Source organism: Mercenaria mercenaria, chromosome 5 (genome assembly GCF_021730395.1).
Source record: "Mercenaria mercenaria strain notata chromosome 5, MADL_Memer_1, whole genome shotgun sequence".
Lineage (NCBI taxonomy): Eukaryota > Metazoa > Mollusca > Bivalvia > Venerida > Veneridae > Mercenaria > Mercenaria mercenaria.
In genome coordinates, this window is record NC_069365.1 from 45,731,313 (window position 1) to 45,803,401 (window position 72,089).

Here is a 72,089-nt window from a genome sequence, read left to right on the forward strand (position 1 = left end):
AACGTACAGCTATATTTCGTGGAAACTTGTTATAATCTTATTCTATGTAAAATGTAAACAACGGTGTATTGAACAAATACAATTATGACATATTTGATTTCAGTTATTTAATAAACAATTCTGAATCAATTGTAAATAACCTAACAGAATCTTGAATTTTGTTTTAATCAAATGTATTTCCTTTTGTCATAGATATTGTCAAAATTACACGTAAATGGGTTTTTCAATTTTAAGGTAATACACAAACAGATTTGTACTTTCGACTTTGCAGGCAAGTAACTAAAACGTTTACGCCTGAGGGGTATTTTAAATACATAGGGGAAGACTGGTGATGGACCTGTATTACACCAGCAAGGCTTTGGAATAGTAGTGTTACAAGGATTACGATTTATTTTAATTACATGTAAATTAGTTTGAACATCCAACTTGTAAATAATTGTTTATCTTTTCAAAATTAGTGTCTATCTTAGATATCTCAAAGTTCTGGAAAATTCATCTGTTACTTTAAGAAAACACATGTACAGCAAAATATTATGACACCCGAACTAGACTATATTTGAACTTTACCATCCAATCACAGCTATCAAATTAATTCGGAAATATTAGGGTTTTTTGACACCATTACGCAAACAAAATATTTCTACAAAACTGCATTCTTTGGCTTTAGTTTGCCACAGACAGTGGCAAAGCGATTATTAGACAGTTTTATTGAACATATTTAAAATAGAAACAATATATGGTAAAAACAATGTGCTTTTGTCCTGATAAGGATCTTACGAGATCTAAGAAATATAAGAATATGAAATGCTATTAGTTTGTTCTATAGTACTTTACTAGCTACTAAAACACTTATTTTTATCAATACTGACTATAAACACCCACAACGTTGTGATTAAATGTCCGTTGTGCAATTTTAGTTTGGGGTGAAGTGTGTATTTCGTCTTTAAGTTAGGCGATTTTGATCAAAAGAAAGAAAAATTGAAGTCAAAACCAATCGCCAAGCTTTGAATTTCAAACGAAATGACATGATGATTAAATTTCAACATATATTATTATATTAAAAGAAATGCTCTTGTGATGTTACATTAAATGCTCTTACACGGAACTTCTCTCGTGTGGGGAATTAAACCATGTAAGTTTTCTTGTGTATGTTTGTCTGACATATATTCAAAACTGTTACATTCACAGAGTTTCGAATCATCATACAAAAATGATTACTAGGTCACATAGGACAATAGCGGTATATTTCTATATCTGTGGTTACCGTAACTGTCGTTTGTAATCACGCCAATGTCATCAATACATCGATCGCTTCTAATTATCCAATAATAAGATGTTTCGCTTATCGGAAGCAACACTTCTAAGTTTGCTACAAAGTAAAACATTAAAGCACGCAGTGTTGGTCCTTAGAGAATAAATAACAAGGTTACATTTGCGAGTAACAATTTGAGAATACTCGAAGATTCTCATAATGATGTTTTTCTTATAACTTGATAACGCATATATGTATCCTTCAGTGCGTGCTTTCGTTGTAATCGTGTACTTACACGTACATGTTTAGTGTTAAATGTTTGTTCTGTTTTTTTCTGGACTGGGTTGTGCTGCGCCGTTGACATTTGACATTGAAATGTTCATGTTTTTGTTTTATCATTTCAGTATATTAACATTGAAAAATTGAAAAGAAGAAACACCTCCGTGATACAACAAATATTTTGTTAAATATGCAGTCACAACTGTTTAAGAAGATCACATGAAAGACACGCAACTAAGCAACGTAACTGCATTAAATAGTGGTATGTGTTATGTCGGTATAGAAACTCGATGTGTATCACATGATATTCCGCCATTTTATTATACATTCATGCATTCAAATACTTATGTTTGTTAGATACATTTTAAAGAAAACATTAAACCATTCAATTGACTTATTGCGACAATTAAGTTTCTTTCAAACTTTTATATCAACTTTGGAGTAAATTTCAACACGTGTTATATTTAGACATGATATATTCAAGAACATACACCACTATAAATATTTACGGAATTCAAAATCTCAAGAGTTTTAGCGCGCCACACATTCATAGGTATAAAATGCACATTCGTCTCAGTTTCAATGCATGTTTTGGAACAATATATCGCCATTGCAGTAGAAGTTTAATTACCTTTTCAAACACATGTTGCTTATTTTTCCAACTGAATTGTTGATGCAAAGGCCCATGCTCAAACGCCATTTTGATAAGGTTGTATTTGCTCAAAATTAATAGTTGTTTTTTGTCAATATGAATTAATTTAAAAGTAAGTTGAATGCGAATAGACAGACATATAGAAATTATTACATACAGTGTCGGTGTTGTTCCTCGTGATTTATGTACAATAACAACAGTTTTCGTCACACTAGAAATCAATATATTAGTAAGTAAATCTGCATTTATAAATTTAAAATACAGTAACTGTAAAATCCAATATTTTCAAGAGACTACAGGTTTGCTATTTCTTTTTACAATTTGAATAGCGAATATGCGTATCTTCACGCAAAGCTATATATACACAAGCAAGCCGACAAAAGTTTGCATTGTTTAAAATTACTTAAAGTAAACACTAGTTACCGTAGTATATTATTTCATAATCAAGTTCTAACGCAAAGTGAGTAAGTATGCTTATTATATTTCTTATTCCTGAAATAAAACGATGAATGGGTCATGGATTTATCCCTTACTACAATATGTTCTAGTTTCACTCGAGCCATCTGGGTCTTTCCGGATTTTGAAATGGTGTTTTTCGACAACATAACATATACTCGTACAAATAAAAAAAGAGGAAAAAATGAAATATATACATTAATGCATATATACACGTGTAAGTGCGGACAAAAAAGAAAGATATTAGGTACAAAGAAAATGCAAAATTAATGCTTGTTGTAGGTCACTAAACATTACATTGTTAAATAAACAAAAGATTTCATTAGTCTGCGTGACAAACTATAGGGTTTTCTTGTCAAATTCAAAATTACTTTACGTTATATCTCGTCAAGAACATGTCTTCAACTAATACAGTCAACTAAACCTGTCAAGTTCATCTCTTATTTCAAGATATAAAGGAAACAGTATTATACCCAATGAGCGAATATTTAATAACAGATTACGGGAGCGTTCGGAGTTTTGAAATTAACCAGTATGGCACCAATGGTTTCCAGAATGGTTCATTATAATCAGGCGAATGTTTTTCCGTGAGAAATAAACTTGATGTTGTTTTCTGTCTGTAGAAAAGTAAATTCCTAAAAGCTATATACTGTAACGTATTATGTAAATCCATAAAGGGAAACGTGTGTCTTAGTTAGGTGGGAGACACTCAAGAGCATCTCAGAAATTCCCATTTTCTGGACCGGAATTTGAACACCGGACCGGATTGACAGTCAAGCGTGTTACCACTAGACAACCGGCCCATCCGGTACTCGCAGCTTACGTAATTCTATTCAAAGATCGAAAGAGTCAATATTGTCAAATTCCTATCAACTTGAAAATAATTTATTTATTCCGCTTTTATAGGTAAACTTAATAACACCATTAATATAGAGGAAATGTCACATTTACCTCATAAAGACGATGCCTTCAAAAAGAAACAATAATTTTCCCGTATCAGGAACATAGTCTAAACCCAGATTCACTCGAATAATCTCAGCTGCTGGCACTTAGCCCATTCATAGCTAGCATCATAATAGTGAAAGGTCGTGATTTGGTGATTATTTAAAATGACTTAATAATTCATAGATTCTAAATCTAGAAAATATTTGTTTGGAATAAAATATCCGTTTCTATACTGATAACATTTCCATTTTCGTCTTGATTTTTAACGAACACTATGATATATCATACTTATAAATATATAACAACTACGTCATCCGTCATACACTCTGAATCATCAGTTGTTATGAGGTTGTAATTGTCTAACGCTAATGTAAGTGTGGTATAGTGGTTGAATCAGTGGTGATGACTTGAGCATTCCTTTCATTAGAGACGTTCGAGGGAGGTTGTTATCATAATCAAGTACGACATAGAACAAGAGAATAAAGAAAGTGCATCCAGCCTAGACTAATGTATACTAACTTATATTTCGAGGTTTTCAATGTCTTGGCTATTCCATAACACATAGCCTTCCGTCCAGGTATGTACACGTTAAAAGAAATAATCAGAAAACGATTTCTTTGAAGAAAATGGCTGACTTCCTGCTTCATTTGATCAAGGTCAACATAATGTGTCAGTTTCTTGGTATGAGAGTGCTTTCACCAAAAATGTCAATACTTCGATAAAATTGAATAAGTGCTATAAGGGTAAGATCGGTTTCATTACTGATGCAACTGAACAACTATATTACTTGAAAAGATGTCGTTTTTATTAACTACTATTTTTCTGATAATTAGTTCATACACTTTACAAAGAAGTTTCCAATAAGTATCAACAGTATCTTCCCACTCGGTGAATTCTTTTCTTAATGAGATTTCGGAGAAGACATGTATTCTTGACAAGGCATTAAGTAAAGTAATTTAAAAGTAACAGAAATGATTGGACGAGAGTGTCAATTTCTTTCACACTGTTGATTGTGCTACGCTGAGTGAAATGTAGACAAAGCGTTTATCCTAAACGACGCTGTTCACAGTTTTAAAGCTAACTTTGGCTCAGTATATTTAGCAAGAATATTGATATATCTCAAAATGATAAGTAAGTTTAATAAATATGATAAAAACCTGTTCAAATACCAACATATATCAAATTGAAGATAGAGCTGAATACGATCTGCGTATCACATGAATAAGGGTGTGATATGAGTCTTTTATGTAGAGAAGTGCTTTTTAAAAGATTTTCCTTGTTACAATTGTCGTCTGTATATGAAAAGATTTCTTGCTTTTGTGACTTATTCAGATTGCATATTAAAATGAGTACTTGTTTGCTTTGATATATTTGTTATAAATTATTTAACTGATTTATTATATATGAATATTTTTCTTTAGTATGGTATGCAAATATTGAACTCAGTTGAAATCTGTTTTATTATTATATATGCTATAAACTGACTGAATCTCATTACACTGAAATGAAGGTACGCTACATACAGTTTATCTATGTGATATGACTACGGTCAAACTTTGCATATGAAACAAAAATATTGAAATAATTACAATTGTAAGTTTTGGTTGACCTTCATTTTTTATAGGTGTGACGTCATTGTCCAAAGATTCATGAATAGCGAATATGCATTTGTTAAAGCGGGATCAGTTGGCCTAGAAATAAAAAAAATAATAAATAAAAAAGTCCTTTAATTGATTTTTTCTCATGTATTCTAATCAAACTTGATTTGTAGCATCTTTATGAGGCCCGCAGCCAACCTTGTTCAGCTGGGACATTTAACCCCTTTTAGGGGCTGCTAGAGCTAAAACTAGAAATGCCTTTATACAGCGTCTCATGAACAGCTTGGTGGATCTTTGTCATACTTGGTCTGGAACATCATTATAAGGTCCTCTTCCAAATTTATTTATATAGGAACTTGGGCCCTATTAGGGACCACTATAGCTAAAAGTAGATATGCCTTTCTTTGCATTAACCACTAAAATGTAATGGATTTTTATCAAACTCGATGTGTAACAATATCGTAAGGTCTCCTGCTATTTTGTTACAAATGGGGATAGGGACCAATTTAGCTAAAATATAAACACGTTTAATGACCTCTTCTCATGAACCGCTTCATGAATCTTTATCAAACTACTGCTGTAATTATTCGTCTAAGGATAAACGAAACAGAATTGCAGCCCTACGAAACCTTTGCGAAAAATTAAAAGAGAACCATTTAAATTGTTAAAGTGCGGTGTTTAGTTTTGCAATTTGAAAAATGTTAGATGAAAGATGAATGTTAGATGAAAAATTCATAAACTTCTTTCCTTATTACAATTCGCCGACCATCATTTTTAAAGATATTTCTTGTTTATGGTTAGATAATGTTTTCCTAATACAAATCAATTGAAAGCTTAGGTGGAACAGTAAAAAACGCCAAAGATGCAGAATTACAGATGCTGCTTTTACATAAATTCTTTCAGGTTGTATTTTAAAGTGTAAATGTTTTCGACTCACTGTTTTGGTGAAATTCCCTCAAGATGGTATGAATGTTTCATGTTAATATGACCTTTCCTAGGGCGTGAGGACTTATTTATATATGCATATCTTCCAACATTTCAAAACGGGTTTTTGACAACGCATTATTCCAAGTGAGTCTAATCTTTATGAATAGGACAATTAATACTCATTTGTTCTTTTCTCTCTGTATTGCCTTAGACATTACTTGTCAGTTAAATAAATTGAAACTTCAGGCCATGTGACAGATACTTTTCTCACCCAAAGAAGTAAGAACATTGATGATGCATTTCAGCTAACACAAGAAATTTATGGAGGAAGTAATAAGTTTCTTTAATCTGACATTGTCTTTATACAACAGGAGAAAATATTTCCTAGTGTCACTTGCATCATTCCGTATTACCCTAATTATAAATAAGATGAACGATGTTCGTACTTAAATGTTACAGTATCAAATGAAATGAGTCATATGACCTACACAATAATTTCAGTGATTTTAGTAAATATGTCTGACCGGGTTTTCTGGATTTAATTAACTAAAACTTTGGATTTAACGTTACAGATGTAATGCTGATCTTAGTCATTTCCTTATTTAAATCTATATTTGGAAATTATAATATTTATACTTTGACACTATTTAATATTTTATTAAAAACTGTTAAACGTGATATTGATACGCTGAGTGGGTGGGTGGGGAATGCAAAAGTTTCAACAAGACAAATATCACATAATAGTAGGATAGAAAGACGAATTGTTTCCATTAGGTTAACGTACATATAAGATCCCTAATTCCACATATGAAGCAACCATGTTACAGCTAAATAAACTTTTGCGATAAGTAAAAGTCAACCTTGGGGAAACAAAACTGGAAAAGCCTCTTTCATTCCCAGTTATATAGATTGACCAGCTTTGTAACATCTATCTATACACATATCTATGGAAGGTAGGCGAAATGCTAAATGCCGAATACTTGGTGCAAAATGCTATTTGCCAAATGCTTAGGTAAAATATTGATTGTCAAACGGTATTTGTCAAATGATAAATTGTTAACTGAGAAATGCGAAACAAAAAAGTTTCAACTACTTAATCTACTTAATGCTCTGTGCTTGTTCAAATAAAGAGCTGAATGTATCAGTGAAAATGAATGCTTCCTTTCAATAGTTAGTGGCCTTCGTTATTTAACTGTGTCTCTGTTAAAAACTATAAGGGTAAACAGTTCCGGATCCAGTAGAACATATCATCGCTTCAAAACAGATGGGAAGAACATTATATGCTTTTAAATATCTAATTGATGAAATACTGATCAGTAACTCATAAAATTAAAGATTACGACGATTAGCATTTATCATTCGATATTAAGCATTGTGCATTTAGCATTAAGTAGCATTTGAATGTAGTATTTAGCATTAAGTAATTGGCGTTTACCATTAAAAATTTGTCATTCAGCATTTGACCATTTTAGCTCACCTGCATTCCATACATATCAGTTATTACACTGTATATATTCGGTATCATTTAATCATATGTCAGTGTTGTAGCCAAGGGCAATTCTAACCGTGGTAATATTGTGGGTCTAGAGGCATGTTCTAACGGGAAAATTATTTTATTTGTATGTATCTGGTACGTTCTAGGAGGGGAACGCTCAATTCCTGTTTTACAACTTTCAGATTAGAATTCAAATTTGTACTACATTTGTACTTTTTATAGTTTGGAGAGAAAGTGTCAGAAAATAGTTCTGAAACAAGAGGACCATAGAAGCCCTAAGTCGCTTACCTGACCTTGACTATCAGACATTGAATATATATACGACACACTGAATCGTGAATGGTAATATCTGTGTTTAGTTAAAAAAATAAGACAGGTAAGCTGTCCCAATGTGAACAGTGTGAGGGAGAATGTTTTAAAGATGCTACAGATCAAGTTAAACGATGCTGCGCCAAGCACTTTAAAGTAAAATGGCATTTAAACATATTTCTTTTTTAGCTCTAGTGTCGCCTTAAAGGGGCCAAGTGACACAATTTGAAATACCGTAACAGAAGACTATATCAGAATGCTACAGCCACCTTTTGATGAAGATATGTCGAGTGCTTCATTAAAAAATAACTTTATGATGCAAATTCTTTATTCATCAGAAGGGAACCATTCTTATGCCTTAAAATCAAGTCTTGGTAACCCTTATTACCGACAAAAAAACTAATACAATAGAAATTCTTACGTGACTTCCATGAGCTCAACAAAAATTCTAGTACAACTATTGTTATTTATTTTAATGTTAAATAGTACACCGTCCTACCAAAATAGTTACAAAACAAAGCGAGTTAAAACTAATTTTGTTAGGTCGTGAAAGCTAAAGACAAAATTTGATCTGTTGAAACTGAGTCATGACATAATTAACAGTTTGCAATTATTTCTACCTTCCTGCTTTCCTTCCTATTTTCTTCGAAAGGCTCTTCTATGTTGTAGCTTACAATTAAAAGAAAACAATATAAAAAGAACTGACTGTTGACTTACTGTCGTTTTTTCCGTCCAAGTCCCGCAAGAATTTCTGTTGTTTCAATCGCCTGGCACTAATTAGGCTCAGTCACAGCGTTGGAATTAGACAAAACAGATCCCTTATTTTCACATATGTATTTATGTATTTAGGATTTATCTAATGAGCACAGGCATTATTTTAATAAATAAAACATATTGTTAGTTGTGAAGATAATTATGACAAATATTGCATAAGGTAGTTAGCGTTGTGGAGGGGGGGGGGGGGGGGGGGGGGGGGGGGTGATAATTATGACAAATATTGCATAAGGTGGTTAGCGGGGGGGGGGGGGTACATACAATTAAAGGCATTCTGTGTATAGTCTTTAAATCATTTCAAAGTGTTTAGATCTATTCCTCTCGTGTTTAATTACATTTATTTATTAATTTTTTATATCTATATTTTTTATTTTCTCTTTGTCTTTTATAAATTTAACTACGGCAACTACCTCGTTTGCCTAAGTTTTAGAATCTATATGATAATGTACGTTTTAACATGACTACACATACATGTAATAAAACTGTTTTATTAGTTCTTTATAACAAAAAAGATACTCGCTTGTTTATAGTTTCGTAGTTCTAATAAATCATTTCAACTTTATACGCGGTAAGCATGTTTTATTTCGAACCGTCAGACTGAGAACAATATTTGCATACTTCAATTTAGATTTATCATATTTCAAATCAAAGAATGGTACCAACAGTTTTCATTTGCATTCCAATATGTGCCTTAAGTAAACAAAACTTTATCTGATATGGTGTTTGAACACGCTCCCTAACAACAATATTTGCAAAGATAAAAGCGCTGTTCGCAAGGGCGATAAAATTAAAATTTCCTTGCGACTACGATAAATTTCTCTGAGCTCCATGATAATTTGATTTCTAGAATTTAACAGAATCATTTAGATGCAGAAACAAACGTAAACGAGATTTTATCAAAATAATTCATTCAAATTTGTTTCTTTTCTTCTGCCTTCACATGTGCACAACTTTAATTATGACAATTAATATATAAGCAAGACTAGTGAAATATTCAAATGAAATCTAAGCTGAAGTCTGAGAGGATCTTTCAAAATAGATTCACATTTGCAAGTCACAACTTTAAGTCATTTGCTCATCTAAAATACGTTTAACAATATAATTATATAGAAATAAAGATACTGGTTTTGAACATTAACTTGAAGTTATATATTATGGCGTTATACTAGATGAGTCTAACATGTCGAAAAGTTGACATTTTCGAGTATCGTCAATAATTTTGAAATTTCTTATTCAATTTGGACAAACTGAATGCATTTCCATATTGTTACGTTTTTGTTCTGCGACACAATCCTGTTGGAAATAATAAAGCTTTGTTTTTCCATACTTCTGTTTCCGTTTCTGCCGGAACTCTATCTAATTATTGCCCCGCCACCGCCTTTTAAGTCGGACTAAAAAGATAATCGAGTTACTTGCTAAAGTTGATATATATCTATTGAGAAAACAAATTCTTCTATTATTCATAATACTGGCACCTTAATCATTTGATTAATGCAATTGAAACGATTGATTTCACATTAATTTTGAAGCATGTTTCTAGCAGAGTAATCTTTTTTTGTTGCAGTGAGGTTTATTTCGAAAATTAATGTGTAAGAACTCGAAACTTATATTCATTTTGTACATACAAAAAAGCTATTGTCCTAATATTATTCCTGTCAGATAAATATTTTAAAAAATCCAATGAGTTTGAGCGAGGTCTTATGTTACGTCATTGATTGAAACATATACGTACTATATACAGTTGTGTAGGTATATAGAAGACAGTTGGGTTCATTTGGTAATTGGTTAAATTTTACACATGTATTTACAACCTGGGTTCATTGATTGCAGAATTTTATGACTTCAGTTTAAATTCCAAATCTATCAGAAGTTAAAACCAGAATCTTGAATATAGCAACATACATAATGTATAGCGACAAATGAGCCCTGTTAACAATTATCAGGTAACCAACATTGACTAATAAAGCTAGTTCCTGTGATAGTAAAGTCTAATTAAACCTAACTTAAGCGAAACAACTTGTCTTGCAGGATTTTAGTGTCATTCATTTACTAGTCAAATATGTCATTTATCTGTTTCAATGGCTCACAGTGTTTGATACGATATACCATATTATATAACTATAAACTGCATCTGATCAGACGTACAGTGCCAGATTTGAAGATTATCCTTAGAGACAGATAAATAAGATATTATTTAAAGTCGATTGCATATAATAAATAGATAGAATTAGCTAGGTATAACTATTAGCCGGCATGAATAACAAATGTACCGTATATTATAACATAACAAAAGTGCATCGTGCATCTTTAAATGGAATACGATATTAGCATATCACAGATATATATACAAATTCGGTTAAATCTGAAATACATCTGTTAATGTTGACATTGATCTATAAATTAGTTAACAGCAAATATGGCTTAAGCACTAATAAAAAAAGAAGACTAATGCGATTTTAGAAAATTGTTCAAGATATACTAATATGTCATTCTGATTCTTCTGGACTTTGGGACATCCAGCCAAGTAAAAATAATTCAATTCGATGATTATCTTTGGTCGGACTGGGTTGATAGGCCGGCATCAGATCTGATTAACAGCTGCATCTCTGAAGTCAAAAAGAAAAAAAAATATTAATAGCAGACAATTATAATGAAAACATACTAAGTAAATAAACAGCAAATCAATGAGCAATTAGGGCATGCACAATCCAAGCATTTAGCACGTGCACAGTACTAAGCAAAATATGTTATACAAATATTGATAGAGGCTGGGAACGGGCATTCAATAATTTGACTAAATACTATAGTACATTGGAGGTATTTTCTATGTAAGCACAAACAAAGGACACTATAAGACAAGGCTGTACGTATATGTAAACAAATAAAACAGACTAGCAGCAGAACAAAGAATAAATTGAAAGCTTGGAGCTGCGATACTTTAAGTGCAGGCACAGCTCTCTTGGATACATGTGTATTCCCTAAACTCCGAAACTACTGTTGTCTAATTGGTCCCTATGAATCTGCGGGATAACTTTGTGTAAAGTGTCACTGGACAAAGGTGAGAGATCTTATAGTGGTCATGGTGTCGGCCGAACAACACGGGCTTCCTAGGTGCAAGCCCCGCTGGGTCAAGACCGCATGTTCTCACATTACACCAGTACTTATTTTTCAAAGCAGAGGACTCGAGAGTGTTACCAATAAGCTTTCAGTTGACTCGCAATCAAGTTTTTTTCTATTAATGTTTTCCTTATATCATTTTAGACAACTGCATATATTGGGGCTAGCACAACACAATAAAGCAAACCAAAACATTAGGGAACCGTTAACAAAATATAAAAATATCTCGGTTGAAGTGAATCATAGCAGTTCTGAGCTTCTAGCTTAAACATTTATCTCACCGTAATTGACGGCATTTAGTAATATAAACATAACAAATTAGAAAGTAACATATTGTTATATCTAAGTCTAATTCATTACACAACACTCACACGCCAGCATGCAATTCTATTGTATGTGCATGTATTATGGTTTGTCTTGAAAAGTCTTAAATAAACAAAATGTACGATGAAGCGATAATTGTTAGATGTAAATACATTTCTGACATTGATATACTTGTTATGTCAAGTAAGATGAAGAACTCTAGACAGGGATATATATTTATCGGCATGCGCCTTTGCAAGAGCTGTTATTATTCATTTTCGTGTCCAGCATGATAAGGTTTAAGGAAATATCTGTATCACTGTAATACACGTTATTTGGTTTAAATCGACATCAGTAATTTACCATAATTTTATGAATTGGAGGCTGCGTTTTTGGAACGTGGCATTCCCTTTTTCATATTATCCTTCTTTTTCCCCATGAATTTCTTAGTGTATACTGAGTAGTTAAGAAAGACATATGCTTTATTCTGTTTCAGATATCTAATAATACAAATTAAAATGGTGCATGTAAAATCAATTCTGATTAATGAAATGAATGTGTCGGTGCTACGTTAAACCTAGTGCCCGCCCGCTTAGCTTAATAAGGAGAGCGTTGGTCTACGGATTGCGGGGTGTATGTTCTCCATGACGATTTGATAAAAGACATTGTGACTGAATAATGTGGGGATGTTTGGCAGTTACGTGCGGAGAACAGGTTTGTACTGGTACAGAATCCCGGAACATAGGTTAGGTTAACTACCTTAAATACTGTTGAAAATGGTGTTAAACCAAAAACAAACAAAACATTAAACCCTTCAAAAACAAATAAATAAAAAAATGTTCTTCATTTAATATTCTAACACGACTAGTAAATAACCTACATACATGTAGAGCAAAATCTATCTCGTGTTATTCTGCAATAAACCACCCTAGCAACTTTTACAGTTTTGCGGGAGGAAATTTCAACAGCCAAATCCAGGTGCGTAACACGATGTGTAGTTTATTGTAACACTGTTGTTTCTATTCTACGATAAACCACAATTATTATTTCTTGGTTAAATATTTAAGACACTTTAAGTCTAGCTACCTATTGTTTGCAGATTAGTGACAGTATATACTAAAGCATTTTACCGGCCTCAGGCCGGTATTTATTTCAGCTTTACTTCTTTTTCATATTTGGGATGAGGGTCATTTAACAGCTGATTAAAACTGTACATTGGTAGATGAAAAAATCCACAGGTTTCCGAATGGAATAGATAATATTTTCTTAAGGGGTGCGCAGGTGCTCTGAGCTGAATTGTTAGACAGTATAATCCGTTGCAAGGCTCCTGTGGAAATAGCTTGTAAAACATCATAAACCTAAATCCTCTGTGGCAGAGTACCTCTTGACGATTTCAAAAATGGTCATTTGATCGCCACACACACTTTTATGCCCCTCTTTTCTGGTCTTTTTTTGTCAAAGTTTCCTAGATTATGAGGTAAAATATGTGTTCTGTAAAATATGTTCTACATAAAAACATGAAAACTTTGTTCTAAAAAACTTCATTTTGTTTTGCTTTATAGTACCCGATTGTGTGTAAAGTGCAGAGTGCATGAGCGGTTCGTAGCGTAAAGTGTGCATTGACTAATGCGGTCGAGAATCTTCTTTAAAAATACTTAACTTGCTATTCGAAATACGCCGTTTTCCATATTTTACAAGATTCTTGCTTACAAAGATAAATATTTTCAAAATGAAATAAAACCCTTATCACCGAATATGGTCTTTGCACACACTCGAAAATAGCAACATTAGGCAGATAAACATGTAATGCGCATTTAGGTGATATTGAAATGTCAATCTGATTGTGAGAAATCTTTCTTAGCTCCATATTTTATCAACTTTGTCAGATATACCCTAAATTACAAGTATCTAGATAAACAAGTAAACATGCACGAGATCCTATCAATTAGATTAATTCAAGTGCGTTAAAGTTTACTTTGCTTTTAAATTTGCACAATAATTATTGTATTTAAGATAAAAATTGCGTATCATTTTTCTATCACTATTCCATTCTGTAGGAACGAAAGTTCATATTTATAAGAAACCAAATAACAGTTTCATTCGTCTTGCATATACAATTTTGACGAGTCCGCGGTAAGAGATTTTCAAGTTTAGAATCATTACTCGAAATGAGCTCTCTAACTAATATATATGCACCAGGCAAATGAAATGTTTCATAAAATAAAGTTAGGTTAGCTGAAGACCATAAAGACCTTTTAAAAGCAGAAAGACTGATTCTCCGTACACCATTTTGGCAAGTTCCTGGTTTTACGGAAAGCCATGTAATTGTTTATTTATATTTACATCCGAAGAAAGCCGAATTGCCTTACTGGAATACGTAATCGCACGGATATTACCGAGTGTCATTTGAAGGTCCACAACCTTAACGGAATTACATAACCTCAAACTAAAGACATATTCGGAATATAGCTCTTTCGTTAGGAATAAATGGTGAAAATATGCAAAACTGTCAACAGTATTGAAAATTGACAAATTTAAATGAATTTCTGTGATATAATCCGAATATGGACAATAAAGTTTTTTATTTCTACACTACAGTTTCTGATTGACTATCTTTTCTGAAAATGTAACTTATTATTGCCTAGCCGCTGCCTTTAAAGTCGGAATTAAGATGAAAAATGCATTTCTCCAGACATTGCTAAGATAAAAGATACATTCTTCAATTATTCATAGGAGTGGCGTCATTTTGTCGTTTTTCTTTTTCCTAAGTCATCTAATTGATGTACTCTTTCCTAAGTCATCTAATCGATGTGATTGAAAAGATGAATTTTAAATTAATTCTGATTCCTGCATGAAAGAATACTTCGCCAAAATCTAAAACGTTTTGTACAATGAGATAAATTACGAAAGTGAATTCAAAACACATGAGAGTACGTATATCAGAATGCTTCTTGTTTATAAGCTATGCCGGTTTGATCTGTATCAACAAGTTTAAGCTAACACAGATGCTAATAAATTGGTTAAATTGCATGACATGACCACTTACAACACTTATTATACGGTAATTAACGATAAGGCAATTACTTAATTCTATTTGAATTTGAACATATTCCCTGCTGAGATTGTATATGATATTAATTAACCAAACTGATGTTGCATAAACATTAACAACTTTTATTGTGCATGTTATGGATGAAGTTCAAATTACGCATGAAAAGGTTTTAGGGAATTAATAATGCAAAAGGTAGTTTAAGATTAGCAAACTCTTAATAGTATTAAGCACTGTTATACACCTAAAAAGACAAAACACATCTATTTCAGCCGAGGACAACGCATGTCCACGTTCATTGCCAATTTCATCATACTGTTTAATACCAATGATTGTCTTGTTCTGTATAAGAACAAACCAATATTTACATACTGTGCATATTTACCGTAATCCTATAATGTGGCATGGGGTTTTTAGGACCTTCCACTTTACACTACACTTAAGAGTTATAGTTATAGTTTTATTCATCACATTTACACACTTGGTTTCGGTTAATCTAAACTGGAGGCGGCTATAGTCAGTATAGCCGCTACATGAAAGAACCTACAAAAATAATAGGTTTGTTACCCTATACTGAACAGACAGTCTCTAAATATAAGGTAGCATATGAAGTTGTTAATACACATTGATTTTGGAAGGCTTAATTTGTCCACCTGTCGTCTTGTAATAAAATTATGTCTGTGTTAGTAGGAAGTTTTTCATCAAGTTCAATTTTGGTGAAAAGAAAGTCAATATGTTGTGGTAGGCCTTTAAAAACTAACTCTATTCCACAGAATCATATGAGGTAGAATATTATGTGGTATTACCTCTGTTAACGACATTTTGGTCTCCTTGTGTTCTATAAAGTTTGAGATGTACTCGTTAAATATTCAATTTTCAGAACTGAATGTTTGCATAAAATACAAATAATGTTAATATCTCAAAAATTTTCCCTATAGATAATGTCCGACACAGCTACAGATATCAGAATTTCTCGATGTATGTAAATGATATGTGTTTACAACGAAATCCTACTACATTTGGTAATCGGTGATTAGATCCATTTAATAAGGAGATTCCTGCTTAAGACATGCACTACGTAACATCTTCAGTAATGGTTACCGTACAGTGTACATGTAGCACACGTTATGTATACGATACGAACATCGAATAGCCTGAGTGTACAATTAGTGGTTTGTTGAATGCCTTTCATCGATGAAAACATAAATATAAATTGCACTTACACCATTGACACCGAAGCAGATCAACAAATGCATCAAGCCACACTCTCAGAAAAATTGATTTTGGTATCATTGATGTAAACAACAGCAGCAGCAGCAGCAGCTGCAAGAACAACACAAATGAGCAGACCCGTCCACTTGGCTCAATAGGAAGAGCGCAGATCATCTACGGATCGCGGGGTCGATCCCCGGGCGGGGCGTATGTTCTCCGTGATGATTTGATAAAAGACATTGTGTCTGAAATCATATGAAGTTCGTGGGTTCAAGCCTCACTTGGGCCATGGTAACACTTTCACATATAACACCACTACAGGACGCGGACTCGAGAGATGTTCAAATAAGCCTGAAGCTTCATCACAGTCGAACATGAATGGCTGCGCTATTGTGGTTTACGTTGTAGTGTAACTTTGATTAAGGAACGTGGCATTATCCGTGTTCTACTTTCCCCTTCAACCTCCTCCCCCATCCCCTTTCTACCCCTTACCAATTCCTCCTCCTCTATCTATATTTGGCATAAATTTATATATATTTCTTAGATTTTTGAAGCAACCCGTCTGTAATATTTTTCCGTTACAGCTTCTGTTTGTTGTGGGCCTACTTTGCAGATGCGTGGCTCTGATGCTTTGTTTTTAGTGCTCCGTGCTTCCGGGAAATCTACCCTTACCTATTATCTTTTATACCAGTATAAAAATAGGGTATAATTAAAATCAAACCAACTTAATCATACACATAGGTTTAATCATTAAAAGTGTACGAAGTTATTGTCAAAAAGTGGCAGAACACTTTATATTTGTACTGTAAAAATTAATATTTAATTTCAGTCTCTTAAAAGATAAAAAGTCAGCAATCTGTAAACAGAAAATGTAGCCTGGTTTAGCTAAGAGTATGTTTTAATTTCATGATTTTCAGTACCAGGGCAGTTTATGTCCTTATAAACTCACATGAATTTCAGTGAGACATTCGTATACTATAATAACTGGTTTATAACACTTCATTTTCTGTAATTTATAAGGTACTAACAATAAGGACTTGACGCTTTCCTGTCAAAATATAAAAGAATTAACCTCATAGAACTACTTTTCAACATTAATAATGTGACGTAATGTCAATGCGCCGTTACACTGGTAAAACATACTTAGTCTAGTTAAAACAACCGCAAATGATGATGCAAAACAATATTTCTTTTATGATCAAATAAATGGTCATTGATTTTAAAGACATACCTATATATATGCAAAAGATCTTTACAGACTGAATTTAACTCACATTAATAACCGAAATCAATAACATACTTTGCAAATAAGTAAAAAACTGATGGAATGAAATTGTAGATATATGAAGCGCATTGCAATAAAATTCCATATTGTTTTATTCTTCGTCCGTGATGTCGTGTTTAGGTAATAAAACATATATCCTTATATCTGTTTCTGTTTGACATATTATCGAGAAGTTAATTATTTCCTCTACACTGCTTTTTTAAATACTGAAAAAAAGAAAAATCAGACATTCCTGGATGAGACTATTAATATAAGGCAATAAATATTCCTTTGATATAAACCAGACGCGCTGTTTAATTTAAATATTTCTGAAATATATTACTATTTTACTCGATGATGCATGTACTAACATGAATCTGATTATTGTTTCGATTTTATTTCAAAACTATTTAGTCAGTGTTCTAATGACATTCTCCTAAACCTTAAAATGTTACTACGTAAACAAATTATTCTCTCACCGTACATGAACATTTTATTGCCTGTTTTATTTTCACATAAACTTCAAACTTCATGACGGTCACATGGCAAAATGATACAATATTCAATAACTGAAAAGCAATTACTAAGATAGTGCATATAGAAGATAACATAGAAATAAATGAATTTCGTTTTCATACGATTAAGTTTTGTTGGGTTTAACGTCAAACCGACGCATTTATAGGTCGTATGGTGACTTTCCAGCTTTTCACAGCGGAGGAAGACCCCAGGTGTCCCTTCGGGCAATATTTTGTCACGGATGGGCACATGGGTAGAACCGCCGACCTTCCGTAAGCCAGTTGGATGGCTTCCTCAAATGCTGAAATCTATGTCCTAAGTGAGGCTCGAACCCACATCGGTGAGGAGCAAGTGATTTTAAGTCAGCGACATTAACCAATCGGCCTAGGAGGTCCATCATAATATTTGTAGATGTTTTATACGGCGTAGTTTACATCGAAGCAATTTACCATTTAGCGTTGGAATACATGCTTAGATAGATTAAATTCATACATTTAAAGGGCATGTTAGCACAATGCTGTCATATACCTCTAAGGCACTAATTTTAACAGACTCAGTGATAAAACATTTTATAATTATATACATTATAAAACAGCTAATTAATTTATTTTTCACATGTGTAAATGTTGACTTCTAGAGGGTGTGGACGGTAGCTAGCATTACTACTAACGTCCATAAAAAGGCTAAATCAAACCAAGCCTGCAACATTTTCATTCGTGTCGTTTTGGGCAAGCTGTGGTTTTCCACTAATTATATTCTATTAAGCCGAGTACATTTTTGTTAAAGCCACAGATACAAAGTATAGGGGGTGTTGGGATGTGTTAAATTCAGGCATGTCAGTCCGTCCGTGCGTTTTCGTGTCCAGTCCATATCTTCTTAGCTGCTAGGAAGATTTTTAAAAACTTGCGTGTATTATTAAACTCATCTAGATGACATGCAGAGCGCATAACCCAGGTCACTATGTTCAAGGTAAAGGGTACATTTGGAGATGAAATGTAAAATATCTAAACGTCGTGTCGTGTGCACAGCGCAGAACACTGAACAATACGCCCAAGGTTCAGGTCACAATTAGAGGTCAAAAATATAAAAGCTCATGTGGAAGACATCATGCTGGCTTACGGAAGGTCAGTGGTTTTATCCAGGTGGTGCCCGCCTGTGAATGAAATAATACCTGGAAGGGCGCATGGGTTCTTCCACCACTAAGAAAGATCTGGAAAACCGCCATTTTCCTATATTTGTGTCTATGTGACACCGTTTGTCAATCCTAATCCTGTCCATGTAAATTATAAATATCATTGCATTGAAGAAGTAACCTATCTAGTATGTTACTTGCTATATAACAGTCCTGAAATTGTTTTCTTTGATTTCTCATCTAGATATTTTCCCCATAATTTGACGGATATTATATGGGTGGCAGAATTTTTTCTTTCTCAACATATTTTACCTTGTGAAAATTTGTGAAAAAAAATTCGCCTGTTTGTTGACAAATTTCTCTACAAAACATGCCATTTTCCTTACAGCAAAAGCTGGATCTACACATCTTAATTTGCACAATACTGACCGCTGAAGTAAATACGCATGATATTTTTTTCATGCTTTGGGGTAAAAAATGTATGAAATGCAGGAGGTAATAGGCATCTAGTCACTAAGCCTACAATAAATATTTTGCGGAATTGTCTCCATTGTTTCCAGATCATTTTTTTTTCTCCTCAAATTACAGAAAATGATACTTTAATCATTGAGTATGCTCTTTGATGCAGTTAGCTAAAAATATATCTAAAAAAGGTAGTGCCTACTTGAATTTTGTAGTTTTAGTTTTATTGCCTATACATGTATATATGCAATATAGACTAAAGACTAGCTAAAACGTATCGGTATTCTATATTTATACACATTCAACTGAAATAATGTTTTTCGTGACAGGTAAACCTTGAACAATTCAGGTGTCAATGTCTGCACGCTGCAATACATGGTTTTATTTGTTATTATGTAAAATTGCATTCACTTCCTAGTTTAAGCATTTATATTTACGTAATATCAGTTTGTTGGATAAAGGGAATGATATTGGATATTGACCTTGAAAGTGTTGAACTTCAATAGATGAAACCTATCTAGTTTAACCAAAAAAAAAACAAAAAACTAATGTAATGCGATTATTTGTTTGATACATTTGTAAACAAATGAACTTAACGGTAATATGTCGGCATAGTTCACCTTTAATGAATGATTCAAGATAATCGTACATTTTACTTCCGGCTGCAGTTACCGATATGATCGTGATGGGATAAACGACGTTAAACTAAACAGCTCGTAATAATGTTTAACGTGTTTGTGTTTTGTCTTATTATTTTGTGTACGTGTGTTCATTTCTGTGTATATGGATTATGTACAAGCTCGTGTCACTGTTCCGGATATACAATGCTCTGTAAAAATGGAGGGATACCTACAGACATACCATCTGATGTAACGGAACTATTCATTGAACAGTTTGATTTTGATCAACTCTATAGAAATAAGTTCAAAAATGTGTCAAATATACAAATACTCGATATTCAAGCAGACCATGGGAAGTCTATTCCTTCAAAAAGTTTTGATCAGTTTATCAATTTAACATATCTTGGCTTACATGGGAAATATATAATAACTATAAGCCCAGATGCCTTTCTAGGACTGAACAACTGTTTGACACTAAATTTATCATCTAATCCTAGACTTCACATTTCTGAAATAAGTAGCTCCATAAATTCAGAAAACAGAGGAAAACATAAGAAAATTTTGCCAGCGTTGCTGTCATTAAGTGTAGCTAAGATCCAAACGTCCTCTTCATATCCAGTGGATCTTAATGACTACTTCTTTAAATCAATAACTTTCGGTAGAAAGCTTAAGTATTTAGATTTTTCTGACCTTAACATACGTATGCTTGATTTCAATTATTATAAGACATTGTGTAAGTCTGTAGAGTATGTGGATTTGAGAAAGTCGGTTATTGGAAATATTAAACAAAATTATGTGGAAGTTGAGGCATGTGAAAGCATAAGGACGTTTGATGTAAGTATGGCTATTATACCAGCGCTTCGAATCAAATTTAACTTTCAGACACTTAATTTCAATTGTGAGACTTTATATTACTTCACATTTGTGACAACTATTTTGGGGAACAGGATCAATACAGAACATGATGTAGAAATAAATGGCTACTCTTTGGACCTATCTAGGTGTCCACTGCGAATTCAAAAAGTGTCACTAGTGGGAAATAAAATTAAATGGGTGAATATGACCGTTCAGTTACACCAAACAACCGAAGAGAGTCTTTCTGAAATTAATATTTCATATAATGGATTGGAATACATCTCTCCGTCAGTTTTACAACCGTCAGTAAACATGCGCATTCTAGATTGTTCGCATAACAAACTACATGTTATGCAAGAAAACTATACAGAGGAGTTTGAAAGACTATTTTGGGCTCTAACAAAACTACGTTACCTTAATATCTCTCATAACAGTGTAAGCAATTTACCGATGCAAATTTTCAAGAATTCCCGATCGCTAAAGATCTTAGACATTTCATACAATAGAATAAGCAGCTTACATTTCTCAATTAAACAGCTAGGTAAACTTGACAAACTCATTGCCAGTCATAACAAAATTTACATTATTGAGCAAAATGTTCGAACTGAATTACAAATACTCTTACAAATGTCTTATCATAACCCTACCCATCATAACGACAACAACAAAAAACATTTTCATGTATATTTAGAAGCAAATCCATTTCAATGCAAATGTGATAGTGTAAACAAGGAGTTTATAGAGTGGCTGCATTATACTGAAATCATAGATAGAAATGAAACGATAACATGCATGCTGGGTGACAATATCATGGACGTAAGGAATAACGCCCTTAAAGAGACTGCACACTTTTGCAGAATGCAAACCATTAAGAAAGTCGCTATGATTTCTACGCCCTTCGTTTTTATAGCAGTGATACTGGGTGCTTTTGTTTTAGTTCGTATAAGGAAACGTCGCAAAAATAAGCTAAGGTTTCGGGAAGTGATTGCCAAAATTGAGACGGGAACGTTTCCATTACGATATCTTGCCTTCTTGTCATATTGCAGTGAAGACGCTGACCTTGTATTGAAGAAAATATATCCGGAACTATGTAAACATTTATCAGAAATGACTCACTCAAACGACCCAATGGTGTGCATAGGTGATAAACATTTTCAACCTGGATATTCCCTTATTTGCGAAGTTATGCGTTGCGTGGAGGAGTCTTCGGTTTTTGTTGCAATTATTTCGAAAAAGTTTTGCCGAAAGAAAATGTGCAAACTTGAAATAAAAGAGGCATATGAACAGAATAAACCCATTATAATGCTTATGATCGAACAGGTTGACAAAGAATTAATGAACAATTTTCTTCAGAAAATATTTGACCGTTTCGCCCATGCTTCATGGAAAGCAGATCCGAACGGTGGCCATATTGAACCAGAATGGAAAATAATCTGCAAGTCCATCATACAGTTATCCGGACAAGATGTCAAAAATGCTTATTAACCCGATTTACATTCGGAACATTTTTACGCGTTTCACATGTTTAACACGGGTCTGTTGAACTTCCAAATACTGAAAAATATAGGTTTTTTGTACGCACGTGCGTCCAATACTGTAATATATTGTACGGTAACGTGTTGCAAATAAACAATAACATAGATATAGAATTGAAAAAATTGAAAAAAAAACACCAAATATTGATGTAAAAATAGTAATTTTATTAATTGTACAATACTGATGTAAGATAAAGAGGTTATTCGTTTCTTTTTAGAGAGACAGATCAAAATACATTTTACCTAGTGAACATTGACCGGCGTAACCACAAATTCTAAATGTAACGCAAAACGAATAAATTATCTATTTGTTTCATGTCTGGTCGACTGTTTTAACAACGGTTTAACATTAGTGGTATTTGTATTATTTGGCAGAATGTTCAAGATTTAAGATTACTTTGATATATGATATGTTTGAAATTTGCATGGATAGCTTCTATAGTGGCTTTATCAATAATCGTAAAGGAACAGTCATAATATTTGTGGCACTTCACTTCCTATTAGCATGTATAATATGTTTACAGATGAATCGGCTTTTGCAGTCACATGTATTAAGCAGCCATTTACTTGCTTTAAGCTGCCAAATTAACTATATTCCCAAATAGACTGTTCCCATGTCAATTTCTCTTAAGCAGCCACCTGCCTGCGTTAAGCAGCCAGCGACTGAGGTATTTCCTTGGCTGCATGCCTAACACAGATATAACTTCTCTCAACATATTTCAATAGGGATGGAAATATTAAGCCTTTTTCAAACGTTTTTGTACACCTGTTTGTTTTAGTATAAACAGTTTAGTGTTGACTGACAGTCAATTTAAATCTGAAGTACGCGTTTAGTTCGTTCGATTATCTTACATTGCCATTGTTTGTTTTAGTACGCATACCAGATTTTAAACGATGAATGCTTTGAAAACTATTCGTCCAATTTACGATATCTTGTTTTTGTGTCAATTGCATCATTATGCTTTATCGGTTTTGGTTTTGTTCTACAATTTGGTATTAAAGTACACTGTAATATCATATTTTACTTTCTACAAAAGGCTTTTTTATAATAGAAGAAGGTAGTAAATATAATACAATTAACGATTATTCAATTGAATTGTTCTGCACAAGAAACGTATTTCCGACTCAGCGAGCTTGTAAACTTGCTATGGTCACGACATCTTATCTCGAGCGAATGGCATTTGATCTCGTGCGCACGAAAACTTGTCTCGTTGCACGACGTCATGTCTCGAGCGCATGACATCTTATCTCGTGTGCACAACGACTTATCTCGCGCGCTCGACATCTCGTCTCGATCGCACAACGTCTCATCTATATGTGACAGTTCCCATTTTGGGTATTCAGTCTATAAGTAGAATTAACAGACGAGTAGATAATTAGTGTCCCACCTATTCATTATTTAAACTTCCTATAAGACAAGTCACATCCTTTGTGAGAGCAGTGCACATAATTGTTCATCCTACCTTCGAAGGATATTGAAATACATTAAACGAACACGCTTACTGCATGTTAAAATAATAACCGAACGCTGTTCGACTGATAGTATCAATTTGCATATTGTCAGAAAAGTTATAAAATAGCGTGCACGAATTAAGGGGAAACAGGGACATTCTTAGACATATGGGCGAAGCCTACACAATCTCTATTTTGTCAAGGACTTAACATTATGTATTTGCGTCATCAATGAATTTTTGCTGCATTTTATTTTGTTTATTTTTCTTAATACCCTGCAAAAGGGTTACGGTTATAAGTATAAACAAAACAAAACAACTAAAAAAAAAAAAACGATGGGAGTCGAATTGACATTTGAACTGGTATCATATGTGACAAATGTTAAGCGCCCGAGAAAAAATCTCCTGAGCCCGACATAAGATGTCGTGAGTTCAAGGTAAGATGTCGTGCGCAAGAGATAAAATGTCGAGCGCATGAGATAATATGTTGTGCATTTCAAATAAGATGTCGTTCGAGATAAGACGTCGTGCGCCCGAGATAATTCAATTGTAAAAATATGCATGTCCTAAACGAAACACAATACGAAATATATTGCATATTGTGGCCGTTTTATAACTGCAATAGCTTCACAGCGACAAAAAGTAAATGTTCAAAATGAATTATTCTTACATAAGTGATACAAAACAAATCTAATAATTATATTATAAATGTATAATTATTATTATGTACAACGCCATTGAATATATCATTATATAAAAATAGGCGTTTAGCTAAATTATTCAGTTTCAGTTTTCAGTTTCAAGTGTATCTGACATTTTCCTAGAAAAATGTAACAAAAGAAAGATGTTTGATTTTGCTTACCGTAAATAAAACGAGTGTTCGACGTTAAACCCTTGATTGGATGAGGGATTTTGCCATACATTTACAACATGTCCCATCCTACCATGGGTTTAAAGATGAATAGTCGTTTAAGGTAATCAAAAACCATACCTTTTCCACTGCGATCAATGTCTTATCCATTATCAACTTATTATCATAAAGATATGATAAAAAAAAACTTTTATAGTGTATCAATTTTGTAAAAATGATAACTTTATTCAATTAACCATTTCTCAAAAATTTACTTTTCATGAATACATCTAGAATTTCAACCGACTATTTTTAGGTGCTGTTCAATATCAATTTTATGCATAGCTTTTTAAAACCGAAAGTAAAATCTGTTCAAAGTCTAACAGTATTTTGTTCAATACAGGAATGGTATTTCATTTAGCCATAGTTTGTATGATTCTTTTCCTTTTAATTTTGGCGAGTTTGCATCTCTAATACGCCTCAATGTTTGGTTGCATATATAACCATACTCTTTCACACACTAGTCTGACAAGTTTATAATTCTACGGCTTTTTCATGGGCATATGTAGTGTAATGATAAGCACATTTCTTATCTGAAAAATCTTCAGAGAGCAGATCACTTACAAAATTCCCTTCCTCCCAATCCTTTATTCATATTCTTGTAACTATGATGTTTAAACAGATATGTATGGTCAAAATTAACATCTTTCGTGCGTCAGAAGCTTGCACGTGTTTCGGGCAAGTTTACTGCTGCAAAAACATTTCAAGCCACTTTAAATATCTACATACAGAGCTTTTGATTAGCTAAATATGCAGTGTGTAGAATATTACACAATGTTCTTCAATGTGTCATCGATCATCCATATTACAAACTTTTGTGATGTAATTTAACCTTTATATTGATGATTTTTTAGAAAACTAATTGATCATTTTGTTGTTATGATTTTAACTTCTGTGTTTTGTCTGAAGCATAGCTCCGGAAGTCGTATTTTGATTTATTGCTTTGGCATATACATAGTTCTTCTTGTGCTAACCAAACAATGATGATGTTGCGTGACATATTTGGTATGTCTTTCAAAGCCTTTAAAGATTTTATGTTAAGATCTCAAAATATGCTCTCTTTTTAGGTGTTTCTTTTGTTGCAGCATCTTCGCGCTTGTTTGGTATTATCTTATTATTGGTGTCATTTGACGGGCGCCTTCAAAGCATTAGAGAGGACATTACCCGAGTAGTTTGTTGCTCACCAGGTTCGCAGATTAACAGAGTTTTCAAATTACCGGTTATATGCTTCGACTGTTCGTATTAACTTGTAAAATACATGCCGTTTTAGACAGAATATATATAGGTCTATAATAATAATCAATATCAAAAACCCACACTTCAAAAACGCCTTTTTTTGTTTTAATACTAGACTAGAGTCCAAAACCTTCATATTTCAATGCAGAGAGTTGTACAGGGTTACTTCCCTTGTATATAAAGCACCAGTGAAGTTTAAAATATGAAACTGCGATACCGTTCCTATTTCTTAGTTACAAATATGAGCGTCAGCACACAAGTTCTAAGTAATAACATATCCTATCTAGGAACATAGTTTCAATGTTGTACGTCGTCTGATTTTTCTTTGGCGATGGGAGATCAGACATGATAACGCACACTTCTAGCATTAACATACATATTATGATAGAGGAATACGAATTTCTAAAGTCTGTCGTAAAGTATTTAGAAAAAGTTCCAATCATCATTTGAGTGATTTGATTTACTGTCCTTTAAATAAAGAGGTAATGTGCAGTTTTGATTACAATAGTGAATTTACTTTGACTCGTGCAAAGCTGTAGTAAGCCATATTTGGATTCAGCATACGTCATGCCCGCCCATATACGGCTTATTATTGATATACATGCGTCCAACAGAATTCAGTATTGAAACTCAATACTGTTACATAACCGCATAATATATAATTATTAAAATTTTGTTATTATTAATATTGTTGATGTTATTACTGTTATGTAGTGAAAAATTAGTATTAATCTTTTGTTTACAATATGAGTGCTCAAAAGCGCATTCCATTTCTAATGATAGATGTTAGGTGTTTTCGTTATATTTTAATTTGTTTTTTTTTACAAAAACCTTCGTGCAGATTCTTAATTTTGATTGAATTAGCAGGACTGTTTATCTGTTATATCTGTTGCTATGTCGCATATCTGATATAGTGTAATAAATGTCTTAATAGTGTAGATGAATGAGCAGTTGCTTATGTAATGTATTGAGTTTTATAATGTTGTTTATAAATGGACGAGGTTCTAATTAATAATAAATTTTATACTTATATAAGTGCTTCTTAACTTCTGTTTTTCACGAATGAAATAAGTTAAGTTCTCAGGCCGTGTGACACTTATTGTGTAACGGCTTATATTGAAACAAAATAGACATTGTATGTTCAGTTTATTCATGAAAATTATATGGAAAGAGAATAACTATTTTCCATACAAACTTACATTTGAATGATCGTAATAAAGATGAAATCTTTCAGTGATATTTGTAGCAGTTTATATTATCTGTTTCCCAGTTTTACGCCCTGCCGAGAAACAAATCAAGAGTATGGTAAAGAAATGACAAATAGAAGAACATACGAATGACCATTTCTAACTTAGTGTAGTAACGTATTGTAAAAAGTATTATTGCATAGGTAACTAAGAATATAAATGAACATAATAAACTATTTTGTAATTTACTTGTATATAAAGACTACAATTTTAGCTCCTTTATGCTGAATAACATCACTTGTAAGAGTCGTCATTTGTTCTTTCACTTTCCATTTTTAGAGTATTATAAGTGCAGCTATCAATCATATTTGAACAACATTTGATTTGATCAAATATAGTGTTTGGACACGCTCTCTGTTTAATTTGGGTTTAACGCCGCTTTTCAACAGTATTTTAGTTATATAAGGGCGGACAGTTAAATCTGTACCAGTACAAACCTGTTCCCGGGTATAACTTCCGACTTCCCCACATGTATGAATCAGAAGTTGAGGACGAATGACTTTAGACAAAATGTATTTTATCATACGCCGCGCCCGGGGATCGAACTCAGGACCATTAGAGCAGCACAATTATGTAAAAATAAAATTATCGTTATGTGCGAGAGGATGAAACTAAAATTTCGGTGGAACTGCGATAAATATTTCTAAGCGCCTAGATAATCAGATTTGTTCAATTCACTATTTGTTCTCTAGATTCACGGTTACTAAACAGTGCCTGCGGTTCGGTCCGCAGGTACTTCGCCAATGTTTACAAAACGAGCGAGATCGGTGAGTAATTTTTGCCATTTTTTTGTCATTTTGTTACTGCATGGAGCTTTTTTTTTCTAAAAAAAACGGGGAATATAGCGAGGTGTAGATATATCTTATGTACATATCCATGCTAAATTTTGTGGCAAATGATCCATTTCCAAGAAACGCAAGGACAAATATGTTGGAAATGAAACGTGAATTTTTCTGACTGTTTAGACTTTTCGCTGACCCAAAACATGTTGTCTCTGTCGTCGTAAATTATATTTATAAATGACATGTGATCTGCTAAAACAAAATGTGTCCAGAAAATTCCGAATCTGAACGTTATGCCAATTTTGGAAAACTGCCGCAGACACTTCAACGATGCCGCAGCCACTTCGAGGTGCCGCAGGCAACTCTTGAACTATCGGGACATAAATTTGGCCCAAAACTAGACAAACAGACAAATGGAAGAACAGAGAAACAGAACTGATGTGAAAAATTCACGTTTCATTCCCAACTTAGTTGTCCTTGCGTTTCCAGGAAATGGATCCTTTGCTACAAAATATTTAGCATGGATATGTACATAGGATACATATACTACCCGCTACATTTCTCGATTTTTGAAAAAATGTTCCATGCAGTAACAGTATTAGAGATGTTCTCTATTAATATTAGGCATTTTAACGCGCCTGATGACGATTTGTTAACTTCTATTCACTTACGACTTCATAGGTTTTAGCTTTTTATAATATATTGATAATAATATCCATTAGTGACCTAAATGGACCTTAATGTTTTAGTTAGAAGTTTAATGTTAAGTATTTTTCGAGGTTGAAAAACTTTTCTAATAATATATATATAGGTTTGTAACCGTTTGAAAAATAAGAATTTTTCAGAAAATACAATTTCGTTTAAGTCGAAGGTCACGGTGACCCGGAACAAGTTAAAATGTTTCCTGACATATCTTAAGAACGTCTGGGCCTAGGATCACGAAACTTCACAGAAAGGTTGATAATGGCCAGCGAATGACTCCTCTTGATTTTGACGTCAGTAGGTCGAAGGTCAAGGTCACATTTACCCAGGACATTAGAACATAATTGTGCCAAATAACAGGAGAATGATTTGGTCTAAGATTACATTTGATACGGAAGTCATTTATGACTGGTAGATGACCCATAATTATTGATTCGAAGTCAGTACGTCAACGGTCCAGTGCACAGTGACCAAATAAGTTTTATTCCTTGCGCAGTTACTGAATGCATCAAGTGGGGGCATTTCGTGTACTATGAGCTCTCACTTATTTTCACACGAATTTGGTGACATAATTAGTACAAAAAGTCTGCAATGGACATTAATTCAATCTACAACATCATAAGTGGCAATGAAAACCGTGGCATCGCTCCGTATAGGTTTGTTTGAATTAATCTATAGTAAATTATACTTTCTTTTTTAAAAGGAACTGGACTCCACATTTTGTCTCTAATTGTTCTTCTTTAAAAAAACACAACAAAAAACAACTGAATTTTGTCATATTTTTAACATTAAAACATGAGTTTTTGTTTTCTAAACTCTTACAAAATGCGAAATAAAAAATATAATGTAAAAAAAGTCCCAAGCCGGGAATAAATCCTTGGCAGCCTCCGCAATTAAAACTTTCGTACATTCTTGACTAGTACATCACGGAGGAGTTCATATTTAGCGATAGTTATAATTAGGCAGTTTACTTCCGTTACAAACACTTCAATTATATGATAGAAAAAATGAGTAAAAACAACTATTTCTCATATCTTTTCCATAACATATAATGTGTCAGAAACTAAGTAATTTCCTTATATGTAAAACATTTCCCTTTTGTTGTTGTCTTACCATCTGGAGGTCAAAAATGGTTTATATCGATATGACTAGAAATGTGTCACAGACACGGATGCTCCCGCAACATGAGAAAGGTCACAGGCTTGGTACTGCTCACAAACTAAAAGAAGGACCCTTGGCCCTATTTATATACTGTACAACAAGATCAATAGAATGCCACAATATACGCCCGTTATATCAAATATACACTAGCACCTGTATTTGCAAATGGAATTTTAATTCTGTAGTTGTGTAATAATTATTGTAATTCTTTTGATAAAATTTCAGAAAAAAACTCCTTACCAGGTAAAGATACCTTAAAATACACTCAAATTTGAAAGTAACAGAAAAGTGGTCTTGGTATTTCCTTACTTTCTATTATAAAAAAGTTATAAGTTATTTATAGTAACAACTAATGGAAGTTGCTCTACAAAAAAATCAAGAAAGAAATTTCTAAGTCCACACAAAAATCCTTTCCAGGTAGATATAGGTCAAAATACATTTCAAAATTGTATGTAACATGCATGTTGTATTACAGAAAAATGGTTTTGATTTTTCCCTACGACCAGTAATAAAAAAGTTACACTTATTTATCTATTTAAAGTAACAACAAAGAGAAGTAATTCTAAACTAGGGACCTGGTTCTTGCGCATGACATTCTGTCTCATAAAGGTGTACAATTGAGCCAAGTTGCATCAAAATCCCTTCATGCGTGAAGAAGAAATGCTCAGGACAAAGTCATTCTTGTATGTGACCTTTGGCCTTTAAGCGTGACCTTGACCTTAAACCTAGGGAAGTAGTTTTCACGTTTGACACATTGTCTGTCCATGCTTATTATTTGTGTCGAATTATTTTGAAATCGGACCATGCATATCAAAGTTATGGACCGGACACGAAGACTACATTATCAATATATATGTAGTGAAAATTGGCTAAGTTAAAGCAAAGACTTAGTGTAATGGTTTTTTGCATGACACATTGTCTATCCATGGTCATTTTTTGTGACATTATTCTTAAATCGGACCATGCATGTCAAAGTTATGGCCCGGACACGAACACCACCCTTTCCCGAACACACAAACACACGCACAATTAAACACACACACGGGACAGAGGTAACACTATATGCCCCACCCACAAATTTTATGGCGGGGACATAAAAACAATGATAGTCTGTTGATAAAGATTCGTTTCTTCTTTTTAGTCCAATTATGAATATTAATAATTTACTGAAAACATGTAACAAATTTAATATTGTCACATACATAAAGTGAAATTATTCAATTTTAACTTTAGTTTTCCCCTTTTTAGTTGTTCGAGGAAATGGCTGATACAGAAGCTGAGTGATGACAGCATACTTGCAAATCACACCATGCAAATATCAGGACAGCATTAACAAATACAGCAAATTAAACAATGATCAAAACCGCCAGATATCCGATATTCTATTATAATAATATAAATCAACAAATACAAAAAAAAAAAATAATAATAATAAAATTAAAAAATTCTCCTCGGTTGTCTTCAACCCTGACCATTCATCGACTTCTGTTACAGTTAGTAGTCCCTGAAGCTCAACAATTGTCCCAAATAACTTTCAAATGTGCTGCACTCAAGATGGACCTTCAAGCCGAGGATAACCAGTTCTTAATTTCCATCGTGAGAGGCCATTTAAAAGGCCCAAGTGTATTTCCGATAGTGACAGCGAGTAAGCCGATCGACTTATAAAAAAATGGCAGACATTCATACAGATGGTAATCATACTATGGAGCATTTGATTTCTAAGATGTCGGCAGACACGCACATGTTATTTAGTTCATTGAAGAAACGCATGGACACATTAGAGACTGGTCTCGCTTCAAAAATTTCTCAAATTCTTGACAAACGGGTAAATTCTGAAATGTCTAAAATAAGAAAAGACGTGGATGCCAGTATTAGTGCTTTTAGTGACACTATTCGAGCTGATGTTAATTCTGAAATTGACAAATTGACCGAAAAGGTAGATAATCTTGTGTCTCGGCCCGAGGGAAGAGCAAAAGCGAGTGACATTACTCTAAACATTGTTATTCGGGACTTACTGGAATTGATGAGAGAGACCACTTCTACGAGAGTGAACTCACTAATAAGAGACGATCAGCTGCGCTAGTGCCGTACGGTCAAGTCACATGAGGACAAAAGGCGGGTGATGATGGATGAATGGCGAGTAACAGCATGGTTTGACTTTGAAAGGTAATCGAGTTGTGAGAAAGGATAGTTCAGGTGTTGACCGGTCGAGATTGAATGACAGGTCGGGATTCCCTGTCCGGACGAGAAGGAATAAGGCAATCAGGTCAGATCGGGTTCCCCTGCTCAGTCGAGGAAATCGGGACAAATCGGGCTTCCCTGTTCAGTTTAGTAGGGGTAGCAGGAATAACAGTAGGTCGGGTCTCTCTCCTGTTCATAACAGTGATAATGGTTTCAGAAACCGTAGTGATAACAGACACAGTGATAGATCAAGTTATGACCGTGAGTGGATAGAAGTGCGTGGAAATCCAGCAAGAGGAGGGAATAGACAGCGGGGTCGTGGTTGAAGACGTAGTCGGGCTAATTAGGATAAAAACTCTCGAGGGCAAAATGGTCGCTTTTATGTAAACACTGGCTTTTGGAATGTGGATGGTTGGAGTGATAATACTGACTCCGACAATTTTATTTCACGTTCGTCTATTGTATCTCACAATGATTTTGATATTATTAGTGTTGCAGAAACACACCTTTTAAATAATGATTGTTTAGATCTTGATGATTATAAATGGTTTAGTTTTAATCGTACAAAGATTCATAAAAATGCTGAATGTGGATCCGATGGGGTCGGTTTCTTTATTAAAAGTAATATTGTTTACATTTGTGATATTTCAGTTATTGAAAATAGTTTTGAGGGAATTTTATGGTTAAAAATGAAACATAGATTTTCTGATTTTTCATTATTTCCTGTGTTTGTTACCTACCATCAGAAAATTCATCAAGACCATTTGATGTACATGTTTCTATGATAATGTTTAAGCAGATATTTATGGATTTCAGAGGGAAAGGATTAATTTGTATTTGCGGCGATTTTAATAGTAAATGTGGTTCAAATGAAGATTTTATCAGTGGTGTTGATAGTTTGACAGAACGGCATGTTGTTGATTTCCGGAGTAATGCATAAGGAGATTTTTTTATACATTTTCTTATTAATACAAAGTTGTGTTTGTTAAATGGTTGCAATGGAAATAACAAAAATAATGATCTAGTAAAGTGTGTGTGCGTGTGTGTGTGTGTGTGTGTGTGTGTGTGTTCGGGTTTAACGTCTTTTAACGGTAAAGGGTGCGCAGTAGATTACTGTATTGTTCAAACCCAGTGGTGGCTTTGCCACTGACCGTTCCAAGGCGGTGCCCCACTGCGTTCCTGTATCTTGTGTGCTTATTGTGTGTGTGTGTATGTGTGTGTGTGCGTGCGCGTGCGCGTGCGTGTACGTGTGTGTTGTGCGTGTGTTGATCGTGTATGCCTTTTTTTTGAACGTGGCTTTCCCTCTTGGATATTTTTCCTTGTTTTTTTTTACCCTGGGACAGTCCCGAGTCATTAGGTTAAAAGTATCATCAGTACTATTCCGAAGTCTGCCACAGCCGATCCATGAGACGACCCGTTCTCTTACAGGGTTATTGCCTTTGTATCATCTATGTACAAACTATATTTTTCAGTTTTAAATGATCCTCTTAGTAAATGGGTCGAAAACAACAATGTATTGCAAGACGAACAAAATGGTTTCGGGAAAAAAACGAAGTACTCTAGACCATATTTCCTCGTTGTGAATTTGAGACTAGAAATAAATGTAAACTGACATTTGCAGCTTTTATAGATTTTAAGAAGGCGTATGATTTCATGAACAGGGATAAACTTTGGTTACGTTTACATAATACTAGCGTAATTGGAAAGATGTGTATTGCAATTAAGTCACTGTGTTCACATGTATTTGCTTCGGTCCGTGTAAATCAGTGGTTTGATGTAAAAACCGGCTTACGTCATCAATGCTATTTATTTTTTTATGGTAGTTTTTAGGCAATCAAAAGCCCAGCTTAATGCCAGCTTCTCGGTTTTTAGCTCGACTTTTCGAAGAAAATGTAGAACTAATGCACTCCCCCAGCATTCGCGTCGCCGTCGCCGTTGGTTAGAGTTTTTTGATAAAGTCAAATGTCTTTGTTGCTATCAAAGCTATTGACTTGAAACAAAATACTTATTTACTACGAAAGTCTACACCAGGAGAGACAATCTCCATAACTCTGATTTGAAGTTTGACATAATTAGGCCCCTTTTCAATTTAGAATTTTTGGTTAAACTTTTTGATTAAGTCAAATATCTCAGTTACCATCGAAGCTTTTGGGTTGAAACTTAAAATAGTTATTAAATGTCAGAGTCTACAACAGGAGAAACAACCCCCAAAGTTAAGTTAAAAAGGGGCCAAACTTTATCAAAATTCAAATAAGAGCTATTTGAATTTTGATAAAGTTTGGCCCCTTTTTAACTTAACTTTTGACTTATTTGGTTAGAGATTTTGATAAGGTCAAATATCTGGGTTACTTATAAAGCTTTTGACTTAAAACTTAAAATAGTTATTTACTATTAAAGTCTATGTTCTGAAGAATTAGTTAAGTTTTCAAGTAGTAATTTAGGGTTCACGCGCCTAAGAGGCCGAGCACGGGAATTTTTGCTCTTTTCGGTAATTACTTTACTGTAATTTCTGTACGTGCGTAAAATATAACCATGTTTTTAGTCAGCCATGTTGAAAAGTGAATTGATAGAGAAAATAAAAGTTAAAAAAGGAAAATAGTTGTAATTATAGTTGTAAGCGGAACAAAATGGTAGCAGAGCGAGGTTATGATAATAGGACTTAAAAAATATAAACACAAAATTGACTCTGAAGTGTAAAAATGGCTGTGGAGCTCAGCGAAGAAGAAAAACAAATGGTTTTGCAAAGAATTGCGGACTTGAAATTGTTAAAGTCTAAACATAAATCAATCTATACAAAGACAAAAAACAAACTTTTACGGTGTTTAGACGTTGATATCGATGAAGAGTTGGACAAAAAAGAAATTCGAAAATATCAGGACTATTTAGATGATGCAAATGAAGTTGCTTTAGGGACTATGCACAAATTGTGTTCATCTTACAGAGAAGTAAATGATTTAGAAAACGAAAGAAAAGTTATGGAAGAAATTGACATAATTGAAAAAGACTATAGTGAGACCCATTAAACTGTGTTTAAAAAGTCTACGAAGGCTTCACTGCCAGCTAGTGCTACAACCGAAGGTTTAGGCAAAGATATGTGGCAGCAATTAAAAATGGTACAAATTCCAGTATTCACAGGTGAGAAAAGAAAGTATGAATCTTGGAAGGCGGCATTCAATGCTTGTATTGACAGTGCACCGTCTACTGCTGAATATAAGCTCTTGCAGTTAAGACAATATTTATCTGGTGAGGCATTGAAGTCGATTGAAAATTTAGGGCATTCGGCAGCTAGTTACGAAGCATCAAAAGAACGTTTAGATAGAAAGTTTGGAGGTAAACGAAGGCAAGTTATGGCATATCTAGAAGAATTAGACAAATTTCCGGTAATGAAAGAGGAGAGTGCTAAAACTATCGAGAAATTTGGGGACTTGTTAGATATTGTAGTGATTAATTTGATAGAAGCAGAAAAGGAAGAAGATTTAGGAGATGGAGCACTGTATTTGAGACTTCTGAAAAAATTGCCTGAAACAATGCTTACGAGGTATAATCGGTGGATTTATGAATCTAAAGAAGATGAATCCGTTCAAACATTAAGAAAGTGGTTCAATCAGGAGGCTAAATACTATGTTGCTGCTGCCGAAACTGTTCATGGACTTTCTGGAGACAAGTGGAAGCCTTCAAGACCACAAGTAACTACTCACTTTGTAAATAACAAAAAAAGTCAAGGAAGCCAAAAGGTCTGTAAAGTCTGTTTTGATAATCATGATGTTTGGAACATTTACGTGTTCAAACAGTTATCACCATCACAGCGTTGGGAAAAAGCTAAAGATCTGAAGTTGTGTTTTCGGTGTTTAGGAAACGGACATGCTGGTAGTACATGTAATAGAATGAAAGTTTGCGGAATTCAAGGTTGTAAAAAGAACCATAATAGGTTGTTACATAATGAAGAAATGAATTATCAAAATGCGGGTAACAGTTTGTCGTTACACAAAGATGAAATGAATCAACAAAATGTAACTACAAATGAAAATGCGACAAGTCATCATGTTCAACATCAGGATCATGATAATGACAATCGTTTCTCAGTACCAAATCGGATTTCACTTCGCACAGTTCCAGTAATAGTGAAAAATGGAAGTAAACAGTTGACTGTAAATGCACTGTTGGACGATGGCAGTTCAAAATCATACATTAATGCAGATGTAGCTGCAGAATTAGGATTAGACATAGTATCTAATGCACAGTTGATAACAGTAAATGTTATGAATGGTAGAAAAGAAACTTTTGAAACTGCACCTGTGAAATTTCATATTGAAGGCTTGAATGGTCAAGTGAAAATGGGAATGGAGGCTACAACAACAACTTGTGTAACAGGAAATCTCAGAACAGTAGATTGGAATAAACAATCTGGACAGTTTAAACATCTAAATGGTATATAATTTCCAGTGTGTAAGAGAAAAAATACAATAGATTTATTGATTGGGGTAGATTATTCAGATTTACATTACTCGTTACACGAAGTCAGAGGGGAACCCGGTGAACCAATAGCTCGTCTCACTCCCTTAGGCTGGACTTGTGTTGGATCCGTTGAAATTCTGTTGAAAATGAAAGTAGAAATTATCATACATTTTTTTTGCAAAAAGATGTAAATATCGAAAAATCGATAGAAAAATTCTGGGAAATAGAACACATTCCACAAAAAGGGAGTACCATGTCAGTCGAAGACGAATCCATTGTGAAACAAGTAAAATCTACGATAACATGTAGTGAAGGCCATTATCAAGTATCCATTCCATGGAATGACAAAAAGCCGTCTCTGAAAAATAACTATGAAATGGCATTACAGAGATTAAGAAACACAGAAAAGAAAATAGAGAAAGATCCAGTTGTGAAAGAAGCATATGAAACCACACTACAGAAATATCAAAATAAAGGTTATATAACGGAAGTTAACCCGAATGAAAGTTTCAATGACAGTGAGTGGTATTTACCACATTTTCCGGTAGGTTAACTGGATCGAGAGACAACTAAAGTCCGTATTGTTTTCGATGCAGCAGCAAAAACAGAGGGATTAAGTCTAAATGAGGCGATATATCAGGGACCAAAGTTGCAGAATGAATTATTTGATGTATTGTTGAGATTTAGAAGTCAGCCCATAGCAATTATGTGTGATATTGAAGAGATGTACTTACGTGTAGGAATTAACCCTATTGACAGATCATATCACAGGTTTCTTTGGAATTCTTCAGCACCAATTCGGTATGAATTCAAAACACTGGTGTTTGAGGTTAATGCATCACCATTTCTAGCCCAATATGTTTCTAGACATAATGCTGAATTACATAAAGAAGAATATCCACGTGCTGCAGAAACAGTCTTTAGTTCAACATACATGGATGATAGTATGGATTCTGTGTCTACCGTAGAGGAAGGTATTGAATTGTATTATCAGCTATCAGAACTTTGGGCGAAAGCAAACATGTATGCAAGAAAATGGCTGTCAAATTCGGCTGACGTACTAGAAAAAATCCCCACTGAGCATAGAGCTTCTAAAGTTGAACTGGACAAAAATGACTTGCCAACTGTAAAAACACTTGGTGTAACATGGTTAGCTAATGAAGATTGTTTTATTTTCAATGTGCAAGAGTCGGATAACAATACAACATTGACAAAGAGAACAATTCTAAGAAAAATAGCGACTATATTTGATCCACATGGTTTTGTTGCACCATATATCGTGCGAGCAAAGATTCTGATGCAGGAATTATGGTTAGCTGGATTAGATTGGGATGAAATTGTTCCAAATGAAATGAATGAAACATTTTTGAGGTGGTTATCTGAATTGAAAGAACTTAAACAAATCAAAATACCAAGATGTATAAGACATGAAAGCTATGTTCAGCCAAAAAGAGTAACATTACATGCATTCGGTGATGCATCAGAAAAAGCTTACGGTTCAGTAGTGTATGCTCGCTGTGAAGATTCTGACAATAACATTTCGGTTAGACTCGTTGCAGCAAAAAGTAGAGTAGCACCGGTTAAGACGATAAGTATTCCTAGATTAGAGCTTTTGGCAGCTGTTCTGTGCTTGAAACTTACATTGTCAATTTGTGCTGCACTGAACATTTGTATTAACAATTGCACATTTTGGACAGATAGTATGAATGTTTTACATTGGATACGAAATAGAAGCACAATTTTCAAACCATTTGTTGCTAATAGAATTGGAGAGATTCAGTATCATTCAAATCCTATACAATGGCGACATGTACAAGGAAAACAAAATCCGGCTGACATTTTAAGTAGAGGATGTTCAATATCTTATTTAGAAACGAACGAATTGTGGTGGAACGCACCTGAATTTCTGAAGAAAAATGAATGCGAATGGCCAAAAAGTAAAGTTGAATTTTCACATGAGAACAGTGAAATAAAAAAGTCAAAACAAATGCAGTTTGAAGTACAAACAATGCACACACAGAGCGCGGATGTACAAACATGCATTGAAGAATGGCGGCTTGATCCGAAACGATATTCCAGTTGGACAAAATTAGTACGGGTATATGCTTGGGTTATGCATTTCGTGGAAAATTGTAAACGTACAAAAACAGCAAGAATTGAAGGACAACTGGGTGCGAATGAAATATATGATGCAGAAGTAAAATTAATAATAAAAGCTCAAAGGTCTCATTATAAGGAAGAATTTACATGTTTATCTAAGCAAAAAGAACTACCAAAAGATAGCAAATTGATCAAATTGAATCCAAAAATTGACGATGAAGGAGTTATCAGAAGTGATCGATGGACGCTTAAAATATGCTGAAATGTTATCGTATGACTGTCGATATCCAGTGATACTACCTCGACATGATTGGATTACTGAACTAATTGTTCGTCACTTTCATGAAGATTCAGGACATAGTGGTACAAACTATACACTTTCCGTGTTATCAACACAGTATTGGATACCATCTGCAAGGGTGGTAATTCGTGCAGTAGAAAACAAATGTACAAAGTGTAAACTTCGCAAAGCAAGACCAAAAAGAACAGATTATGGCGCCACTTCAAAATATCCGTCACAATATGCCATTAAGAGCATTTGTTCATGTAGCAGTAGATTATGCGGGACCATTTGTAACTGTTCAAGGCCGTGGAAAACGTCGAGAAAAAAGATACCTTTGTTTATTCACTTGTTTGAGTACAAGAGCTGTACACTTAGAGATTGCATTTGGAATGGATGTAGATTCTTTTCTTAATGCGTTTTACCGGATGGTTAGTCGTCGGGAATTACCAAAAACTATGTTATCAGACAATGGATCAAATTTTGTTTCGTGCTGACAAAGAATTAAAACAGTTATTGCAGTGTCTTGATCAGGATAAAATTAAAGAAAACACAGCAAATAAAGGAATACAGTGGCAATTTATTCCACCCTTTGCTCCTCATTGGGGAGGTGTACACGAAATAATGATCAAAAGAACTAAACGTGCAACATACGCAATATTACAAAATGCTTCAGTTACTGACGAAGAGCTTATGACGGCATTTGCTGGAGCTGAAGGCTTGATCAATTCAAGACCACTTACATATCAAACTAGTAATCCAGCAGACTGTATACCGCTTACACCAAACAATTTTCTGCATGGACAAATCGGGGGAAAGTTTGCTCCTGAAAGTGTGGATACTACAGAATTCAGTCCTAGAAAGCGATGGCGTAGAATACAGGAGTTAGTTCGACACTTCTGGAATAGATGGTTACATGAGTGGTTACCCAGTCTACGAACATCAAAAAAATGGCATAGAATTAATCCAGACCTGAAAGTTAACGATGTCGTGATTGTTACGTCTAATGATTTACCGCGAGCACAGTGGCCATTAGGGCGTATTACGCGTGTGCATACAAGTCGCGATGGACATGTGCGCGCAGCAAATGTTTTAATGAATGGCAAAGAATTTGTGCGACCAATAACAAAATTGTGCCCATTAGAAATAAATGCTGATGATTAAATAATATTAACGCGTACTAAAGCAGAAAATGTTTACATTTACTCATAATTCGCGTGTGGAGGGCATAATAATCCCTCATATCAGTGGCTAATTGTAAGTGGAGGGCATAATAATCCCTCAGAAGCAGTAATTTTATAAATCAGTAAATTAAGATAAAGATTGGACACAAGGACAAACATTTTTCTTATTTCAGGAATTGTATAATCTGATGAAGAAGATTGTAAAACAAACAAAGACTCAAGAAGAAAATATTGTCTCTAGGAGATTGTACATTTTTTATTAGTTATTAACAATATTTTGGTATGAAAATGAACTGTTTAAAGTTTACTATGTCATGAACTTAATTGTTTAATGTTTATTGAGAATGTACATGTATGTAACTATGTAAAACAGTTGTGGGACTATATCATCTGAAAATCACATATTACAAATACTTTTTATAAGACAAATTAATAGATAGAACATCAGTACATTAGTAAGTACGCAGAATGTCAAGAATTGTTTAATTAACAAAAATACTAGTCATAAACGGTACACATGAATAGCGTAAAAAAATATAGTGCTCAATATTTTATTCAATAAATTATGTTAACATGACAATTGTTGCTAGAGTAAATTTATGTAAAGTTTTCTAGCGATTTGTATTATAGTAAATAGTTGAAATGTATAGGTTTAAAATTTTAGGTGTTTCGTAATTGTTGGTTAAATATTGAGCATTGTAAGACTTTTTTGAATGCTAGAATTTTGTATACATGTAACTGAAAGAATAATTATTGGTGTTGACTGGATTGATATTATTGTCCAAAGTCTGAACTGAAACAACCAAATTGTCATAAGCTTTATTTACTATATAATTTTACAAGTCAAAGAAGCTGAATTGGTTCTACCTGATGATAAAGAGTAAAGTGAAATATTCTAGTTATCAGTGTAAATATGAAGTATATTAAAAGTGTCTAGCTTTAGATATTTTCTTGTAGTTTTGTCAAAATTGTTATTTTTCAAAAATGTTCATTTTTGTATAAAATAATTTTCTGTAGTCAAATGTTATTGATAAGTTAGATTGAATCAAACTTATCAAGGTGGGGGAGTATGTTCTGAAGAATTAGTTAAGTTTTCAAGTAGTAATTTAGGGTTCACGCGCCTAAGAGGCCGAGCACGGGAATTTTTGCTCTTTTCGGTAATTACTTTACTGTAATTTCTGTACTTGCGTAAAATATAACCATGTTTTTAGTCAGCCATGTTGAAAAGTGAATTGATAGAGAAAATAAAAGTTAAAAAAGGAAAATAGCGGAACAGTCTATGCCAGGAGTAACGATCCCTATAACTCTGATTTGTATTTTGACAGAGTCATGCACCTTTTTAACTTAGATTTTTGTTTTGGTTAAACTTTCTGATGAAGCCAAAATATCTCTGTTACTTTCAAACCTTTTGACTTGAAACTTAAAGTAGTAGTTTACTGTCAAATTCTATTCCACAATACCCTTTACTCTGATTTGAATTTTGTCAGGTAGGTCCCTCTTTAGGAAAGGATTTTTGGTTAAAGTTTTTAGGTTATTTACTATTACTGGCAAAGCTCTATTTCAGTGTCAAGTACTGAGAAAAGTCGAGCGCGCTGTCTTACAGACAGCTCTTGTTTAAAGTGCATTTACTATTTTAATGTATCTATATCTATGTGTTATGTGTAAATTGATTTTGTAAATTTTCTGTGATAGTCTCTTATAGTTCAAATTTGAACGGTCATGTACTAATTTTATTTATGTATTGAAATGAAATTTTATACTGTGACATTGTACATGGACGAGACGTAAATAAATGAATAAATAAATGAATAAATAAAAAACAACCAAATATGCAAAACCTTGGTTCCTGAATAATATGTTTTTTCTAAACATTGTATTTGTTTCAACAGTTTGTCCATATCCAAAACGTTGCGAATTCTTTCACCACATCTGAAACCTATTACAAACATATTCTGGATACTGAAAGAAATGACAATTTTCACTGAAGAAAATTAATTCGCTGTTCTATTTCTGCACTACATTTATTGATTATTTACGAGTATACTGACCACCTGTCTTTCTATATAATTTATACGTAGAAGTTCCTGGTCAAGTTAAACCATTATTTCAATGCACATGATAAAAGAAATGATATCATACATCTTTAAAAATCTCCAATTGCAAGCCTTCTAATGGCGTATAACTTTAGAAAATCGAAAGACAAACTATGATAAACTGGCATTTTAAAAATAGCACTTTCTATAGATTTTTTTTTGCGTAAAGTAACGTTTATATCTTTCAAAATATTTATAGTCTATACAGTAGTAAATACATTTGCAAATGTTCTCTATAAAATTAACAATCTTCTAAAATCTGTAACACATAGCCAGGACTATTTAAAAAAAAAGAGAATTACTAGCCTTATGTGGTTAAATGACCTATAAACCACCAAGAAAAGTAGGGGTAATGTATCTTCTAAGAGACAAAGAGACATTTTTTGTCTGACAGGTAAACACTATGAAATATCTTCCAAACTGGCAGCTAAACCAACAAATGTGTACATGTAATACGGTTTGTTTACATTTATGTAAATGCAAAATTCTCACTGAAAATGAAATAAAAACTGTTACAGCAAATGGCTTACGTAACACATGACAATGCCACTTTAACTTGGAAAAATGAGGATTTTTTCTTTCCGCCATTATTATACTAGCCCTGAAGTGCTGCTTGATTTCCTGTGTATTACTATTGGACTTAATAGCACTCTTTCGTATGTAAGGATCTGTGATGTCACCGACAATGTCTGATTATATGTAAAAATAGCACAGGTCTTAAAGTGCAGACAATCAATTAGTACTTTTTGAACGAAAAAAAAAAAACAAACAGAAAAACATGAATCTAATATCTCTTTCATCTATATTCTCTTTGTGAATATTTTTATTTTTAATACCCAGCTCAACCTCAAGTAAAGGATATACAAGATTTAAACAAATTTACTGAATTGACTCAAGATGAAGTGAAAAAGCTCATCAATGAATTAAATACTACGTCCTCAGAGTTAGATATTTTGCCAACATGTATTTTGAAATCACATGTAGATGAACTTCTCTCTAGTGTCACTAAATTGGTGAATCTCTCAGTACAACAAGGTTTTTCCCTGTGAAATACACATATGCAGTTGTTAGACCACTGCTAAAAAAGCAGGTCTTGAACTAGAGCTTTCCAATTATCGTCCTGTGAGTAATTTATCATTTTTATCAAAACGTATTGAGAAAACTGTTCTTTACAGATTAAACAAACATGTAAAACAATACAGTCTTTTGCCTAATAGCTAGTCTGCATATAGGAAATACTACTCCTGTGAAACTGCACTGCTTCGGTTGGTCAATGGCCTTCTAAGTGCTATGGAGAAAAAGAAGGTCACAGCCCTTATTTCGATTGACTTAAGTGCGGCATTTGACACTGTCGAACACGATAGTCTCCCAAATGTACTAAAAGCACAATATGGCGTCTGCGATACAGCTCTTCAACAGGTAGACACTTATTTAAGGCCTCTTACTTGTAAGATTTACCAAGAATGTATATTCATCAGACCGCCTCCTTGAATACAGTGTGCCCCAAGGCAGCAGCATTGGTCCTTGGCTGTATCTCACCTATGCTGGAACTCTTTTTGATGTCATTCCAAAATCCATATCAGTCTATGGTTTTGCTGATGATCATATAGCACATAAAAGCTTTTGTCGTACATCTGTTTCCGTAGAATCACAAGCGATCGGAGACCTTGAAAAGTGCGCAGTTATAATCAGTGACTGGATGAATAGCAACAGTCTGAAAATGAACACATTCAAAACTGAATTTAATAAGTTTGGTAGCAGACCTCAATTGAACAAATGTTTTACAAAACAAATCTGTTGACATTGCTGGTGATAATGTCAACCGTGAATGCACAATTAGATATATCGGTGCATTTCTTGACGAAACTTTGAACTTTATGGCACTGGTATTTGCAATAGGGGTAAAATGACCTCAAGGGGAGGGGTGCGGTCATGACTGTTAGTTATAACTTGCACTGTTTCAAACAGTTGAATTCATAAAAGAGGTGGTCTAGTGGTTTTTGTGTCGGCCGAAGGTCTAGGGTTTGAGCCCCTGACCTTCCAATATGACACAAGTACAAATTTTAAACCTTCCAGGAAATGGGAACTAGATTTTACAAGCAGAAATACACACGTTAGACACACTGACGAGCTGAATCTGAAACTGAATGATTTGATTAAACGTCTATTTTATACAATGATATATTCAATGGCGTTGTACATAATAATGATAATACTACTAATAAGAATAATGGCAATATTAATAATGACACTAATAATGATAACGGTCTTATTTTAACAAACAGTCATGACCGCTCCATTTAACGCCATTGTTCAAATCAGTAAAAATTCTAATATCGCCCTTCCCCCTTCACGCCACTTTTTAAAACAGTGAAAGTATTATACCATTCCCATTTATGCCACTGTTTGAAACAGTGAAAAGTATAACACTGCTTCCCCTCATGCCACATTTTGAAACAGTGAAAAATATAATACCGCTCCCCTTCGTGCCATTGTTTGAAACAGTGAAAAATATGATACTGCATCCCTTCATACCACTGCCTAAAACAGTGAAAAGTATGATACCGCATCCCTTCATACCACTATCTAAAACAGTGAAAAATTTATTACCAATGTTTGAAACAGTGAAAAATATAAAATAGCTCCCATTCATGCCATTGTTTGAAACAGTTGAAAGTATAATACCGCTCCCTTTCATGCCACTGTTTGAAACAATGAAAAATATAACACCGCTCCCCTTCATGCCATTGTTTGAAACAGTGAAAGTTATGATACCTCATCCTTTCATACCACTGCTTGGAACAGCGGAAAAAATCATACCGCTACCATTCATGCAACTGTTTGAAACAGTGAAAATATATTACCGCTCCTCTCATTGCCACTGTTTAAAACAGAGAAAAGTATGATACTGCATCCTTTCATACCACTGCTTGAAACAATGAAAAATATAATATCGCTCCCCTTAGTGCCACTGTTTGAAACAGAGAAAAGTATGATACCGCATCCCTTCATACCACTGCCTGAAACAGTGAAAAGTATAATATCGCTCCCCTTAGTGCCACTGTTTGAAACAGAGAAAGTTACAATACCACTCCCCTTGGTGCCACTGTTTGAAATGGTGAAAGTTGTTAATAACGCCGCCCCACTCTCCCTTCACACCAACAGGGTTTTCATAGACTTTTCAAAATGGTGGACATATGTCCCCCTAAGGTTAGAATTTAGGGGCCATTGGAAACTTCAGGGGAACATAGTACTTTAAGTAGTGCATATGTGCTGTTGTATACTTTATCTAATAGTAAACAATTGGTTGTTAGGAAGATCCTATAACAGTCTATGATTTAAGTCTGGACTTATTATTAAATCTAGACTTCAGGCCTTTTGTGTTTTGAACAGGCTATACGTGGTATTTCTTATATAATTACACTAATGAAGAGAACAGAAATGTCTCCCCTATCTTCTGTAATAACTAACAATGATTCCGTGGTAAAACCGCTTTCCTATTGCCTATAGTGTCGAGGGTTGACTGGAAACAAAACCAACTGCCTAGTGTTTACAGTTCAATTTCATGAATCAGTATTGCTCTAAGGATATACCAAGTCGTCCTTTACTTACCGCTTCTCCGCATCTAGTAATTTAGATAACTCTGTCGGTCTTAATCACAGGAGTGAGCATCGCTAATGGGGCATCCGTCGTTGCATGTTGTTAGACGTTCAGGAATGACTAAGTTAGACGTTCTAGAATGACTAATCCTTCTGTTTTGAGTTAGACGTTCAGGAATGACTAAGTTAGACGTTCCGAAATGACTAACTCGCCTGTCTAAGTTAGACGTTCTGGAATGACTAACCCTTTTGCCAAGTTAGGCATTCAAGAATGACTAACTTGCCCGTTTGCGTTAGACGTTCCAGAATGACTAACACGCCTGTACGAGTTTGATGCTCCAAATCACAGCACTGGGCCCCTTCCCCGACTTGTAACAAAACCACGTTGTGAATTATCGTTATACTTAATACTCTGATATCCCAGCACTCAACCTTTTGGATTCTACCATGCTAGCAATAAATGTTAAACGGGACATGTTCGCTACAGGCACTTAGGCAGGGATGTCGGTAGAAACCAATTTACATCTAATGAATACAGTCTTCTGTGGTATGGCTTATTCAGACTTGGAAAACGTAAGTACAATAAATTTTATCAAGATTTTTATTCAATATTTTTATCGTGCTTAACTGTAAGCAACGTAAATAAGTAGTGTTACCGATGAGGAAGTATTAGTGTTTTTTTTGGAATTATAATGTCACCTCAGCTCATTAAATAAAGAAGTACAAACATGCGTACAGTTTTTGCGGCGAGATGACGATTTTTGCCTTAATATAACTAATGTTGTATGTATTTACCTCTTCTCACAAGTTTTTAGACCTATAGGAAATGTCATTTCTGAGATACTGATTTGTGACCAAATCAAGTATCGATTTTCTAGCGATTTTTCAAGATCATAACCTTGTATTTTGATATGCTGCCTACATACTCGCACATATATAGTAAAACAAACCAGCAATAAGCACGCATTTCAAAATACTATAACTTTGCATGAACAATTTCTTGTAAATTTAACTCATTTACTAGAGCAAAAACCACCCATTTAGAAATACTGGCATTTTGCTGGAACAAAATCGGTTGCCACTGTGCATGCAGTTTGAGCAAAAACAAAGTATAAAAAGATACAACGCAACATGTCAGGAATATTTTACCAAGCAGTTGGTGCAGAAACCAAGTATTTTAAACTGCAGGTGTTTTGCACTGACAGATTTACATTTGAATTGCTTAAATGTAAGCCCAAACCTTGTATAAACAAATACGACATTTTTGCTCCAAATATACATCAAGTTTTAGCATCAAGTATGGTTACAAAAACAATTATGTAAGATTTCATTTTCAGTTTGGGAAGGTTAATGTTGCATTTATTAATTGCATTTTAACTGTGATTAGTTGTCTGCAAACTAGTAAAGTTATGATTATTATATTTAAAACAAAATAATCTTTACTATACTTAATATTAATCATAGTAAATGTTTTAAACAGTTTTAAGGTAATAATTATTGAGAATCTATTTAATATAAATATCTTATTTTATAGTTCTTGATATAAAACAAATTGTATTTTTATCAAGTATAACATTTATACAGAATGTAAAAGTAATTACATGTAGTACGTAATAATTTTCATAGATGTGCCAGGTCTGATTCTTTAGATGAAGGACAACTATCGAACTAGAAAACAAATACAAAGTCAAAGGTGCCCTGAGTTTGTACCACAGAAGGCGGAAATTCAGCTGAAGAAAGTCAGCAATTTAGTGGTGACAGGGAATGATGAAATAATAAAATTCAGAAATGATTCTTGTGATAATTGTATTAACCTGAACATACAAGCAATAAGTAACGTAATACGGTGATGTATAATAATGTTGACGATCCGTGAAAAAGGAAATAACAACATGGTTCGCATTTAATAATAACAACAGTGCAGTGTAACATTGTGAAGGACAGTAATGTTAACGACACTCATAATAATGCGTATGACAAAGATATAATACCAAAACTAGAGCACCCCCTTACAGGTGTAGACGCTCATTGGATTCTTTTGTCTCTGTATAATAGAAATTTTGTCATACCCATGATTTTCAAAAGGGGCCATTTTTCTTGCAAAAAGCAATGTAGAATGGCGGATAACTAAAGTTCTAAAGCAATAGCTTTGACCGTTAATGAGAAAAATTGACCTAAACGCAAAACTTAACCAAGAAGTCTGCTATTTTCTAGGTCCAAAATGGGCCATAATTCTTGCAAAAAGCAGGATGGAGTTACGTTTCTAGCTGTACAGAGTCAGCTCATGATGGTAAACAAGTGTTGCAAGTTTTAAAGCAATAGCTTTGATAGTTTATGAGAAAAGCTGATCTAAACACAAAACTTAACCAAGAAATCTGACTTTCTAAGTAGGGGTTAGTAGTAGGTTGCTGGTCTACGGATCTCGGGGTCGCGAGTTCGATCCTCGGGCGGGGCGTATGTTTCCGTGAATTGAAAATAGCATGTGTCATGAAATAAATATACCATCCAGCTCATTGATTCAGTGCAGAAAGTGTGGCACGTTACTTGCGGAGAACAGTTTGTTACTGGAAATACAAACCAGGAACATTGGTTAGTAACGCTTTGCAGCGTTACATGACTAAAATAGTTGAAAGAAATCGGCTGTTCCTCCCCAAAACTATACAAAGAAACAAAACAAAGTCCAAAAGGGGCCATAATTCTTGCAAAATGCAGGATGGAGTTATGTTTTCTTGCTGTACAATTTCAGCTGTTGATGGTGAACATGTGTTGCAAGTTTTTTAGCAATACTTTTGATAGTTTAGGAGAAAAGCTGACCTAAACATAAAACTTAACCAGGCAATGCCGATGCTGAAGACGAGCAAGTGATGACAATAACTCATCTTTTTCTTTTCTCAATAAATCAGTTGAGCTAGAAATGCAAGCAATAAAGCTGACGCGATAGACAATAACATTGAAAATTAGTGCATGTGACAATAAAATAACACCAGAAAGTCCAAGCATTATTGATGATGCAGTGCAAAGTGACACAGTGATGGACACTAACTTTGAAGACAGTCAAAAAAGTATGTGTTACAATGAAATAACACCGGGACATTAAGCATTTATGATAACGCATTGCAGCGTAACATAATTATACCCCCACCAAACATGTTGGGTGGGGGTGGAGGGGGGTGGGGGTTGGGGTTCTATATAGAAATCAGTTTGGCATGCCCCCTGGCGTCCCGTCCCGTCCAGAAATCTATATGCCTGAAAGGATTTTAGTTTTAGGTCAAGGTCACAATTCCAGGTCACAGGTTAGATATTTTGTTTTTGCTCCATAACTTCTATGTGCCTGGAAGGGTTTTATTACTAAATGGATTTGATTCAGACTTAAAATAGTTGGTTATCATCATCACCCGTATCATATGACACAACCGCCATAACTCTTGCACCAATATTTCATAAATGATGCCCCCTTTTTACTTAGAATTTTAGGGTAAAGTTATGATACACTTTTACTTGATCTCAGTTATCACTAAAAGATTTGATTCAAACTTAAAATAGATGTTCCACCTTATCATCCACATCATGTGACACAAGGTGCATTTTTTCATGAATTGTGCCCCCCTTTTCTTTAGAATTTAAGGTTAATTTTGATGCATTTTCACTATATCTCAGTTATTATGAAATGCCTTTAATTCAAACTTGATGTTCCACATCATCACCCACATCATATGACACAAGGTACATAACACTTGCACCAATATATCCTGAATTATGCCCCCTTTTTGCTTAGAATTATACTTTGGTTTTGGTACACTTTATCTGTACCTCTCTCTTTATTTGATATTTTTAACACAGACTCAAGCTATTGTGCAATATTCATCCACCATTGGAATCATTAAATACTCCAGTGAAAGTTCGACTTTGGCTAGAAACCATCAATTTGTATGTAGTTATGGCCCGTTTCCTACTTAAAATGTGCCAAACTAATGGTTGCCGGACAACAACGCACGAAAGGCTTGACAGATTTAGATAAATTTTGGTACACAGGTGTAACATCATAAAATACAGCTCAAGTTTGATTTAAATTGCACCTTCTTGAGGCCATGTCTTCCTTGTGGTTGCCATTCTTCTGTGACACGTACCACGTAACTAAAAAAGGATAGAAGGGAAAGAAGAGTTCCAAAAGCACAATGTATAATAACAGCTCGGGAAGAAAAGAAAAATGACAAAAAACTAGCCAATGAAGACAGTAAGGTACACACATGCACCATTGTTGTACAATCAGTTCTGTACACACCTTGTAATTTAGTCAGTGTAATGTACTGTATGAGGAAGTTGTGTTGCTTTAATCTATCAGTTTACAGTTTTGGAAACAGTTCATGTTATGTGTGGTCAGAAGAGGTGTTCTTGTGAGATTTCTACGAGTATAAACATTTACCTACAATCTACCACAATCAGCTGAAACTGTAGAATAATAGCCGGAAGATGTAAGGGACAGAACAGAAATCAAATTATTTCACGCGGTAAACACAATCAAGAATACTAAACAAATGTATCTCAAATTTCTTTAATCTGGCAACACACATATGGAGTGCGACAGCACGCATGCTGCAAAGAGTTTACCAAAAATACTCGGTCAAAGCAAACGGGACACTGTGATAACCAAGGCCAGATGTGGCAAGCCGTACACTGTTGCCATTAAAGTATGAATATTTTTCTAATTTAACACAACGTAAAGAACATCAAGATCACACATTAAGACAATGGAGTGAAAGTAAACTGGATGAAAATGAAGTGGATCAGGTTTACTAAAGATAATCCAAATACTTGTTCTTCAAACATTGTATTACTGATAAGTATTTTGAAAGGATACAACTCACAAAAGATAGTCAACTACCAGCCAAAGACCAACAACAGAAGCTGTATAAGAGCAAGCTTCCACATCAATCGCCGAAAAGAAAAACTTCTTTACAATTTGCACAAAAAGAATTATTCCCAGTGAGTTTCATGATTATTATTAGTTTCTTTCTTCCGTCAAGTAATTTGGCAAAAGAAGTGCTAGCATGCAGAACCAGACTTTGAGGGAAGCAATGTAGACATAGATCCTGATCAAATAAAGTGAACTATCATTGAAGGGGGCAATACAAGAAGTTATCCACCGACCATGTTTGAATGCCATGAATAAAGAACGGATCAGAATTATAATAACTCGCATAATATTAATTACTCTGTGCTTCCATAATTATCTTTTTATTAAAGTAATATACTTCAGATACTGTTATTTTTCGTCTTTTCACACTGTTTAATAGACAATCAATTGAGCAAAGACGTTGTATATGTATATGCTATATATTGTCATTATTTTTATCTTAAATTCTGCAATAATTGTTATGGCAAAATATCTTATCTGAATATACTATGTTTCTACACAGTTTTTTACCGAGTACTTTTATGAGTATGGTCAGTGCATAAGCCACTCAGTTTTATAAGCGATGTTCTTGCGCAATGATTTAGTGATAAATATAATCAAACTGTGACAGCATAAATCCTGTATTTACATCTGCAGTGTTTATGCGTAGTGTATTAGGACTGGAATTACCATAAATGAGCCAGCAAAAACCCTGTATTTACAACTGCAATGTTTTTGCATAGTTGATTTCGTTTACATTTTCGGGTAATAGTTCCAGCAAAAACATTGTTTATTAACATACGTGGTTATTACACAAAAGTTATATTTGAAATATATACAAACTGGTTGTGCAAAAACAATTTTTGCTTCTTGCTCCACAATTACTAAGTTTACTGACAAACCACTTAAACAGAATATAAAATATATTATTTCCAGTATATGTGTAAAAAAATTTCCTCTAATAAAAGGCACATAAAAATATACAGTTTTTTGCTTCTCCTGAAAAGTTTTCAAAAATAGAGATACTTGGTTTTTGCTCTAACCCGACGAGATATACGTTTTGATTATATATATATATTAATGAAAAAGACCACGATACGGGTGGAAATATTTTAAAAAAGGTTTTAAGGAAATAGCCAAATCCTTTTGAGCTTGTATATTTGATTTATTCTTCAACCGGTTTCAAAAATTATCATCAGGAGGGTTACAAACAATACGGCGTCCTTTGACGTCGTCAATAGAAACAAAGGACGTCACTGTTGAATAAATGACGTCTAATTTACTAACGAATAAAAATGACGTGACGTCGTTGTAAAACATATCTGTCAGGTATGATTTTTATGTGTCTCTATTTAACAATTTTTAACATGCTGACTTCAAAGAGCTACTTCAAATTTTTTAGTTATCAACTAAAATGTGTACTAAGATATTCAATGCACATTGTTTAAAGGTCCAATACTAAGGAAAGTGAACATTTTAATTTCTTGTAAAAAGCACAGAAACTGTTTCATTTTATTGGAAAATGAAAGTTGGTATGTAGAAATTTGAAATAAATCGCAGTAAATGTACAATTATTTTTCTATGAAGTATGAAGAAAGTTAAAAAGACCTGGGGGGGGGGTCATTCTGTCGATTCATTGAAATTTCAACATAATACACATACATTTCTTTGAGTTCCAAAGACCTTCTGTAAATTTTGACCTGCCAATCTTCATTATTTAGTGTCTTGTAGAAGTCTATGCACTGGCTATGAAAAAAAAAATTGCCAACTCACTTTCCCTTTGTAATGGACCTTTAATAATGGGCTTCTGAGTTAAATTTATTCTCTTACTGAAATATATCTAAATTTAAACTGAAACTTCACAAGTATGAATCCTACACCATGTAGTACAATTTGTAAACGGATCTACTTAAATTACATAATTGTGATACCGAGATATTTTTCATGACAGTTAGACCTTTAACAATTCAGTAGTCCGGTGTCCGCATGAGAGGTTTTAGGCTTGATCAATCTCACTGTGTTGTAAACAGTTCAGTGATATTAAATCGGGTTAAGTATTTAAATTACATGGATATGATAATGATATGGATTTTAATAGTTTTGAAAATCTATCGAAACGACATTACTAGTGTATCCGTATTGGTATCAACAATGTTAAATACATACCTAAATGGAACATAAAACTTATAAAATGTTTGACTGTTTAGTTTTAAGTTTAATTATTTTGTGTGCAATATGATCATGATAGGATACACAACACTAAATATCCAGAACTGCAAACAAAACACTTTGTAATAATGTTTAACGTTTATGTATTTAGTCTTATTATTCTGTGTACGTGTGTTCATTTCTGTGCATATGGATTATGCACAAGCTCGTGTCACTGTTTCAGTAATACAATGCTCTGTAAAAATGGAGAGATACCTGCAGGCATACCATCAAATGTAACAGAACTATTTATTGAGCAGTTTGATTTTGATCATCTCAGAAGAAATAAATTCAAAGATGTGTCATATATACAAAAACTCGACATTCAATCAGACCATGGGAACTTTATTCCTTCAAAGAGTTTTGATCAGTTTGTCAATTTGACATATCTTGGCTTACATGGGAAAGATGTGATAACTATAAGCCAAGATGCCTTTCTAGGACTGAACAACTGTTTGATACTAAATTTATCATCTAACCCTAGACTACAAATTTCGGGAATAAGTAGCGCTTTAAATTCAGAAAATGAAAGTACGACAATACTGCCAGGATTAGTGTCATTAAGTGTAGCTAGGTTAAAACAAACGTCCTTTAATCCAGTGGATCTTAATGACTACTTCTTCAGATCAATTACTTTCGGTAGAAAACTTAAGTATTTAGATATATCTGACCTTAATATAATAATGCTTAATTTCGATGCTCTTGGGCACATATGTCAGACTGTAGAGTATCTGGATTTGAGAAAATCAGTTATTGGAAATTTTAAAAATTTCAACGAAGCTGAGGCATGTGAAAGCCTAAGGACGCTTGATATTAGTGAGACTGTTATACCAGCGACCCGATTTAAGTTTTCATTTGAGACATTTCAATTCTTTTGCGAGTCTTTAATTTTCTATACATTCATAGAAAAGCTTTATGGAAACAATATTAATACAGCACATAACGTGGAAATAAATGACTACTTTTTGGACATGTCTAATTGCCCACTTCAACTTAAAAAATTGTCAATGGCGGGAAATAAAGTTAAATGGGTGAATATGACCGTTCAGTTACACGAAACAACGAGACAGAGTATTTCTGAAATTGATATTTCATATAATGGATTGGAATACATTTCTCCGTCAGTTTTGCAACCGTCAGAAAACATGCGCATTCTAGATTTTTCACATAACAAGCTACATGTAATGCAAGAAAAATATACAGAGGAGTTTGAAAGACTATTTTGGAATCTAACAAAACTACGCTACCTTAACATCTCTCATAACAGTCTAAGTCATTTACCGATGCAAATATTCAAGAAAACCAAATCACTAAAACTTTTAGATATTTCGTACAATAGAATAAGCAGCTTATATTTCTCAATAAAACAGCTAGGTAACCTTGAAAAGCTCGTTGCCAGTCATAACAAAATTTACTTTATTGAGCAAAATGTCCGAACTGAATTACAAATACTTTTACGAATGTCTTATCATGACTTTACTTATCATAACGACACAAACAAAGAGCATTTTCATGCATTTTTAGAGGCAAATCCATTTCAATGCACATGTGATACTGTAAACAAGGAGTTTATAGAGTGGCTGCATTACACTGAAGTCGTGGATAAAAATGAATCAATAACATGCATGCTAGATGACAAGATCGTGGACGTAAGGAATAACGCCCTTAAAGAGACTGTACACTTTTGCAGAATGCAAACCATTAAGAAAATCGCCACGATTTCTACGCCCTTCGTTTTTATAGCAGTAATACTGGGTGTTTTTGTTTTTGTTCGTATAAGGAAAGGTCGTAAAAACAGGCTAAGGCGTCGTGAAGTAATTGCCCAAATTGAGATGGGAACGTTTCCGTTACGATATCTTGCATTCTTGTCATATTGCAGTGAAGACACCGATCTCGTTTTGGAGAAAATATATCCAGAACTATGTAAACATTTGTCAGAAATGACTCATTCAAACAAACCAATGGTGTGCATAGGTGATAAACATTTTAAACCTGGATATTCTCTTCTTTGCGAAATTATGCGCTGCGTAGAGGAATCGTCTGTTCTTGTTGCAATAATTTCGAAAAACTTCTGCCGAAAGAAAATGTGCAAACTTGAAATAAAAGAGGCATATGAACAGAATAAGCCAATTATAATGCTTATGGTTGAACATGTTGATAAGGAATTGATGGATGAATTTCTACAGAAAATATTCGACCGGTACGCCCATGCCACATGGAAAGCAGATCAGATCGGTGGTCATATTGAACCAGAATGGAAAATATTTTGCACGTCTATCATACAATTATCCGGACAAGATATCGAACATGCTGTCTAAAATGTGATATTATGTTTAAGATATTCAAGACTAAAAATGAATCTGTGTTTTTCAGCTTCAATTAAATTTAACAAGTCGGATATTTGGAATTGGTCGTTGAGTGAGTGCGTTAACTTTAAGGTAAATGAAAATACTATTTTCATGCGTTATTTGTGTTTTGATTGCTCAACATTATAAATGTTAGAAAAAAATATATTTATCAAGGTTATTCATTTGCTTTAGTGAGAAATCAAAATGTATTTCACCCAGTAAACACCAGATGTCAAGACTGACGTAACCACAAATTATACTGTAAGAATTTTTGTTCTTGTTCGTGAGAGAGATCTTAACAAAGAACAAACACATAATCTACTTATGTCTTGTTCGTTCGACTGTTTAAACAAATTGAGCATTTCGTTGTTTATGACCAATAAAAAATATCTGATAATTTCCACCGTGAAATGGCCCGAGCTATTTTTCAGTTATATCTCGATAACAAATTGAAAAATAAATGTTATGAAATAAAACAGTTTTGTAATTAATTTATCTATTTTTAGAAACTTAAATAAAACTCAATCTATTACTTATGACATCTGAAAAGAAATCTGTAAATAATTTGGAAACCTAATCATATGGTGATGGATTTGTGCCATTTCGTTATGTTGCAAGGACACCCAACGTCGCCCCGCTGAATGTCGTCCCGCCGAACTTCGTTATGGCTTCCGGACAAACGTCGACCCGCCGAACGTCGCCCCGGCAAAATACACCCCGACGAACGTCGTTTTTTCGCCTTCCGCATTGACATGATTGTATTAATCAAATTCAAGATAAAAAGGTGATAATAGTAAGGAACAGTTATGATAAGTCCAAAACGAAGTGTTACTAGAGGAAATTGCTCACTCTCATCCCACCGCCCCGTGCCCGCCGACTTTCAATCCATCTGTGACAAGATATGTAACTTCTGAATAACAAGCTTTTTCTTGACATACAGAAAAAAAAAACAATATGCGTATCTGTCGAATTTTTGTCCAGATTACAACTTTGCCGTACATTTTGAAAATGCTTTATCACGGTTGCCTGAGTGAGACTCGCAAGCAAACATAATATCTCTATCTGAAAGGTCGATGTCATACTTGGCTGAGGGGGTTGGGCAAGGGTGATACTCACAATAATCCTTATCAGTGAGGCAAGCATATAGTATTTTCCCAAAGTACGACAAGAAAAAATAGACGGCAGGACAGACGGGCAGGCGCATGCACGCTCGCACACATATTGCTCTCTATCTATCTACATGTCATAAAAAATCTTGTAATTAAAAAGTGTAACTGATGGATTGAAGATTTGGGTGGGGTCAGTAGGTGGGGGTACGAGTGAGCAATTTCCTCTGGGAAATACAAATATAATATTACTATTAAGCCATACTAACTTTAATCTCCTATCAAATTGATACTATAATGTCATTCCGGAAGGCTTCAGCGGGGTGACATTCGGCGGGGCGACGTTTGGCGGAGCGACATTCGGCGGGGCGCCATAACGATGTTTGTTGTTGTGTCGCTGCGACAGAAGGAAATAGTCAACAAAATGCCTAAATCAGCCACCATTTGTTGGCAGCATGCCCTATGTTTAAGTTGATCATGATAGCTGTATTTATCTTTGATATATGATGTATTTGCAATGCATGAATGTGTTTTGATATTAAAGGTTTTGCTAAAAGGAAGTTACTGTAATTTGTATAAGAAAAGTCATTATATTTTTAAAGCAGATATGAATTTATCAGAAAAACTGACTTTTCATATTTTTATTCACATCTTTTGCAATATTATTATGTTTGCAGCTGATATTTTAACACATACGTATATACATTTTTACATAAATGATTTTAGATATGCTTTACATTTTTACATAAATGATTTTAGATAATTATGCTTTACATTTTTACATAATGTGCTTTACAGTTTTGCATAAATGATTTAAGATAAGCTTTATATTTTTACATAAATGATTTAAGGTATGCTTTACAATTGGCGTTTTCAATATAACTTCTTCTCGGCGATATATGACCATTTTGTGTCGATAAATTCGCCGTAAAACCCCACTCACTCACTCATTACAATTGTAGCACTTCACTTCATATTTGCATGTATAAAATGTATAAGTTGAACCTGATCTATCGGTCGCATGTATTTAGCAGACATTTACTTAATTGCCATAAGCAGCCATGTAGCTAACCTCCCAGATAGACTTTTTGTTCTAATGTCAGTTTCACACTTTTAGTATTAAATAGTTTAGTGTTGACAGATAATCTAAAGATGATTTAAATCCGGAGTATGTACTAATAAACTTTGATAATCTGGCAGTTGAGTCCAATAAGTCCAGGGGTGTTCAAAGACAATCAGTCATAGATCTATTGTTAAGCAAATATTGGATTTACCTGTATTGGAAAATAAACAGTGTCGATTGTATTGAGGTCAACTTCCACATTATCAAAGTTTATTAGTATTAATTTACACTGTTATTGTTTTGTTCAGTTCGTATTAACCAGATTCTAAAAAATGAATGTGTTAAATGTTCTATTCGTCCGGCTTCCAATATTCTGTTGCTATTTGCGTCAATTCTGTTACTAAATGATGTGGTTCTAACATTTGGAATGAAAGCACACTGTAATAAATGCTTAATATATGATCAAAAACTCAAAAGGCTATGATTTTGATTTTTGTTACAATGATTAAATGTTATATATTATTGAAATAACTTTTTGGTAATAGAAAAAAAAAGTAATTTTAATGAAATACAGACTATTTACCTGTGTCATATGTTGTAGATATAGTACTAGAGATCAATCAAAGACGCAAATTATAATAATCCTAACTTACATTTACATATACACCTGTATGACATAAGTAAAAATCTGTATGGTAAAAATACTGTGATTAGTTATTTCATTGTAATGTCAATGTTCATGGTAAATTCTGAAGTATTTTTTTCTTTCTTGTGTTTTATATATGATCGGTGATATGATATAAATAAAATTATATCTAAATTTCAGTTTAAATAGTGCATCTGAATTTATTTTATCTGACTTAAAACATTTTCTGATGTAAATAAAAATGCATATATCTGACCTTTTTGAATTGAGATAAGTTCTTCCTGCAATATTCTATTCATAATTGGGGATTAAATATTTATCAATGGCTTGATAGGGAGGACTATGTGCAAGAGCGCCTATATGGAAATTAGATATGAAATTCATGAAAATCTTAAATAACATGTCTCAAAATGATCAAATCAAGACTAAAGTATTATAAGTTGTCTTAAATATTATATATAAGCAGCCTGTTTTACTTATACATTGTTTTGCATAATTTAGAAGTTAAGGTACTTTATTTATATGATGTAATCTGCACCAGGAAAAAATATTGACAGAGGTTGTAAATGTTTTATTTTGCGAATTATAAATCATTTTACTTCTTTTTGAAATTAATAACGTTCTAAATATAAGATTATAACTTTACATAGTATTATCTACTCACAGCTGTATTAAGTTATTTATATACCGCCGAAATATTTCGAAATACATTGCACATAATTACTTTCTATAAGCGACAGCATCACAGTGACAAAAAGTAAATGTTTAAAATGAAATATATCTATACCATACAAAGGTATCGGACATCTTTCTATAAAAAAAATATAACTAATGAAAAATTGGCATTAAAGCCAGTAAAAAAGCTTGTTGTTGATGATCTCAAATTTATCAGTTTTATTGTGTTGATTTATGATTTGGCAGCTACAAGATAGCAGTCATTTCAAGAAGTTGAAGGTAGAAATATCAGCAAACTTTAAATTAGGTCATTGGTCATATCACATGTACTTCTGTAAAATTTGTCATAAATTTTCACAATCTATAGACATTATTTTAATCTCTCCATTCTGTTTTATGCAAATGCAAGATTTTATAAGTTCCTTGGTAGAACATAGCAGTGTGTAAATATGGATACTTTCTGACGGTTATAGAAAACTATAGGTTGAATCATAATGTTTTGAGTTTTGGAAAGAATTTAAAATGTTTTTGTTTGTTCGTCATTGATCGGAATTTCAAAAGTTGATACCACCTTATTCACAATAAAAGCGTGCTACGCACTCTTATTTATTATTATATTTATTTGTTGTTGCATATAGTTTGTTCCTTTTACATTATTTTCAAAAAGAGTTGTTACCAAAATCGGATTGATATCATTGAAATACGGAAGAATAAAATTACAAATTTATTTCAATAATTATTAGATCGTTTGACTTTAGAATGGTATCTAATTCTTTCGTACAGGTAATAGTATAATGTTATGGGAGGTAACAAATATGTGTCTGTCACGAGACATTTCTACTTCCTTTTAATAGATTTTATAACAGGAAGAAAATAGTGTAATATCAAATTGTTCTTGAAATGTGTGGGTCATAAAAAAGTAATTTACCCATAAATTGTCCCAAAGTTCATGAATGTTTCTTTTAAAGTGACTCATGCAGTAAAAATTGGGAAATCCCATAACATTCCACACGCAATCAAATGAACGCACAGCCCCGAAACAAAAAAAAAAAAAAAAAAAAAAAACAACGTATAGTACCTAAATTGTAGCTATTTACACGGCAAGCATTTTAAACTCCATAATAATCATGGGTGGAAGGTGAATGATTTCAGACACAATGTCCTTTATCAAATCGTCACGGAGATCTTACGCTTCATCCGGGGATCGAACTTGCAACCTCGCGAACTGTAGATCTGTGTTAGAGGTAGGCAAAGGTAAAAGGTAAATTTTATTTACCGTGACGTCGCTTTGTGAAATAATTAACATAAGCTCTGTAGAGCTTTTGAGTGACCGTATTTCTAAGAACAGTTAAAACCATTTATACCTTACCCCCAACAATTATCTGGTACCCATTTACAGCTGGGTCGACTGAGGCAATCGTGATAATGTGCCTTGCCCAACGACACACCGCAATGGGAGTAGCCAGGATTCGAACCAGAGGCCTTCACCTCGGACCAGGGACCTTCACCTTCACAGGAAAGCGCCTTAGCCCTCTCGACCAGTGCGTTGTCCCCATTGAGCTAGGTGGGAGGGCTGTATCATATGTAAATACAAATTTGTAATGTAAAAATCAGAAAACCTCCTACAGGTTAGACTATGTAGATCCCCGGAGCTTCAATATACTTAATTACTGTAGACCAATGTTTATTGTTTTGATTGGTATTACGATAGTTTTTTTTTTGTTTGAAAACAACTATTAAGACCTCAGTTTTCGAATCCAATTATGACTTGCATTTTGTGTTAGCAGGCAAGCTGATAGCCAAAATAAAATTTATTGCCTTTTTGAGTAACTGCCAGATATACCAGTATATTTATATTTCATCATGAGACCTCCAGCCAGTTGGCGTAAAAAGTATTTGAAAAACAAAACTCAGAAAACGATTGATGCAACAACTAGCGGTTTCATCGTTTTGTTTGAATTGAAAAATGGTTCTACTGTAATTAAAGACGCACCACAAAATAATTGTATTCTTTTGTATTTCCATGATGGTAATTATACATGATCTGCATGAAAAAATGAGATATACAAGTATTTAGGGTACAAATTGAAAGTGACATATATAAGGCCAAGAAATGTGTTTAATGTCTTAACATTTTAAAGAATTAGATCTACCGTAGCAATATGTGAAATCTGTGTATTTATTTAAATTTCAATCACATTTTGTTTCTGTAGTATAAGATAGTTATTCATCTATTTTGAAACTATGCTGAAAAGACATTGACTGAATAAGTTTGCAGATGGAGTTGTCAAAACACATTTATTCATGAAAGGCCTAAATTGTCCACCTGAAACTTGTAATATAGCTGTATATTACCTGTTTTATAAGAATGATTTTCATGACGTTTTTGTGTGTCGGCTATCGAAAGGTCTGTGATGACTTTCCTTGTACATTGGAATAACTCTAACGCAGTACAGGGTGACCCGAATAGAGACCAAATTGTTTTAAAGTTCCCCGTAAGATACTGAAATCGGCTTAAAGAAGGAAAAATGGCAATAAAAAGTTCTTGCATTTGATCTTTGCAGCTGTAAGTGAGAATTTATATTTCTACAGCCTTGGCTATCATAAATGTGGTCCAACTTGTACTGTTTTTGTTTTACAAAAAGCGTTGAGCAGGACTTGGACTATTTCTCTCCGCAATAACATTTTTACGGCGCAAGGTACAGACTCGGAGGAGATAAATAGCGTGGTCACAGAATGCAAGAATGCAATGTTTCCAAAGTAAAAGAAAAACTCACATACTTAGCAAAATATTCGCCCTAGGGTAATGATTTGTCAACAAAACCCGCCATATTTACCCGATAAACACAATTATCTCACTTAAACTACTGAAAGACACCCTTTACGTCCTACTCCCTGTATATTAATACGTTCCTATGCAAGCAGTAAAGCGCAGAAGGAGGGCCAAACAGTATCAATTTATATCTAAAACAGAAACTGATCATTCAATATAACCAGAAAATCATAACATTTACTACTAATGTCTATAGCGCATCAAATATAACAAATAAGAAGCGGCCGTACGACAGCTAATGTAAGGATAATTAGCATTCTTAAGCAGTAACGAGAAATTGACTGGCAAATGGAACTCGAAATTAAAATATTTCCCAGCTGAAGAGATTTCCCGCTTAGAAACACACTAATAGAAAATAAATGATATGACAAACAAGTACATAATCAATACGTCAGACGAATAACCGTTAAATCGACTATAAACCTTATCTGACATTATATTTAATATTAACACATTGTTAAAATGTCATTCGTTATTCAGAAAAGACGTTCAATCGACATAAATCTTGTCTTACCTTAGTGTTTTAATATTAACATATTGTAAAGATATTATTCATAATTGAAATGAATAACCGTTAAACTGACAATAAATTGTGTCTAATATAAGTATATCAATTTTTATACAAACTTAATGTATAAATGTATAGTAAACTGTTTCGTTATTTACATGCATGTAAAAAATATATCTCCTTAATGCTAAGTTCAATTTTGCATAAAGTGTCTGTCGCTAGACTCGTCCGTTTTTATATCGTTTCGAAACGATTGTTCTCAGTTACAATTTTAGCTCATTCTACGTTCACGGTCTTAACAACATACTAAAATATCATAGCGGCCTCCTTGGCCAAGTGACTTCAAATCAATTGCACCGACCTCGCCGATTTGGGTTCGACCCTAACTTGGGACGTAGTATTCTGCATATGAGAAAAGCATCGTGTTGGTTTAAGGAAGGTTGGTGGTACTACCCATGTGTCCACTAGTAATGAAATAATGCCCGCCAGGTACATGGGTACTTCCACCACTTATAATAATTATGACCTATAATTCTGTCTGTTTTGGGTAACACTCAACAAAAATAATATATCATAAATACACATTTGTGAAAACAAAATGTTAATATATATGTTATAGACTTAACCTAAGCTCTCTTTATACCTGGGAAACCATCGGTATATAGAATGAAATTGTTCGATGAACAGCGTTTCGCAATTTTAATTCTGTCATTGTTATGTCATTGTACTGGGAGAGTAACCTAGCTATGTTACCTGCTATATAGGATGCATCTTACAGTCCTGGAATTGTTTTCTTTGATTTCTCATATTTTTGGATATATTTTTTCAATACGTTGACGCATATACAGGTATATGGGTAGCAGAGTTTTTCACTTTCAAACAGTTGCTTTCACAACATATTTTAAATTGTGAAATTTTGTTGGATTTTAACTTTTTTAAAGAAAAAATCGTCTGTTTGTTGACAAATTTTTCACTTTCCCTAGGGCATTTTCTGGTTTATTCATTAAACATCTTGTACTCTTTTTCAGAAATGATACTTTAATAATAATCTTTTTTCAAACTATGCACTTTGATGCAGTTAACTTCAAATATATCTGAAATAAGTAGTGCATATTTGACTTTTGTACTTCAGCTTCACAGCCGATATATTGCCAATGTAGACCATAATCAACGACAATTAGTGAGGTGGGACTTATCCGCTATCCTCGGCAGTATTGTTATGAACTAAAAGTGCAGACACACTTCGATGCATAAAATTGATCTGTAATTGTCTAGCCAAAACGTATCGATTTTCTATATTGATACACAATTGAGTGAATGTTTCTCGTGACAACTAGACCTTGAACAAATCAGATGTAGGGGGTTTACTTACAATTACGTAAGACTGCATTTTCTTCCTAGTTTAAGTATTTATATTTTACGTTAATCAAACAGTTAGATAAAATAAGTTAAAGTGGATATTGATTTCTGAAGTGTTGAAATTAATTGGATGAGACCTCACTAGTTTAATGCGAACAACCGTTTTATACATTAATTTTGTAATAAACGTACGTATTGGTAATATGTCGGCATAATAAATAGTCTACCTTAAATTGATGATTTAACATAATCGTATGATTTACTTTCTGCTGCAGTTATCAATGTGATCATAATGGAATAAACAACGTTAAACACACACAGAATAGCAAACTTAACACGTTGTAATAATGGTTAACGTTTTTGTGTTTAGCCTTATTATCTTGTGTACGTCTGTTCATTTCTATGTATATGGATTATGCACAAGCTCGTGTCACTGTTCCGGTTATACAATGCTCTGTAAAAATGGAGAAATACCTACATACATACCATCTGATGTAACGGAACTATTTATTGAAAAGTTTGACTTTAATCAGCTCAGTAGAAATCAGTTCAAAGATGTGTCAAATATACAAAAACTCGATATTCAAGCAGAGAGTGGGAAGTATATTCCTTCTAAAAGCTTTGATCAGTTTGTCAATTTAACATATCTTGGCTTACATGGGAAAGATATTGAAATGATCAGCCCAGATGTCTTTCTAGGACTAAACAAGTGTTTGACACTAAATTTATCATCTAACCCTAGTCTACAAATTTCGGGAATAAGTAGCGCTTTAAATTCAGAAAACAGAGGACTCAGTACGACAATATTGCCAGAATTGTTATCATTAAGTGTAGCTAAGATAAAAACGTCCTTTCCAAATCCAGTGGATCTTAATGACTACTTCTTTAAATCAATAACTCTTGGTAGAAAGCTTAAGTACTTAGATATATCTGACCTTAATATATTAATGCTTAATTTCGATGCTATTGGGCACATATGTAAGACTGTAGAGTATGTGGATTTAAGAAAGTCAGTAACTGGAAACTTTAGAAATTTCATAAAAGCTGAGGCATGTGAAAGCCTAAGGACGATTGATATAAGTGAGGCGGTTCTGCCAGCGCTACGAATCAAATTTACATTTGAGACACTTAATTTCTTTTGCGAGTCTTTGAATTTCTATACATTCGTAGAAAAACTTTTGGCAACCAATATAAATACAGAACATAATATTGAGATAAATGACTACTTTTTGGACATGTTAAGGTGCCCACTTCAACTTAAAAAAGTGTCATTTGCGGGAAATAAGATGAAATGGTTGAATATGACCGTTCAGTTACACCAAACAACCAAACAGAGTATTTCTGAAATTAATATTTCATATAATGGATTGGAATACATCTCTCCGTCAGTTTTGCAACCGTCAGTGAACATGCGCATTCTGGATTTTTCACATAACGAACTACATGTAATGCAAGAAAAATATACAGAGGAGTTTGAAAGACTATTTTGGGCTCTAACAAAACTTTATTACCTTAATATCTCTCATAACAGTTTAAGCAATTTACCGATGCAAATGTTCAAGAAATCCCGATCTCTAAAGATTTTAGACATTTCGTACAATAGAGTAAGCAGCTTGCATTTCTCAATAAAACATCTAGGTAACCTTGAAAAACTCATTGCCCGTCATAACAAAATTTACATTATTGAGCAAAACGTTCGAACTGAATTACAAATACTTTTACAAGGGTCTCATCATAACCTTACTCATCGTAACGGCAAAAACAAAAAGCATTTTCATGTATATCTAGAGGCAAATCCATTTCAATGCACATGTGATAGTGTAAACGAGGAGTTTATAGAGTGGCTGCATTATACTGAAGTCATAGATGGAAATGAAACAATAACATGCATGCTAGATGACAATATCAAGGTCATACGGAATAACGCCCTGAAAGAGACTGTACACTTTTGCAGAATGCAAACCATCAAGAAGATCGCTATGATTGCTACGCCCTCCGTTATTATAGCAGTAATACTGGGCGTATTTGCTTTTGTTCGTATAAGGAAACGTCGTAAAAACGGGAAAAGGCTTCGTGAAGTGATTGCCCAAATTGAGGCAGGAACGTTTCCATTACGATATCTTGCATTCTTGTCATATTGTAGTGAAGACGCTGACCTTGTATTGAAGAAAATATATCCGGAACTATGTAAACATTTGTCAGAAATGACTCATTCAAACGAACAAATGGTGTGCATAGGTGATAAACATTTTCAACCTGGATATTCCCTTATTTGCGAAGTTATGCGTTGCGTGGAGGAGTCGTCGGTTTTTGTTGCAATTATTTCGAAAATGTTTTGCCGAAAGAAAATGTGCAAACTTGAAATAAAAGAGGCATATGAACAGAATAAACCCATTTTAATGCTTATGATCGAACATGTTGATAAGGAATTAATGGACAATTTTCTTCAGAAAATATTTGATCGTTTCGCCCATGCCGCATGGAAACCAGATCAGAACGGTGGCCATATTGAACCAGAATGGAACATATTCTGCAAGTCTATCATACAGTTATCCGGAAAAGATAACACACATGCTTATTAAAAGTTAAAACTATATTCAATTAAGGTATTCAGGACTAACAAACAATATTGAGGATATTTTGAGGAATATCGGGATTTTGCAGTTTTTAATGGAAGATATAGACATCTCGGATATTTGAAGATTGCCGTAATTGAGGATATTGTTTTCATGCGCTATTTGTTATGTGTAGTGTTTTGATTGCTCAAAACGATAGATGTTAGGAAGAGTAAGCATCGATTTCTGTTCTGGCAATTGAAAAAAGATAATGATGTAAAAATAGTAATCTTATTAATTATATAATACTGATGTAAGATAAAGTCTTTCAGAGAGCGAGATCAAAATATATTTCATTCAGTAAACAGTCATGACTGGCGTAACAACAAATTCTAAATGTAATGCAAAACGAATAAATTTCCTATTTGTTTCATGTCTGGTCGACTGTTTTAACAACGGTTTAACATTAGTGGTATTTGTATTATTTGGCAGCATGCCTGAGATGTAAGATTGATCATGAAAGCTGTATTTGCAATTACATTGATATATGATATGTTTGCAATGCATGGATAGCTTCGATAGTGATTTTTTTAATAATCGTGAAGGAACAGTCGTAATAATTGTGGCACTTTACTTCCTGTTAGCGTGTATAATATGTTAACAGATGAATCTGCCCTAGCAGTCACATGTATTAGGTAGCCATTTACTTGCTTTAAGCAATCAATTAACTATATATTACCAAACAGACTGCTCTAATGTCAATCTCTCTGTGTTAAGCAGCCAGCGACTGAGTTGCTTCCTTGGCTGAATGCATAACAGATATTACTTCTCTCAACAAATTTTAATAGGGACAGAACTATTAAACCTTTTTCAAAAGTCTTTTGTATACATTATACACCTCATTGTTTAAGTATAAATAGCTTAGTAAGGGCTGACAGTCCATTTAAATCTGAATTACGCATTTAGTTCGCACGTTTATATAACATTGTCACGGATCGGTTTGGTACGCATACCAGATTTTCAAGAATAGGTGCTTTGAAGATTATTCATCCAATTTCCAATATCTTGTTTTTGTGTCAATTTCATCATTTAATGTTTTTTCTTATTTCGTTGGTATTTAAGCGCACTGTAATACAATGTTTTACTTCCGACACAAGACTTTTTATAATAGAAGAAAGTATTATACAATTAACGATTATTAAGCTGTGCCATATGAATTGTTCTGCACAAGAAAAAATATTATTGAGTCGGCGAGGTAGTAAACTAATTTATTTAGCAACTATAAATCATCTTGCTTGTGCAAAAGAAATAAAAAGAAGTTACCAGAATAAGATTATAAATTTGCATACTAACCATTTTCGGTTTTGGTAACGTATTAAATATCCCATCAATATTTTATGGTGGCTGATCTCTGCCATTTCGCGTTTTCGCCCCGCGACCCCGTCGAGCGAAAACACGTTAATTACAAAGTTTAAATGGCGGGGGCACGGGGCGAAAACTCGCTATTTAGCGGGGGCACGGAGCGAAAACACGATAATTAGCGGGGTCGCGGGGCGAGATTTTTTAACTTGTATGACGGGGGTACGGGGCGAAAACAGGATAATTAGCGCTGCTTAAACGTCGAGTTTTCGCTGCGCGCCCCCGACATTCCAGTTATTAAATCTCGCCCCACGACTCCGTTAATTATCGTGTTTTCGCTCCATGCACCCGCCCCCCACCCCCCACCCCCGCCCCAAGTAGTGAGTTCGCCCCGCGGCTCCGCCGAGCGAAAACACGAACATTTACAAGTTAAAATGGCGGGGTCGCGGAGCGAAAACACGAGAATTAGCGGGGTCGCGGGGCCAGATTTAGTGACAAGAATGTCGGGGGCGCGGTGCGAAAACTCGACTTTCAAGCAGCGCTAATTATCGAGTTTTCGCCCCGCGCCCCCGACATACCAGTCACTAAATCTCGCCCCGCGATACCACTAATTATTATCGTGTTTCGCTTCGCGCCCACGCTAAATAGCGAGTTTTCGCCCCGCGCCCACGCCATTTAACTTGTTTATTTTCGTGCTTTCGCTCGGCGGGGTCGCGGGGCGAAACGCGAAATGGCAGACATCAGCCACTATTATATGTCGATATTTTAGTGGTTTGTTTTTTCTTTACAAAATTAAATCTTATCTCGAGCAGACGACGTCTTATCTCGAGCGCAAGACATCTCATCTATATTTGACAGAGCACATTGTGTGTATTCAGGTCGTGAGTAGAAACATACAGACGAGTAGATAATTAATGTCCTGCCTATTCAAATGTTATTTTAACTTCCAACAATACAAGTTTTTTACATCCTTTGGGAGAGCAATGCACATAGTTGGTCATCCTATCTTCGAAGGATAATGAAACACATTAAACGAATATGCTTACTGCATGTTAAAATAACCAGCTATCGACTGATAGTATCTATTTGCACATGGTCAGAAAAGTTATAAAATAGCATGCATGAATTAAAGGGAAACAGGGAAACTCTTTGATATATGGGCCTATATACTTAATCTTTATTTTGTCAAGGACTTAAAATTATGCTTTTGCGTCATCAATGAATTTTTCTGCATTATTTCATCAGTTTGTGTATTTTACTTAATACCCGCCAAAAGAGTAACGGTTGTAAGAATAAACAAATAAAAAAAAAAACGATGGGAGTGGAATTGACATTTGAACTGGTATCACATGGGACAAATGCCAAGCGCTCGAGAAAAAACCTCGAGCGCTCGACATAAGATGTTGTGAGCTCGAGATAAGATGTCGTGCACTCGAGGTAAGATGTCATGCGCAAGAGACAAAATGTCGATGCCGTGAGATAAAATGTTGTGCGTTACAGATAAATTGCCGTGCGCACGACATAAGATGTGGGTTCGAGATAAGATGTCGTGCGCACGAGATAATTTAATCTTTAAAAAATGTGCATGTCCTAAACATACCGCCGTACGAAATATATTGCACACCGTGACCGCTTTATAAGAGCAATCACTTCCCTGTGACAAAGAGTAAATGTTTAAAATGAATTATTCTTATAAAAGTGTTACAATACAAGGATATTTATCATTTTCCTATTAAAATATAACGAATGAAAGATGTTTGTTTTTGATTACCTCAAATAAAACGATTTTTCGACGTTGAGGCTTTGGTCGTACATTTGCAACATGGCACATCCTACCAAGGGATTAAAGTTGAATATTTGTTTAAAATTGTTACAAACCATACCTTTTCCACTGGGGCCAATGTCTTATCCACGTTCAACTTATTATCATAAAGATGTGACAAAAACTTTTATAGTGTATTGCTTTTGTAGAAATGATAATTTTATTCAATTTACCATTTCTCAGGAATTTACTTCTCATGAATTTATCTGGAATTCCAACCGACTGTTCAATATCCATTCAACAGTATTTTGTTCAATGAAGGGCCTTTTCCTGCCAATGTTAATTCCTTTAGCTATTATTTGTTTGCTTTGTTCTTAAATTTATATTCTTTTTCTTTTAATTTTGGTCTGTGTTTGCCTCTCTAATACGCCTCAATGTTTGCATGCATATATATCCTTACCATTTTAAACTCTAGTTTGACAAGTCTTAATTCTATGGCGTTTTCATGGGCATATTTAGTGTAATGATAAATACATTTCTTATCTCAAAATCTTCAGAGAGCAGATCGCTTACAAAATCTCTCACTCCCCATCCCTTATTTATATATACTTGTAACTATGATGTTTAAACAGATATGCATCGTCAAAATTAGTATATTTTGTGCGTTACGAGTTTGCACGTGCTTTGAAACAGCATGTCATGCCACTTAAAATATTTACATGCATAACGTGTGATAAGCTAAATATGCTGTGAACAGAATATTACAGAATGTTCTTCTAAGTGTCATTGATCTATATGTACAAACTTCTGTGACATGTTTTAAGCTTTATTATAAATCGCCTCAGTGATAATTTAGTCAGATTGTTTTTATAGAAAACTAATGAAAAAAATCGTTATCATGATTTTTACTTATTATCACGAGAAGAATTCAACTCTTATGTTTTGTCTGAAGCATAGTATCGAAAGTTTTATTTTGATTTTTTTTTGGTTTGGCATATACATTGCCCTTGTTAGCAAAACTATGTAATAAAGCATGCGATATTTGGTATGTCTTTCAAAGACTTCAAGATTTTATGTTAAGATCTCAAAATGTGCTCACTTTTTAGGTGGGCCTTTTTGTAGCAGCATCTTATCTTTTATCCTATCGTCACGGAGAACTCACGTCACTTACAAAAATATGTGTAACAATGGTGTGTATCATTGCATTTCACATCTAATGTTAGATGTTAGGTGTTTTAGTTATATTTCAATAAGGCTTTTAGTAAAGAACTTTAGTGCAGATTCTTAATTTTGATAGTGTTAATACGATTGTCACATGTTTCATATGTTATACCTGGCTCTATGCTGTTATCAGTTTACCACACATCCATCTGATATAGTGTGATAAATGTCTTAATACCAACATGACTAGGAATCCAACAAAATAATGAGCATCTTTTCACGAGAAATGTGTATAACAGAAACGAGAAGTAATAACACAACTTATAAATGTCTAATTTCATTAAAGATAGAAAAAATCGCAATACGTTAGCGCATTCGCCAAAGTTAGTGTTTCATCCACATATTGCTGGAACCAATTTATTTCTTATCGTCTGCAAATATACAACACAAAGGCATGCATAATGCACAATGTAAGTTTACCACCTGCCAATGCATCGAATGTTGCATGTCACACTGCAGCATGTCCAGAAACAAGATAAATATTGCAGACTTATGCAGAAGGTTACATGAACTATACTAGTATGATATAGAGATATGGGCATATAAGAATGCAAGACACATTTTCAAATGTCAAAATGTTGATGCCACTGTGTAAGATAATGGCTTACATGAGTACGAAAGCAACATACAATTTTTGCCTTAATATTATTCCATACAAGACCCCAGGTGCCTCTTCGTGCATTATTTCACGAGCGGGCACCTGGGTAGAACCACCGACCTTCCGTAAGCCAGCTGGATGGCTTCCTCACATGAGGAATTCAAAGCCCCGAGTGAGGTTCGAAGCCACATTGATGCGGGGCAAGTGATTTGGAGTCAGCGACCTTAACCACTCGGCCACGGAGGCCCCTGGCTAGTGTTCTGGATGTTCTCCGCAAGTAACCGCCAACTTCCCCGCATGAAGTATCAGAGGTGGAGAACGAATGATACAAACATAATTGACGAAATATCTATGTTGCGTGTTACGATATTTTAAATGGAAATAAAACGAGAGAATTGCCATGCTGAAATAATTACATTTTTTCGGATCCGTATCAAACCGGCCCCTAGGACAATGCCCCATGTAGTTCTGGGACGATCTGTGTATGAAAAGAATCGGAACCACTGCCCTACCCTTGCATGATCGTAAGAGGCGACTAATAGGGTCTTAACATTTGGTTTTGCTGTAACTCTGTGATTCTAGCAGGTATGCAAATTTTGATTCCATACCTCATGTTTTTATTTCGATGTAGATGAGATGTGAAACCAAAATTTGTAGTCCTGTTTGGCGCCATATAACCTATACTGAGTTGGTGCGCCGTAAAACCCAAATAAACTAATGGAGACAATTATCGTGTGGTTTCTCTTGCTCTTTTGCTAAAGCATCGAGTCCTGTTTCCTTTACAAATGTTAGCGTTTTACCTGGCGGGGATAACTTTTATT

The 72,089-nt window shown here is 34.0% G+C and overlaps 5 protein-coding genes across 5 annotated transcripts; all 5 read left to right on the top strand.

Annotated features, from left to right (window-relative positions):
• The first annotated feature begins 20,083 nt into the window (after positions 1 to 20,083).
• On the top strand, positions 20,084 to 32,532 carry LOC128557009 (toll-like receptor 7). The gene is made up of 2 exons (XM_053543399.1): positions 20,084 to 21,196; positions 31,490 to 32,532. The coding sequence occupies exons 1-2, from the start codon at positions 20,465 to 20,467 to the stop codon at positions 31,523 to 31,525; spliced, it is 768 nt and encodes a 255-aa protein (XP_053399374.1). The 5' UTR covers positions 20,084 to 20,464; the 3' UTR covers positions 31,526 to 32,532.
• A 3,000-nt stretch (positions 32,533 to 35,532) lies between these two features.
• LOC123558365 (uncharacterized) lies at positions 35,533 to 36,858 on the top strand. The gene has a single exon (XM_045350246.2). The coding sequence runs from the start codon at positions 35,533 to 35,535 to the stop codon at positions 36,856 to 36,858; it is 1,326 nt and encodes a 441-aa protein (XP_045206181.2).
• Positions 36,859 to 37,583: 725 nt separating this feature from the next.
• Positions 37,584 to 39,239, top strand: LOC123558366 (uncharacterized). Its single transcript, XM_045350247.2, has one exon. The coding sequence runs from the start codon at positions 37,584 to 37,586 to the stop codon at positions 39,237 to 39,239; it is 1,656 nt and encodes a 551-aa protein (XP_045206182.2).
• Positions 39,240 to 39,728: 489 nt separating this feature from the next.
• LOC128557312 (uncharacterized) lies at positions 39,729 to 40,421 on the top strand. Its single transcript, XM_053544576.1, has one exon. It carries the CDS (start codon positions 39,729 to 39,731, stop codon positions 40,419 to 40,421), a length of 693 nt encoding a protein of 230 aa, XP_053400551.1.
• A 23,801-nt stretch (positions 40,422 to 64,222) lies between these two features.
• On the top strand, positions 64,223 to 66,355 carry LOC123558367 (toll-like receptor 6). Its single transcript, XM_045350248.2, has one exon. The coding sequence runs from the start codon at positions 64,223 to 64,225 to the stop codon at positions 66,353 to 66,355; it is 2,133 nt and encodes a 710-aa protein (XP_045206183.2).
• The last annotated feature ends 5,734 nt before the right edge of the window (positions 66,356 to 72,089 follow it).

What these genes read in the sequence shown, in the direction of transcription:
- LOC128557009 (XM_053543399.1), top strand. Translation starts at nt 20,465, where the DNA reads ATGTTTAACGTGTTTGTGTTTTGTCTTATTATTTTGTGTACGTGTGTT. An exon ending in AAAGCATAAGGACGTTTGAT is followed by an intron (nt 21,197 to 31,489) that starts GTAAGTATGGCT and finishes TCCCCTTTTTAG; the next exon opens with TTGTTCGAGGAAATGGCTGA.
- LOC123558365 (XM_045350246.2), top strand. Translation starts at nt 35,533, where the DNA reads ATGGTACAAATTCCAGTATTCACAGGTGAGAAAAGAAAGTATGAATCT.
- LOC123558366 (XM_045350247.2), top strand. Translation starts at nt 37,584, where the DNA reads ATGTGTGATATTGAAGAGATGTACTTACGTGTAGGAATTAACCCTATT.
- LOC128557312 (XM_053544576.1), top strand. Translation starts at nt 39,729, where the DNA reads ATGGATCAAATTTTGTTTCGTGCTGACAAAGAATTAAAACAGTTATTG.
- LOC123558367 (XM_045350248.2), top strand. Translation starts at nt 64,223, where the DNA reads ATGCTCTGTAAAAATGGAGAAATACCTACATACATACCATCTGATGTA.